This window comes from Lynx rufus, unplaced genomic scaffold (assembly GCF_022079265.1).
Source record: "Lynx rufus isolate CCGP_SWC_20201006 ecotype Redwood Valley unplaced genomic scaffold, mLynRuf1.p SCAF_58, whole genome shotgun sequence".
NCBI lineage: Eukaryota > Metazoa > Chordata > Mammalia > Carnivora > Felidae > Lynx > Lynx rufus.
The window spans coordinates 39,495-106,799 of NW_025814876.1; the positions used below are offsets into that span (position 1 = coordinate 39,495).

The window sequence follows — 67,305 nt, forward strand, 5'->3', positions numbered from 1 at the left end:
CCGAGCTGTCAGCACTGAGCCCGACGCGGGGCTCGAACTCACGGACCACGAGATCATGACCTGAGCCGAAGTCGGTCGCTCAACGGACTGAGCCACCCAGGTGCCCCTTCGGTGGCTAATTTAAAAATCTGTTCTGGCTTCATGCTTGGATGAGAGCTGTAAGCACACGTTTGTACACGGTGTTAGGTTTGTGCGCGTCCAGGTGACATCGTTAATAAAAGTGGCTTGAGTCCTTACCCGGGGGTCCGCCAAGATTCTTTTTTGCTGGAAAGGAGGCAGAACAGGTCTCCAGGGTGTCGAAATGCTTGTCTAGAAGTCCTGGGCCATCTGCTCTCCCATCAGGGGCCTGCTGTCCACAGTGATGGGGACATTTCCTGCCACAGATGTGAGCTGACTCCTCAGAGAAAGGCCTTCCTTGGGCCCTCGGGAAAGGGGAGCACAGGGGGACTATGAGCCCACCCTCACGGAGCCGGGTGGGGGGCAGAACCTCACACGCCGAGCCGTTGGTCCATCAGCCCCCAAAATAGGTCGTCTGGCCACTGGTTCTGTGTTCGGGCATGCAGTGGCCACTTAGGGGCCCCGGCCGTGTGCCAGGTGCCATTCCAGATGCTGGCTGTGGGGACTGGGCGGCCAGGCCCCCTTCCCTCGAGGCCCTTAGAAACTGGTGAAGGTGACAGGTGTCACCCCACAATGATCATGTCAATTCTGGGAAGGGAGGGAATTCCTGGGATAATGTAAAGATAGGAACAGCGGGGTACGTTTCTGGCACTGGGGGCTGAGAGGAATCCACAGTGGGACCTGGCCCTGAAGACTGAGAAGGAGTCAGCCCTGTAGGGGAGGAGCATTCCAGGCAAAGGGGGGACACGTTTGGAGGGAGAGAAAGGAAGCCAGGGGATGGGAGCAGAAAGGGGGAAGAGGGCTACATGTGGAGGTGGGGGAGCAGGTGGGGGGTCGGGGGGCCAGCCCTCGGGTCTGAAGCCCAGAACAGAGCTGCATTAGATTCTGACAATTGGAGGGTCTCTGCACAGGCCTGGCTCCCATGTCGAATGGGGACACGCGTGTCAGCAGGCTGCCTCGGCCCTCCAGGGGAACTGGCGCCACAGGCACGTGGGGCTTACTGTGAAAATGGGCTGTGAGGGTGTTCGGGGCCACCTCTGGGAGCCTGGCACAGGTGGGCTCCCTGCCCCCGCCCGGGACCACTTCTGAAGTGCGCTGCCCAGTGGCCCGCCAACTTGACCTTGTGAAGACGTTGGGGACCCACCAGCAATGTATCAGGGCTCTCCAGAGATACAGCGGTAGGAGTCACAGACTGACTCACGTGCTCAGGAAGCCCGGGATGCCCCACCGTCTGCCGTCCGCAGGCCGGGGGCCCGGGAAGGCTGGTGCTGTGGTTCAGTCCGAGCCCGAAGGCCGGAGAACCAGGGAGCCAGCCGTGAGAGTCCCAGTGTGAGGGCCGGAGGAGATGAGAGGAGACGTCCCAGCTCAAGGGGGGAGGCGGGAAAAGGGGCAACTTCCTCCTTCCTCCGCCTTCTGGTCTGCCCAGGCCTCGAGGGGAACCCGGTGAGGTCCCCCCGCACTGGGGAAGGCTGTCTGTGGTCCTGAGTCCACGGACGCCAGCTCGTGTGCCCAGAGACGCCCTCCGGACGCCCCCAGAAGTGATGTCCAGTCCGGGCCCCCTGCAGCCGGTCGCCCTGACGCACAACACTAACGTCACGGGCGGCAGTGACGTGACACGTGTTGGTGTGATCGGGGCAGGTGGGTACCCGGGGGGGGTGTGTCCCGAGAAGGGTTTCTGTTCTGGCTCCAGGATGCACGGAATAGCACCGTGAGGGGCTAGAGAATGGGGTCCGGTTTGCCAGTGCTACACCCCCCGACGGGAGAGCCGCGCCCTGAGAGGGGCTGGCTACCCTGAGGGCAGGTGAGGCTGCTGGGGTGATGAGGGTGGCCATGTGCTGGGCACGTGGGAAGAGCAGGCCTTTGCTGCCCCGTCCCCCCGGGTCTGGCTCTGAGCTTCCTCAGTTTCCCCATCTGTGGCAGTGCCCATCACCTGCTCTTGGGTGGTGGGACGTGAGGTCACGCCCACGCCCAGGGACGTGGAGCAGGGCCTGGCCCCTGGGAGGCAGGAGGCAGCTTCCTCCTTCAGGCTTGTTGGACTGGAGGCTTCTTGCCAGGCACAGCTCCAGGGGCCGGAGCCACTGCTCCCGTGGAGCACACTTCCTGTTGGGGGAGTCCATGAACCCCACTCCTGTGCCTTGATTTCCTGTAGCAATGAGCAAAGACCACCCAAACGAAGCCAGCAGGGAGTTTATACAGAGTGTGCTCCGTGAGGGAGTCAGTGACCATCCCTGCACTTGGCAGAAACAGGCCCAGAGGGGACAGCTTTATATTTAAAAGAGAGAGAGAAAGAAAGAAGGAAGGAAGGAAGGAAGGAAAGAAAGAAGAAAGAGAAAAGAAAGAAAGAAAGAGAAAAGAGAAAAAAGAAAGAAAGAAAGAAGAAAGAGAAAAGAAAGAAGAAAGAAAGAAGAAAGAGAAAAGAAAGAAAGAAGAAAGAGAAAAGAAAGAAAGAAAGAAAGAAAGAAAGAAGAAAGAAAGAAGAAAGAAAGAAAGAAAGAAAGAGAAAAGAAAGAAAGAAAGAAGAAAGAGAAAAGAAAGAAAGAGAAAAGAGAAAAAAGAAAGAAAGAAAGAAGAAAGAGAAAAGAAAGAAAGAAGAAAGAAAGAGAAAAGAAAGAAAGAAAGAAGAAAGAGAAAAGAAAGAAAGAAGAAAGAGAAAAGAAAGAAAGAAAGAAGAAAGAAAAAAGAAAGAAAAAGAAAGAAAGAAGAAAGAGAAAAGAAAGAAAGAGAAAAGAAAGAAAGAGAAAAGAAAGAGAAAAGAAAGAAAGAAGAAAGAGAAAAGAAAGAAAGAAAGAAAGAAAGAAAGAAAGAAGAAAGAAAAAAGAAAGAAGAAAAGAGTTTAACGTCTGAAAAACAAGCAGCGTGCTAACAACACGCACGAGCAATGGTCAGTGTGCAAGCGGGGTCCCGGAGGCGTCGCGGCAAACAGAACGAAATACCCAGGAATGGATTTAGTAACACTTGTGCACAAAGAGTTACAAAACATCATCAAAAGGAAATGCAAACCATCTAACCGAGTGGAAAGATACCAGCCAGTGTCCCCAGATCGGGAGACCCGATGCCGATGCCGCTGAAATGCCCTGAACTCCCCAAATTAACCTACAGCCTCCAGGCATGCGGGGTCGCTGTCGAAACCCGGCTGGCCTTTCAAGGAGCTCATCGTGAAACCCACAAGGGGACGCGGGGCTGCAAAGGAGCCAAGACGGGTCTTGAAGCAGAAGAATGAAGGACTGGACTCCCACTTCCCCCCTGGAAACGCGCTGCCGAGCCGCCGTGGGAAACACTTGAGAGCCAGGAACACGCCCTCGCAGTGCCCGTCGTCGGGTGGTCTCGGCAGGGGCCCCGGGACGAGGCAGGGAGAGGAAGGGTAGTCTGTCCACCAAGCCATGCTGGGACCTGTGGATCTTCACATGCAAAGGCACGGAGTTGGGCCCCGCCTCGCGCTTCACGCGAACACCAGCTCACGGGGATCCCAGGCGGACGGAGCCCTCGGTGTGGCGGCTGAGCAGACCCTCAGCCTTGGCTTAGACAATGGCTTCTACACAGGACGCCAAAAACACAGGCAGAGTAAGAACAACTATGTAAATTAGACCTGGATAGTGGCGAGGAAAGACAGCCCACGACATAGGGGAAAATATTTGTAAACCACAGATGCGATGAGACACGAGCGTCCAGTGCGCGCAAAGAACTCTTAACGCCCCAAATAACCCCACGTAAAAAACGGACGAAGGGTGTGCATACCCGTTTTTTCAAAGAGGCCACAGAATGGTCGATAAGCACACAGGGGGCGAAGTCACACGCCGCCGTCAGGGAATGCAGATCAGAACCAGGATGAGGCAAGGCTTCTCGCCCACCAGGGTGGAAAAGACAGACAGTGACAAGTGTTGACGAGGGCGCCCTCGCTGCACTCGCGGCCGCTGGGGGTGCGAAGCGGGGCGGCTGGCCCCGGAATGCAGACGGGCACTTCCTCCAGATGCTAAACATAGAGTTCCCGTGTGACCGGGCACCTCCCCGTCGGGGCATTTCGAGAAATGGAGAGCACACTCTTGTGTGCACACGAACGTTCACAGCGGCATCGCTCGCAACGGCTGCGGGGGGGGGGGGGGGGGGGCGCGGCTCAACCCCCGGGGCGTTGAGGAGTGTGGTCCAGTGAACTCTGGTCCATCCACAACATGAGTGTCACTCGGCCATAAAACGGAATGAAACGTCCACGGCCGAACCACGGAGCAACCTTGAGGACTTTGTGCCGGGAGAGGGAGGCCAGACGCAGAGGGCCGCACGCTAGATGATTCCATTGATGTGAAATGTCCGCGTGGGGCGGACCCGCAGGCAGAAAGATTCGCGACCATCGCGGGATGGGGGGGGGAGGGTCGGAGCGGGTTTGCGCAGGGTTTTTTTTTGCGACGCGGAAAAGTTAGATCAGTGGTGGTGGTTGCATAACCCTGAGAGTATTTTTAAAAACACTAAACTGTACATTTAGGTTTTTTTTTTTAAGATTTTTAAAAATTCTTTTAAGTAATTTATACACCCAGCGTGGGGCTCGAACTCACAACCCCGAGACCAAGAGTCACACGCTCCACGGAGGGAGCCAGGCGCCCTGAACCATACGCCTTCAGTGAGTGCATTTTACGGTGTGTGAATTGTATCTCCATAAAGCTGAAAACAGGGAAGTTTTAGGTGTGTCCCGATGGGAGGCTGTCAACCTTGGGGGGTGGGGGAGGGGGAGGGGGAGGTGGCCAGCCGGAGCGGCCCATGAAAGGCGTATTTGGCTTTCTCTGCGCTTGCAAAATAGGGAAACAGGGGCAGAAACAGAGCAAGGGTGGGTCGGGTGGACTGAGAATGGGAAGTTGGGTTGAAAGCGTGTCTTTCTCGGCTCCAAAGCTCAGAGCTGGGGCTGGGGACGCCCAGGCCACGGGGTCCCGGTTGCTGGACGCGGCAGACACAGGAGAAAGGGGGCTGAAGGTGAAAACAGGGATCAGGGTGATGCCTCTCCCGGCCCAGGAGCCCCAAGGGGGGGCAGCAGCGGGGGGAGGTGCCTGGACCAGATCCTCCCTTGCCCACACCTGGATCTGGACTGTCAGCCCCGAGACCTCGAGAACACAGACGTCTGCTGTCTGCACCCCCTGGCCCTGGCCCGCCTGCTTCCGATTCTGTGTCTCCCTCTCTCTCTGCCTCTGTCCCACTTGCGCTCTGTCTCTCAAAAGAAAATAAACGTTAGGGGCGCCTGGTGGCTCAGTCGGTTGGGCGTCCGACTTCGGCCCAGGTCATGATCTCAGGGTTCATGGGTTCGAGCCCCGCGTCGGGCTCTGTGCTGACAGCTCGGAGCCTGGAGCCTGCTTCCGATTCTGTGTCTCCCTCTCTGTCTCTCTGTCCCTCCCCAGCTTGCACTCCGTCTCTCCCTCTCTCAAAAATAAATAAGCATTAAAAAAATAATAATAATAATAAAAAGAATTGTACCAAGCAGTGGGGGTGTGCCAGGCCCCACCACACAGGATGCCAGGCCTGGGGGGCGGGGGGGGGCAGGCTGTCAGGCCCCGGGGAGGGTATGGCAGCCGAGCGAGGGGTCTGGACACGACCTAGGGACTTGGTGATGGGGAGCTGGCTGAGGTGCCCCGAAAAAGACCCTGCGGGACAGATGTCCAGGCCAGGCGTGTCGTGGGGAGGACTCCGGAGGAAGACTCGGGACAGCCGAGGAGGGGGACCAGGTGGAGGGGTGTGCCCGCGAGAACAGCTTCATGCCATGGTGCATCCTGGGAGCCCGGGTGGCCTGATGGAAATCACGGACTGACGCTCCCTCCCCGAATCATTCGCTGGTACAAACTGTCCCCGGGGTGAACCTCGGGGGACCCAGCTCCCCTTGGCCCTGGGCATTTCCCAGGGAGGGACAGCGGACCACAGCCCTGCCCCGACGCCGTCCCAGGGCCACAGCCAACATGCTACCCGAGCCCCGTTCCCCTCCCTCCCGGCGGGCCCCGCCCTTGGCCGAGGGGTCACCTGCAAGGGTCTGAGCCCCTGGTCCCCACTCCCTTCTGAGAGGGCTGCTCCCCTGTCCAGTCAGGGGGGCACCTAGAGGCCCCGCGTGGACACCCGATCCTCTGCTGTGTGACTGTTGTCCCGCTTGTTCCTCACAGTCACAGTCACCGGACTCCTTGTCCTGCCTGCCGGCGGGGGTCGGGACAAAGAACATGAAGTGACAAGACAGCAGCTGTGGTCTAAAGTAGGACCCCTGCTCGACACCCTTCCAGCCCACACAGCGTCACCCCTGCTGCGCCCCCTCCAGCCCACATAGCCTCACCCCTGCTGTGCTCCCTCCAGCCCACACGGCCTCGCCCCTGCTGCGCCCCCTCCAGCCCACACGGCCTCACACCTGCTGCACCCTTTCCAGCCCACATAGCCTCACCCCTGCTGCGCCCTTTCCAGCCCACATGGCCTCACCCCTGCTGTGCTCCCTCCAGCCCACACGGCCTCGCCCCTGCTGCACCCTTTCCAGCCCACATAGCCTCGCCCCTGCTGCGCCCTTTCCAGCCCACATGGCCTCGCCCCTGCTGCACCCTTTCCAGCCCACATAGCCTCGCTCCTGCTGCGCCCCCTCCAGCCCACATGGCCTCACCCCTGCTGCGCCCCCTCCAGCCCACACGGCCTCACCCCTGCTGCGCCCTTTCCAGCCCACATGGCCTCACCCCTGCTGTGCTCCCTCCAGCCCACACGGCCTCGCCCCTGCTGCACCCTTTCCAGCCCACATAGCCTCACCCCTGCTGCGCCCTTTCCAGCCCACATGGCCTCACCCCTGCTGTGCTCCCTCCAGCCCACACGGCCTCGCCCCTGCTGCACCCTTTCCAGCCCACATAGCCTCACCCCTGCTGTGCCCTTTCCAGCCCACATGGCCTCACCCCTGCTGTGCTCTCTCCAGCCCACACGGCCTCGCCCCTGCTGCGCCCCCTCCAGCCCACACGGCCTCACACCTGCTGCACCCTTTCCAGCCCACATAGCCTCGCCCCTGCTGCGCCCTTTCCAGCCCACATGGCCTCACCCCTGCTGTGCCCCCTCCAGCCCACACGGCCTCACCCCTGCTGTGCCCCCTCCGGCCACACGGCCTGGCATGGACAGGGTGGTCACTGGCTGGGAGGGTGGGCTGCACCCCTGCTAACACCGCTTGGTTCCAGCCTTGTTGGGGACACAGTGCTTGTGCTTGTTGATTTGGGGTGGACCCTGCATCCTGCATCGTGACCCCCCCGCCTCAAGGTTTTCCCCCCGAGCTGGAGCCTCAGCCGAGCTTTCCAAAGGCTGTCCCGGGGCTCTGTGGGCCTGGCCACTTCTGAGTGGTGTGGCCTCCACGGGGACCCATGCCCACTGCCGCACCTCCTGCCACGCCGTAAACACAGTCCCTGGGCCCAGGGCACTCATCCAACACTGCAGACCCTCATCGAGCGGGGCGGGCTGAGCGTCTGCACTCGGGGAAGACTGACCTGGCCTGAGTGTCCGTTCTGCTGAAGACGACTGCCCCTTACAGGTGGGGGTGTCTGAAGTGACCGGGTGGCCTCCAGAGGGCTCAACTGCTTTCTCAAGGGATGGTGTCACAGCGGGGCTCCCCAGTGGCCTGTGGCCAGCGGGTTGGACAATGGGCAGCAGCCATGACCGGGGTCATCCTTTGTGGGAGGGACTTCCTCGGCTATCGGCAAGGCCACTCTGCTCACGGGCCCCGTGGGGCAGCATTTGAGTGGCCAAGGTCAGAGACCATTCTCTGCGGTTGCTCAGGGACCCCCCCCTCGGTGGACACAGACCTGTGCTCCCAAGACCTTTGCCCGTCACAGCTGCTGCTAGAGGTTCCCCTGTGCGCTTCCTCCCCAGGGTCGGGGGAAGATGTGACGGCCCCCCAGACAGAGATGCCCAGGACGCCTTCTGGACGGGGGAGGAACGGAACCATTCAGGAGGTCCCTGGCCGCACGCCGCGTCCTGAGCCCGTGCCATCTGGCCTGGCGAAGACGCGTGGTCGGCCCAGCGGCTGAGTCGTCTGCTGCTCTGGTGGGATTCGTGTCGGTCAGCGTTCTCCAGAGAAACAGAGCCAGCGGGACGGATGCACGCAGAGACTTATGATAGGGACTTGGCCCCGCGCTCACGGAGGCTGGCAGGCCCCCAGGTCAGCAGGCTGAAGGTCTGAGACCGGGAGGGTCCACCGCGTACGTTCTGGGCCAGGTGTGGAGGCCAGAGGCCAGGACGAGGACGGAGACGGCGGCAAGCTTTCCTCCCCCCCACCGCCCCCATTCTCCGCAGGACCGGGAGAGGCCGGTCCACACCAGGAGGGCCAGTCCGCCCTTCCAAAAGTTCCTCTCCCCCACACGCACCCGGAATAACCCACATGACCTCGTTTCACCTGAATTACGCCTCTAAAGACTCTGCCTCCAAATGCAGTCATGCCCTGAGGTGCTGGGGGCTCAGGACTTTGACACAAGAATTTGGGGGACACAATTCAGCCAATAACAGGATGGCCGCCCTCGGCCTCCTCGGCACACATCTTTGGTATCTGTGATGGTTCAGACGGAGCAGGACCCTTGCTGCCTGCCCGCCCGTGTCCTCCCAGGAAAGCTGTGTTTTCTGCCTGGGTCCTGGCTCCTTCCTGCTCCAGTGACAGCACCCTGTCCCTGCTTGTGAGCATCTGCCGCGTTGGGTCCCAGCATCAGAGTCGAACCCTGCCCTCAGCCTGGCCACCCCACTCTCCACTCCTCGCTGCCTCGGCAAGTGGGGTGTCCTCGGGGGCCCCCACGAAACACTTTCTGGCCAAGGTCGGCTAAGTAATGGTCTTCACAGGTACCCAGGTCCTAATCCTTGGGACCTGGGAATGTCCCCTCCTACGGCAACAGGGGCTTTGCAGATGTGAGTAAGTGAAGGACTTTGAGCTGTGGAGATGTGGCCCAGTGTCATTGCAAGGGCCACAAGGGGGAGTGAGCCGCAGAAGGTGATGGGGGGATGGCCGCAGAGAGACGCATCCTGAGACACAGCCCTGCTGGCTTTGCAGATGGAGGAAGAGGCTACAGGCCGAGGAGTGAGGCTTTAGAAGCCACGAAGGGAAGGAAAGAATCCTCCCTTAGAGTCTGCGCGGGGAATGCGGCCCTGTGGCGTCCTGAGGTCCGTTTCTGGCCCCCCGGAACGGTGCGGAGCCACAAAACTCTTGTTTGAGGCCCCCGAGTGTGCGGTCTTTTGTCCCATGTCCCAGCAGAAACGGGGAACGAGGCATCGGCCTCACCAGGCAGTATGTTCTGACGTCCCGTGCTTTTATGTCAGTGTTGTGGACTGAATCGTCCCCCCAGATTCACATGGTGAACCTGGATGTGAGCATATCTGGAGATGGGGACTTTACAGAGGTGACTGAGGTAACACGGGGTCACCGGGGGGGGGTCCTGATCCCGTGTGACCGGGGTCCTTGTAAAAAGAGGAGATTGGGACATAGACACGCATGGAGGGACGACCCCCGCGAGGACACAGGGAGAGGACGGCCATCCACACACAGGAGAGAGGCCTCGGGAGGCCTGGCCCCGCCCATGCCTGGACCTCGGGCTCCGGCCTCCAGGATGGGGACGTGACAGTCTGTGGCGTGAGTTATGGTCGCCCGAGCAGACAGAGACACATAGTCGAAGTTCTTTCTCGTCCTCCTGCTTCTAAATGCCAGCCTAGGGGTGACCTGGGTGCTCTAAGACCCTTGCGAGGAAGTTAGGCCCCGTGTCACAATGGAGTACTCCAACAGGGACATCGCATCCGGCTGGATATGTTTTCTCCCCGAGGCGGCAGGCTCGGGCTCAGACTCCCACGGACACCCCCAGCTTCTGCGGCTTCCTTTGTGTCTCATCCTCGTCATATCTGAGCCTGTGGTCCCGAAGCGGGAGATCGGGTAGAACACCACACCATCACAGACAACAGAAGCCCTGTGTGAGGGCTAACTGTGTCACCTGACCTGGGCCACGGGGGGCCCAGACATTGGACAAACGTGATTCTGGGTGTGTCTCTGGGTGCTTCTGGATGAGATTCACGTTTCGACGCATAGATCGAGTAGAACGTGGCCTTCCCTAATGTGGGTGGGCCTTACCCAATCAGTTGACGGCCTGACCAGACCGAAAGGACTGAGAGGGAGGGAACTCCTCTGGCGGATTGTGTGAGCCCACACATCACTGTCTTCCTGCCTTCAGACTCCTACTGGAGTGTCGGTCTTGCCTGGCCCCTGCCCCCCACCCCCCGCTCCCATCCACCGACTTCTCAGCCTCCATAATCACGTGAGCCCATCCCTTACGACAAACCTCTTTTCTATGTACACGCACACAGTATTGCTTCCCTAAAGAACGCTGATGTAAACGCTGTGCCCTTGGAACTGTTCCAGGGGTCCGACGTCAGCACAGGAGGGGGTTCCCAAGGGCCACGTCCACGGAGGCTGGCCTCCAATCTTCTTCTCAGGCCCAGTGCCCATATCCTCCCAGTGGGACAGCCCTCTCCACGCCACCCCCATGAGTGAGCCCCGGCCTCCTTCCCTCTACCCCCGTGAGTGAGCCCAGTGGCTCCCTTTGGGCCCCGTCCTTCCAGGCCCTTCTGCACTCACGTCACTCGCCGGCCTCCTCCCTGGCGATCTGCTTTCCCGCGGCTCCTGTGCTCCCGCTGGGCCTCGAACGCCTGGTCCTCACGACGACCGCGCCCTAGCGAGCGCCCCCAGCTCCCTGTGAGTCTGCACAGCCGGCAGGCACCCGAGGGCCTGCGGCCACCCAGCTGCGGGCTCAGTGGCTTTTCCGGGTCAGGGGCTCCGGGGCGAGGGCTGACCACACCGCAGGCCTGGCCCCGAAGCCCAGGGTGCTTGTTTTTCCCTTGCATGGGGTCTCACGGGGCTTGACCAGCTCTCCTTCACCTTCAAAGTGTCTTTGGGAACACGTGTCCTCCAAGGTCACCTCGAAGGGAAGAAGACGCTGACCTCACCCTCCTTGCTTGCCCTTGGTGAAACTCAGCCACGTGGCCGCCTTGACCCCACTCCCTCGGGGAGGCTGAGAAACGCAGCGGTTCTCTTTGCCCAGGACACGGTGACCTGCTGACCCGCATGCCCCCTCCTTGCCCCCAGACACCTTCTGTGCCTCCCCGAGGCCCGTCCGGTCACAGCGTCCATCCCCGGGTCCGGAACCGCCAGGCCGTGGGCACAGGGACGTGCCTTCTCTTGGTCCAGCAGCTTGAGTCAGGGGCCAGTGACCCCAAAGCTTGAGTCAGGGGCGCCCGGCCGGCTCAGTCAGTGGGGCGTGTGACTCTTGACCTTGGGTCGTGAGTTCCAGCCCCACGTTGGGGGTTACCGACTCATTATAAGGACACGACTCAGGAACAGCCACACGGGAGGCGTGCGTGCAGGTGGCGAGGTGCCGCGGAAGGGGTCCACGCCCCTGTCTGGGGGCGCCCCCCTCCTGCCACCTGCACGTGTTCACCAGTCGAGCCCGAGGGCTCGGGGCCTGTCTGGCGGTCCCGCTGGGTGGGCCTGGGTGATCTCACAGCTGGCCACTGGTGGGTCTCCCGCCCTCTCCCCTCCCGGGGGCTCTCAGGACGCCTGGCCTCCTGGGAGGCCAGTCTCTGTCCATAAGCCACTAGTCACTGCAGGAACACACCTGGGACACTGTCAACACTGCAAAACCAGGGGTTTTAGGGAATGTGTGCCGGGAACTAGACAAAGACCCGATATTCATTTTTAATGACATCACCGGCCACTCCTTGGCCTTTGGCCGCATCCTTTACAGCAAAATGATCATAAAAGTCCAAAGCACGCGACTACACTTGGTCCGGCTGCTGTCCCGCCTCTCCCGTGGCTCCCGTGGCTCCCGTGGCTCCCGTGGCACTGCGCTGGGAGGCAGCATCATCTCCTGCTGCACGGCCGTCATTACATAGTCGTTTCAGTCCCCTCGCCTCAGCTGCTACCGTTCTGTTTGTGCCCTTTGGAAGGGACCCGAGCCCGGCCTCCTTCTGGCCAGGATGGGGAACGCCTGCCCTCCGAGCACCGCTGTCCCCACGAGGACCGGGCTGCCGGGCCACTGAGGCTGTTCCCGGCACACCCGGCCCGCTCTGCACGGCAGCCCCGCCCCTGCTCCGTCCACTCTGCCCCCGGAGCCCTCGGGGACACCTGCCTGTGGCTTCGTCTCCTTCCAAGCCTGGAAGGCGTCCTTCCGATGGGCATTGACGGGTCCTACTCCAGCTCCCACGGGGCCCAGCAGCAGGCACATCTCCGTCCCCTGTCTCTCTGGACACAGGGCCGGGCTGCTGGCCACTGCCCACGAGTCCACAGAAACCAAAGGCAGGGGCTCCTCCCACCTGTCCCATTCTTCCCTCGCAGCTGGGCAGGCCGCAGGCGGGTCAGCCCTCGGGGCGGGGCCCTGTCGCCTCCCTCCACCGGCACCCGGACTTCCGAACAGGACAGCCCAGCAGCTCCGGGGTCACGGGCACAGGGCAGCGTCCCAGGGTCATTGCTCGAGGGGTACGGTTGTGTGCTCGCTGTCTGACGGTGGCGGGTGGAGGCCACCTCCCGGCGGACCCCGCGTCCGCCCCCAGGACCCCGTCCGGGAGGAGACACCTCACCGACCTCCTGCTCTCTCCAGCTGTTGGCGACCCTCTCCCGGGCCAACTGCGGCCTCACCGTGGGTTTGGGCGCCACAGCGCACGGGGCTCCCGTGTCAAGGAGGCCTGGGGACTCCTCACCTCAGGGAGGGTGGAGCCCAGCCACCCGGCCTTCCCCTCGGTCTTTATCTTGATCAGACGCCTCAACGTGGCCCCCAGACTTCCAGGTCTGGTTTCTCCTAGTGACCTCTGTCTTCCTGTTTCTTTCACCCCACCCCGCCAAGCTGGGACAGAGAGGCCAGACTTGCTGGGGACACTGCACTGGTGGGTCACCAGCCCATTGCTTGGGCCCGCCCAGCCTTGATGGTGCTATATTAAGGCCTTGGTTTTGCCCCTGCACCCGCTTGCTTGCTTGCTTTCTTTTCTTTCTTTCTTTTTTCCTTCCTTTTTTCTTTCTTTCTTCTTTCTTTCTTTTTTCTTCTTTCTTTCTTCCTTCCTTTTTTCTTTTTCTCTTTCTCTCTTCTTTCTTTTCTTGTTTCTTTCTTTTTTTTCTTTTTTTCTTCTTTCCTTTTTTCTCTTTCTTTTTTCTTTCTTCTTTCTTCCTTCCTTTTTTCTTTTTCTCTTTCTTCTTTCTTTCTTTTCTTTCCTTTTTTCTTTCTTTCTTTCTTTCTTTTTTTCTTCCTTCCTTTATTCTTTTTCTTTCTTCTTTCTCTTTCTTTTTTCTTCTTTCTTTTTTCCTTCCTTTTTTTCTCTTTCTCTCTTCTTTCTTTTCTTCCTTCCTTCTTTCTTTCTTTCTTTTTCTTTCTTTTTTTCTTCCTTCCTTTTTTCTTTCTTTCTTTCTTTCTCTATGTTTATTTTTGAGAGACGGACAAGTGGGGGAGGGGAAGAGAGAGAGGGAGACCCAGAATCCCAAGCAGGCTCCAGGCTCTGAGCTGTCAGCACAAAGCCCAATGTGGGGCTCAAACCCCCAAACGGTGGGATCATGACCTGAGCCAAAGTCAGACGCTTAACGGACAAGCCCCCCAGGTGCCCCAGCTGTTCTCTTAATAACCGTCTGGAGATTCCCTCCCTGCTGAGTTCCGTGTTTGTAGAGCTTAACTACATCCCCTTATCTTCTTTCCCTCTTTCCGCCACTGCTGTGCAGAGGACACCTCGCTGGTTGTGATCTTTCAAACACATTCTGCAGGGCACCTGGGGGGCTCAGGTGGTTGAACGTCCGGCTCTTTGTTTCGGCTCAGATCGTGGTCTCGCGGTCTGTGAGTTCAAGCCCCGTGTCGGGCTCTGCACTGCTAGGGCGGAACCCGTTTGGGAGTCTCCCTCTCTCCCTCTCTCTGCCCGTCCCCGGCTCTCTCTCTCAAAAAGAAATAAACTTGAAAAATTATAAAATATGTTTTGTAAGCTGTAGAGTGACAGGCTGACCAGAGCAGGTCTAGAGGACAAATGCACATGGCCGGAGACCCTGGGCTGTCCCCGAATGCAGGACCCAGGAGACTGTGGGGTGTCCTCGCCTGGGGACAAGCTCTTCCACTGGAGGAGGGCCACCGGCTATACATGAGGTGGGAACACGCTTGCCTCCGGAAGCATGCGTGCGTGGGCGTGCGAGGGGAAACGCAAGAGGAGGACGGTGGGGGTGTGGCCACGTGTCCACTGTCTTGCCTGCCCGTCCTGTCACAGAGGGTTCTTCCCTTTTGGAGGACCCTCCTTTGCTGGTCTTGGTGGCGGCAGGCCCGACCTCCCCAGAAGGAGGTTAAACGGCCCCGACATTCCTCTCTCCTTGGTCAGCTCTGCCGGGGCCTCTGCCTGGGCTGGGCCAATCCGGGGTTCCACCTGGGACTTCCGATTTCGAGCAGAGAGTGAACACCCTCAGGGACGGTTGGAGAGAACGGAGAGAGGTAGCTTGGGAGCTACCAGCGGGAGCAGCCTGGAAACCGGACCGTCTACGGAGCCCTCCTGCACACACCCCACGAGTCTCGCCTTCGGCCCTGGCACCTGTGAACACCCCACCGGAAGTGTGGGGTTTCTGCCAGAGACATGAGGTTCCCAGTGGGCCTTCTGCAGCCACAGGAACCCTTGCAAGTGAGCTCCCCGGCCGGGGGCAAGGGGAAGTCAGAGGTCTCAGCACAAGAGGACGGGCCTGCCTCGCCGGCTCGGACGTGAAGGCCTCGCATGAGAAGGAACGGAGGTGGTCCGCTGACGGCTGGCAAGGAGGGGGCCCTCGGTCCTCCAGCCGCACGGACCTGTGTCCAGCCAGCAGCCGGACTGAGCCTGGAAGTAGGGTCCCCCGGAGCCGGCGGCCCGTGGGGCGCCCGGCCAGGCTCGGCCCTGGGCTCTGACCTCGTGAGACTAAGCACAGTGCCCAAACCTGCCCCGTGGCTTCTCTGCTCCGACCACTTCCCAGTCTGTTCCCGCGGAGTCAGTGAGTGACCCCGGTCCCCTTGTCTGCTGAAACAGAGCTGGCCTCCTCCTCTCCTTCCCCGTCCCTCCACGCCGCGGCAGAAAACACGTCGCACCCTCCTCGTAAGGCTCGTGTTCAGGCCCGCTCAGCCTCTGTGGGCCGACAGGTGGCAGGACAGGTGGTTGAAGCAGCGTCAGCTGTCCTGGAGGAACTGAGGGCCCCCTGAGGGTCTGCTCGCACGCAGGCGGCCATCGAGAACGTCCGCTTCCATCGGGTGCCGGAGTGCGGGCCCCCCCGGGGAGCGTCTGAAGAAGCTGGGCTCCTGGGGCCGGCAGTCACGGGCTCTAAGAAGCAGAGGGGACTGTGAGGCTGTTCTAGAATGCACCAGGCCCCGGGCAGGACGGGAAGGCCGGGGCAGAGTGGCGGGGTTGGTGAACACCAGGAGGGCCTTCTTGGCCGCTGAGCCTGGGTCCTCCCTGCTCCTGGTGCACGGGGAGCCCTGGGGCTCCCCAGGATCACAGGTCTTGGCCTGGGACTAGTGCGGGGCCCCAGAAGCATCTGTCTCTCGGTGCTGGTGGAGACAGCACTTGTGAGGTCGGGTCTCGGTGAGGAGTGGGGTGAAGAGAGGGGCGTCTCGGGGGGGCTGGCCTGGCAGCTCTCCAGCTGTCCCCTCCCTCCACATGGCCAGCCACCCCCAAAGCACCCGCCTTAGAGGACCGGGCTACTGGTCCGGGGGTCCCAGCGGCCGGGGACAGTAGAGACATCCCGGGAGTGGGGAGGGGCAGTGCTCTCTGGCCAGTGAGCACCCGGACGCCTCCACCTGCCGCCGTCTGCACTCGGGGGGGTGAGGTGGGGGCAGGCGGGCGGGCTGGGACCTACCTCCGGCTTAGGGTGTACTTGCCCCTGCGGTCCAAGCCACAGCCAGAGCGAAAGGCGAACCAGAGAAAGGAGCTGAGCAGCACGGCATACACCTGGGGGGGTGGGGGGTGGGGGGTGGCGTCGGCACAGGCACCGGCGGCTCCAGTGGGGCGTGCACTGCCTCCCTAGAAGGGTCTGGGCTCTGCGGGGCTCCCGCCCGTCTCGGGAGGTGGGCACCGTCACCCCCCAGACTGCGTCCCTGGGGTCAGCAGCGTCCTCTCTGGCTCCCCGGTGTTCCCCCAGACCGGAGATGCTGGCCTGGGGCTGCCCCGTCTGCCCTCCCGTCGGGGTGGGGGTCCTGTGGATGCAGGGGCAGGCGGTGGGGGAGGGGTGCCGAGGGAGGGGGAGCGTACCGTGGAGGCCAGGCCGATGCCAGTGAGGGTGGAGGCGATGTTTCCGTAGGTCCTCAGGAAGCTCCTGACCCCCACCAAGCAGTCCTGAGCAGAGACAGCTCGTAAGGCGCCTGCCCTGACTGCCCCTCCCCTGCCCGGGGTCGAGGGCCCCCCCCAAGGCAGAGACCCGCGGTGCCCACCGAAGGCGAATGCTGGGGTGATGGGAAGTCGGTGGGGCCTGGGGGCTCTGGGGAATGGCGTCACAAACAGGTGAAAAACGGACGGACAGAGCGGACCTCTGTGGGGACTAGAGGTCGCTGCCCCAGGGTCCAGCGCGTGCCTTTCTTAGGCGTCCCCTGAGCAGCCTGTGCTGGGTCATGCATCTGGCTGCCGTGGGCAGGCCGGCTCTCCCTCGCTCCCTGGCCCGGGGCTGGGTGCAGAGCATCAGTGAGGGGGAGGGGTGGGGGTGCTGGCCAACAAGAGGGGCAGAGAAAGCACTGGGGGAGAGGCCTGGGGTCCTGGGCATCCCCATCCAGTGCTTCCCCGGGGCACGGCTGCCGCAGAGGCTCTGCCTCCAGAAAAGGGAGGTGACCGACCCATCTCTGAAGCACTCAGATGGCGCCATTTGGGTCTGGGGAAGATGTTGGCATTTGGGGCGGCGGCAGAAAGGAAGCACATTCGGGATGTTGCTCTGAAGGCTGGGATGGGGGAGGGGAGGCTGGCTTGCCGTCCGTCTGTGCATCTATCTGCCCCCATGTTCGCTGGGCCCTGGGCCGCAGGACTGACTTCAGCTGGCTGGGAGGTTGGGACCTCTGGCTCCCAGGGCTGCTGGAAATGGTCCCAGGAGCTCGGGCCGCGACGCTGCAGCCTGGCCTGGGTGCCCTGGGCGGTGGGGGGGGGGGGGGGGATGGCCCCTGATCAGCCCCTACTCCCCCTGTGGCTGCTCCTCTTGGAAGGCAGGCTGGGGGCCAGACCACCGTCAGGGACTCCACCCCAGCCCCTCCAGCGCCCTCTCCCGGGGTGGCTCCAGCGCCCACCCCCACCCCCTGAGGCCTTTACAGTGGGGACCCCGCCATTCTGGAAGGTCGCCAAGCGGCCTGTGGCCCAGCTTTGCAGACGGGCGCCTGAAGCCTCTTCCTGGGTGGCAGAAAGCCCCCTGCCAGCCCCGCTGGGCCCTCCTTTGCCCTCGCCCCTCCCCTGCACGCCGCCCTCCCTCCCCTGCTGGGCCCGGAGCCCTAGCAACCTCCTGTCTGTTTCTTGGAGGACGGCCAGGAGCCTCTGGCCCACAGATAGGGGTGGGTTTGTTTCCCGGACATGGGGGAGGGGAGCAGGGAAGGCGGTGGGTTGGAGGAGGGCTGGTGGGGTGGTCGGAGGGAGGGCCACGTCCCTCTCTGGGGAGCAAGGGACTTCCCAGCCTCTGTCGCCGAGGCCCTTGGGCGGGCTGACTGGGGCCGGGCTGTTCCTTCCCTCCGCGAATGCACTTCCGGCTCCTTCCGGAGGAGCCCCCTCCAGATCACTGTCTGTCTTCCACCTCCCTCTATGCTTCTGGAGGCTTCCGAGGGCAGGCCTGGCCTTGGGGGGCCCCGAGCTGAAACTGCGTGAGGCAGTGGAGGTGTGAACGGAGCCTGGGGCCGAGTCCAGCCCTCACTGCTGCCTCCAGGAGCCCGGGGAGGGAGAGCCCAGGGTCCCGGCTGTCCTCCTCACCTGTCTGGTGGCCTCCTCTCCTGGACACAGACTGACCTCCGTGCCCCCCAGGAGGCCGAAAGGAGAGTTCTTCCCACAGCACAGGAACTGCAAGAACACGGCGGGGGGAGAGGTCCCCTAAGGGTCAGCTACAAGTGGTCACCACGGCCGCCCGCCCGGGACGGCTCACGTGCCCAGCTGGGCCTCTCGGGCTAGGACCCTGTGGCCACCTTGCTTGATATGCTGTGTTATCGCCACCTTGAAATTCTTCATTTTTTGACAAGAAGCCTTTTTAGTTTTGCTTCGGGCCCCCCAAATTAGGTGGCCAGCCCTGCCCGGGTCAGAGCGAGAAGACGAGAGGTCTTTGTACCCCCCGTCCCCACGACCGAGAGGGCGTCGGTGGCCCGTGTCCTGGGACCCCCTGCTCAGCATCTGGCCCGGCTGGCTGACTCTGGGAGGGCACCCTGTACCCATTTTGGGGGTTGCAATCCACCTGGGGAGGCCGAGTGTCCCGGAGCCGCCCAACGAGGAGGAGGCCACCCCCCACACGCTCACCGTGTCCTGAATGGCCACCAGCTGCTGCCGCAGGGTGACGGACGAGCTCCTCACTGCCTGGTCATACACCAGATCGTAGGTGTCTAACACGGCACCCTCCACCTGCACCGAGAGCATCGCGGGAAGGCCTCTGTGCCGGAGAAGCCCCTTCCCTATGACGGACGCAGCTCCCCAAAGGCGGGCCTGCCCCCATGTGCCTTCCAAACAGTCCCCTCCTCCTTCCAGCAGGCAGAGCTCCCTGAGGTCTCCTGGGAGGCTGGTCACAGCAGTCCCCGAGGCTTCAGCCGGGGGGATCTTTCCCCACAGGAAGGGCCACCCATGCCACAGTCCCGCTCTGGGGCCGCGGTCACCTCCGGCTCTGATCTTTTGGAGCGTAGAAGGCCTGGCCGAGGGAAGTGGCCGCCCTACTTCTGTTGATCTGGAAATGGGGGTGGGACAGGGAAGGCTGGCAGCCAGGCCTGGGCAGAGAAGGCTGGGAGGAGCCTCCTGCCAGGAGCTCAGCTCCCCCCCGATGGTCTAGGTCTCTCCCCAGAACCACGTGGTGGGTCCTGTAAAGCCAGGCAGCCGGGCTCCAAGGAAGAAGCCTGGGCACCCAGGGCCGGCTCTGAGCAGACAAGGCAGACAACGGAGAAGGAAGGTGCGGACAGGGGCCTGGCCCGGTTCCGTCTTCACCTCGCACCCAGCGTCACCCAGACCTCACTGCCTCTATCTTCCCAAGCACCTGTTCTGCAGACCTAAATGCCCACCTGTTGCCAGATGAGTCCTTTGAAGACAAACGGGAATCTCACCACCTTTAGGAAGCCTTCCCTGACCGCCCTGGGGTCGATGGTCTCCTGGCGTGGGCCAGGCTTCTTTGAGCTCCCCTGTCCTGTGATGCCTCCTGTCCCTTCCTAGAGACCCTGAGCCCTCCCCTGCCCCCTCTCCACCCTGTGCCGTTGTCACACTGACAGCTGGGACACGATGGCTGCTCAGGGCTGTCCCCAAGGCTGGGGGTAAACAGATGACCCAGCATGACCCACATGCTCCCCGGAAAGGGTGGCTGTCCTGCTGGCAGCCTGGAGGACCGGGGTAGGCGGGCCACAGAGGGTCTCTTGGCCAGCCACGTCCAAAGCCCCTGTGCCTCAACAGGAACCAGAGGGACGTTCATCAACCCCTCCACACCCACTCCTGGCACTAAGGGACCCTCCCATTGAGACACTGCACTGCAAGCCATCCCAAACTGGGTCAGCTGGTTTCCAGCCAATCGCTGGGAGGTGGGCAGTGCACTGGGCTAGAGGGCAGGCGTCAGGCTGGCCAGCACCGCAGTAGGGCCTGGCTGGTGGCCCTCTCTCTGCCTCTGTCTCTAGGTATAAAACGAGGGGAGACCATGAAGCCACTGTGTCCCCATGGGAGGGCGTCCCTGTGAATCTGGGGGCCTGGGAGAGTGGGCCTAGGGTCAGCGGGCAAGTGGCTGAGTCAAGGAGGCCAGCTCGGACCGCCCTCCTGGTTGCATCACCCCCACTAGGGCCCAGGGAGTAGCCGGGTGGCCCACGGCCGGGCCCTCGCGATTGCAATCTTGGCGTAGGAAGAAAATGTGCTGACCGGGGTCTGTCCCCAGGACCCCAGAAGCAGGAGGCACGGGCCCCGGCTTCAGGCAAAGCCACGCCCCTCACCTAAGACCCCGGGGCCTAGCAGTGGGGGCCCAGCTGGACCCTCCCCACAGGCCTGGGCATCTGTCCCCGTTACTGGGTTTGGGGGTGCTCTGGGAGCCTGAGGCCTTGTTTCTCTGTGACAAAAGGGGGGGTCACCTGGTGGTCTCGGATGCCTCTGTGCTTCCTGCCAGGGTCCCTCCTCCTTGAGCCTGACCTCCAGGACCCCAGGGGGCCCCCCTAGGATGGGTTTGGAAACACAGGGGTGGAGGGGATCTTGGGGTCTCTGGATCCGTACCCCCCAGACAGTGCTCCTCTCAGATTCCCACCTGGTCACAGGGTGGTGACCCCAAATGATGCTGGGGGGGTGGTGCACTGTCTAGGGTAAACCCCAGGCAGAGAGGGGCAAAGAGGCATTGACTCAGGGCAATGTGCCCTGGACGGTGACCCCTGGGCCTGAGTACCTCCTCTATAGAGCAAGGCCATGACCATCAAACCTGGCCCGGTGATCCGGCCTCCTCCATCCGAGGAGCACGTGAGGGAGAAACGAAGAAGCCAGGACCAGAGAGGGTCAGCACAAACCTAAAAGCACACCGTACAAGCCAGGCCCAGTCTCCTGACCCAGCTGCCCCTGGGGGCCTCTGCTTCTGGGGGCCCGGGCAACAGAGACCCTGGGGCCACTGGGACTCAGACACACAGGCAAGAAATCCCGGCTTGTCACCTGCTGCCTGCACAGTGTTTTGCCAGAAACCGAGTACATTCTAGCCAGACTGGCCTCGGTTTGCCTGGGCTGGTCCTTTGGGAGCACACGGAGGAACTGAGGCCCAGTGGAGAAGGGATCACAGAAAGTCAGGGCAGACAGGGTCTATGCAGCAGAACTCTCCCAACCCTGTCTGCAGTCCCACCTGCTGGCCCCTTGACTTCTCAGCCTGCTCCAGAGACCCCACCTGGGTCTGGGCTCTCATGGGTGAAGGTTGGGCCCAAGGGCCATCAGGATCTTGTCAACTGCTGGGGACTGCGGAGGGCCTGTCTCTTGTCCCTTTGGCCTCAGCCAGGGAGCAGCTGGGCTAGGGGCTTGGACCCCTGGGCCTCCCTCTCTGAGCCTCTTGGGTACCCGTTTCCTCTGCCCAGACGGGGGGCCTGCCTTGCCCCCCAGCCCTGCTCTGGGAGGGGGCCAGCCCCACTCCCCAGGCAGGCTCTCAGCTCCGTCTCAGGGCTCTGGATTCAGACAGAATTTCTGCAGGGCCAGGCTGTCCTGGCCCCTGTGCCCGAGGCACTGCCCCCAAGCTGTGGTCTGGCCTCTGTCCCTTGGGTCAGCACCCAGGCCTGCGGGCTTTGAGCCTGGCTCATGTACGCTCTCTGGGGACTTTGGCCCTGAGGACTGAGTTATCCCAGAGCTGGGGCCTCCCCCCAGCCCCCAAATCGGGACGGGGCCCCCTCTCACACCCTGAGTCCATCCACACTGTGCTGAGATAGCAAGCACACAGAGGACAGCAGCTGACGGGCGGAGGGGGGACAGACATGGGAACCACCTCCCGTGGGGGTCCACCCCCCATGGGCATCACCGCCCCGATCACCACCAACACGGAAGCCCTGGGGAAGAGCCCACCCCGAAGTGCCACCAGGAGGACAGCCCCGCCCTTGCGTGGCCCCCTGGCTGCCCCTGCTCCAGGGCTGAAGGGTGGCTGTCATCTGGGGATAAGGCCTGGACACCGGCAGGGCTTCTGGGCCAGTTTCCGGAACACGGACCTGTCTATTCAGTCCCTCAGGTCAGCCGGCCGCCCCTCCCCCGCACCTTACCCCCTTTCCAACTCCTGACCCCCCGGGCCTGGGGGGCTTCTGAGGCCTGTCCCAGCCTTCAGGTCCCAGTCCCCCCCAGAGTGGACTTTACCTGGCTCAGGTACCCCCTGCTGTGTGATGCTTGGGGGTGGGGGGGTGCGGGCAGGCACTCACCTGGGCAGGGTTGTGGAATCTCCAGAAGGCCACCTGCACCAGCATGCAGAACGCCAGGGCAAAGCACAGGAAGCCCTGGGGCGGAAGAGACGACGGTCACCCTGTGCGGCCCGACCGGCCACCTCGAGGCTGGGCCTGGGCCCCCTAGTGCATGGGGTGCACACGCAGGCCGAGGAAGAGACCTGGGCTGAGGGCACACTGTTCCCAGCCCTTCTGGCTTGTTTGCGAGTTCTTCCCCTATTGGCCATTCTGGCTCGCGGGGGCCCTTCCGTGGCAGCGCCACGTCCCCCCAACCCCAGGGAAGGAGGCAGTCCCCTGGGTGATGGGAGCCCCCACCCAGTGGGGCTGCTTCCAGGGGCGGGCGCTGGGCTGAGATGCGGATCTGGGAGAAGGGTCCAGCGAGTGGAGCACAGGGGTGGGGGGTGGGGGCTTCTGCAGGCGCACAGCAGGGACTGCTCATTTCTTCTTGCTTTCTGGAACGTGCCTCTGGGTCAAGCCCCAGCCTCTGCAGCTGGGCTTCTGTGGTTCTGGCCGGAAGGAGCTAGGGCAGGTGGGGCACCCCCAGGTAGGGGGAGTCTGGGCAGAGGCCCGCCTCCTGTCTTCACCCCCTGGGACCCCAGCGTTGGAGGAGATGGAGTTCTCTGGGGGGAATGGCTTTCCATCATCAGTGCCCCCACGGTGCCCTCCTCTCTCTGGCTAGGGGGTCTGGAACTGTTGAGCCCCTGCTGGCCGAGGCCAGGGAGTATTATGGGCCCCTCCCCGGAGAAGTGTGCACGACCCGAGCTTTTGTGGGCAGCTTCAGAAGGTCACCCGAGACCAGGAACCCCGGCTCACATGCCGCCCCGGGGATGTCACCCCCACTGCAGCTTGACCGGCCACCTGCGTGCCGGTGACCCTCAGACCTGGGACTCCAGCCAGGTCTCCTCCTAGACCTCCGGGCAGTTCGGCTGGCTGCTGACCACACAGCCTAGGTGTCCAGAGGCCCGCTGTGTGTGCCTCACCTCCCTGCCGTGCTGGCTTTGTGAGGGCACCGCCGCCCCGTGCCGCGGGGGACAGTCCTCCCGGGACTGTCTGCAGCCTGGGGCAGACTGCGGCCGGGTTCTCCCCACCCAGCCACTGCCTCGCTAAGGATGACACCCAGGAGGATCGATGACCAGTGGAATCGAGAGATGCCCTCAGACACAGACACACGGACACTGGCTGGGCGGGGCCGGGACAGAGAAACGGTCCATGCCAGGGGCCTCCACCAGGTGCCGGGAGAGAGCAGGCCACGCCCACCAGTCCCCAAACTTGGTAGGCGCACTGGGACCTCTGGCTCTGCCCTGGGGTGCGTGGTGGGGGGCGGGGGGGGGGGGGAGCAGGCAGCCCCCTGTCTTCCCCTGCTGCCTCCTGCCTGCCTGTCCTAGAGATGGCTCCACCTTCCTCCCCCTCCTCCTCCTTCTCTTCCCCCTCCTCCTCTTCCCTCCTGCCTCTCCTCCCTCTCTGCTTCCTCACTATCCCTCCTCCTCCCTTCTGCCTCTTCCTCCTCCTCCCTCTCCCCCTTCCCCTCCTCCTCCTTCACATCCCTCTTCCTCCCCTTCTTCCTCCTCCTCCCCCTCCTCCTCTCCCTCCTCCCTATCCTCCTCCTCCCCCTCCTCCCTATCCTCCTCCTCCCCCTCCTCCTCCTCTTCCTCCTCCTGTTCCCCCTCCTCCCTGACTGGCTGAGGGCCTCCTTCTCCATCTGGAAACCATCGCTCAACACTGCCTCCCAGGATGGGGGCCCTGAGCCAGCTCAGGAGACCAGCATTTTCCAGAAATCGCTTCGCTCCTCAGGAGAGAGCACGCCACCTCCCTCCCTCCACTCGCCCGCCTGCAGGGAGGGCCTCTGGCGGCCCCAGGCCCACCTCACCTCCCCAAGGGCCTGCGCAGCCTGGAGCCGCTGGGTGCGGCCGGCCCAGCGCCAGCATTTGCTTTCTCCTTCTAAATAAAAACCATGAATAAATCAGCCGCCCTTTGGGCTCCGCTCATTTCCTGCTGAGAGGCCCGCGAGGGGCGAGGCTGGAGGAGGTGGGAGCGGGAAGGGGCGGGCGGGGGACAGTCGGGAAGGGTCCCCCCGCTTGCCAGTCCGTCCACACGCGCTGCTCGGCGTGTGCAGACGCACGGCCGCGCCAGACACCGCGGCGCACGAAGGTGCACGCGCAGGGGCGGCTCCCTGGCGCGGGCCCTCGGGGGCATCGGGCCGGGCGCCCAGGGAGGGGGCGGGGTGCCGCAGGCGGCTGTCGGCTCAATCCCGGTGCCCCTGCCCCCTGCCCACAGGCCAGAGCGGAAGGCGCCCCGGAGCATCTGGACCGGGAAGAGCCGCCGCGGGCTGGGGATGCCCGGATCGGGTGCCCGGAGCGCGAACTGCGGGAATGGGAGCGCCTCCCGCCTCCCGAAGCTTTACCGCTTCGGCCGGCACCACGGCGCCCCCTGGCGGCCGAGGCTGCCGCCCCGGCGCGGGCCTCTCCAGGCGGGCGTGCGGCCTCGTTCTCCAGCCTCGCCCCGCTGGCAGGCCCCCAGCCCTTAGGGCTCCGCTCGGGGGCGGGGGGCAGTCCACCCGCCTGTCAGCTCCCTGAGCCGGGCCTTAGGGCTCCTGGTCACACAGACGGACGGCCCTGCCAGTGCCCCAGTGCCCCCTCACTCCTGCCCGGCCTACCAGTCAGCCGGGAGCCGGTGCCCCTCGAGCCCCCCCTGGGACTGCAGCTTTAGGAGAGGCCTGTGTCCCTACAAACCAGGAGTCATTCCCCAAACATTTGCTGACACGGGCTGGGTGGAGAACCCTGCCAGCCCTCGGCGAGCCCCGGGGTGGCTGGCTCCCTGGCTGGTGACCCCATGAACCGCTCTCAGGGTAGGGGTGGGGTCTGCAGGAGGAGAGGGCTGGAGGCAGGAGGGGGGGGTCTCCTAGGGGGTAGAGGGAGGCCTGGGGGACCCAAGGGGCTGCAGGGAGCCTGCCCTGCGGGCAGCGGAAGGGGCTCCCGGTGTCGAAAGGCTCTGTGTCTGTTTCTTTACTCTGTAACTGTGTAGCCCCCCCACCCCACCCCGCCCTTGCATCTGAATAAACAAAGAAGCCACATTCTCACTCCAAGGGGGAGGCAAGAAACTTCGTCATCCTCCAGCTTTGGTCCTAGGCCCCAAGCACGTGAGAACGTCTCAGCAGAAGCGAACATCATGTTCCGGGACGTCAGCTGCCGACAAACCTGGGAGGCACCGGCGTGGGCGCCCCCTCCCCCTCGGTGATGCTCACCTTTGACCAGACCCTACCCTGGAGTTGCGAAGAAACACGTACCCCGGACCCCTTTGCCAAATCAAACCTGAGTGACGGAGGGACTTTCTCTCTGTCCTTTCTGAGCCTCCCCGTCTCCCTCCATCTTCTCTGTCACTGACCCTGATATTCAATAAACTTTTCACTTCCTCCCGCTCGCCTGTGACTTCTGTCCTGTGAGAAGCGGACGGCCCTCCTGGCTGGTTCTGCGGGACCCCCTCAGGGTCCTTGGGCCTGGCCTGCCTTTGTCAACTGGACTCTGCGCTGGGCCTGTAGGGAGTCCCGGAAGGGGCCCAGGCTGGGGGGGCACGTGCTGGTGGCGGCGGTGGGGGGGAGCAGGTGAGAGCCCAGGGTCCCTTAGGAGAGGAGGGTTCGCACCAGAGGGGGCAGGACGGACGGGCCTGGGGAGGCAGGGATGGGGACAAGGGGCCGCCGCTCTGGAGTCGGATAGAGTCTCCCCACGGCTGCAAGGGAGCAGTGTGGGCTCCGGGCCGCCTTGGGGCACTGCGTGAGCCCCAACCGACAGTGATCTGGCCACCAGAGGGGTGGGGGGGCATATCCCTGCCCCCCCGCGTGTCCTCGTAACAGGAGATGGAAGCCGGTTCCCAGAGCCTCCAGCATGATGCAACCAGACCTCCCCAGGCCTTCGGCAATGGCTTCCAGGCCTGGGAGGGCCGCGTCTGCCCCCTGGATGACGGAGTAAAGGAGGCCTGGCCGAGGGGCCCTGGTTGGCCCCGGTGGATGGGGGTCCCAGCTGGCGCACAGCCTTCGGACCTCCGTCTCTGTTGCCACACTGTGAGGGGTGCTCCCGGCCCTCCCCGCTCTTGATCCCGCCCCAGGGGCTGGGGGGCTGGGGGAGGGGCAGCGAGAACTCACCCCAGCCATGAGGCCCCCGGCCTCCCTCACGGTGGCCACAGCACCCAGCACGGCGCCCAGGGTCAGGAGCCCAGCCAAGCTGATGCTGGTGCAGAAGGCTGGGTGGGGAGAGAGAGGAGGAGGTTAGGGGTGTCCCGGACGGGGGTCCGGAGTGCACAGGGCTCGTGTCTGAAATCCGACCCGAGGGTACACTTGGGGGGTGGACTTCTGGGAGCTCTGAACAGGTCCGCACGCCCCCTCAGGCAGGACGTCCCGCCCACCACCCACTCCCTCTCCTCCCAAAGCTCAGAAGGCCAGAGGGAAGGCGGAGTTCCGAGGCCCCGCCCCCCACTTCTGCTTCTGCAGTCGCCGGGCTATCTCGGAAGCCACCAGGCAAGAGCGGGGTGTCTTATCGGCCCAGGCTCAAGACCCAGGCTTCCTGCTCCAGGATTCCGGCTTCAGGGTAAAAACTGGGGCCTAAGGGGCAGGAGGCCTGGGGCTGGGACCACGGCCCGATCCTGTGGGCCTCAGTCTCCCCCACGGTTGCCTTCCTTGGCGTCCTGTGCTCTTGCCTGAGACCAAGCCCCCAGAGTGCATCCAGGTCCGGGCCCCTTTGTCCTGGAGCAACGCCTCCAGGACACGAGGCCATCTGGATGCTACGTGATAGTCCCGCTTGTCCCCAGGCCCCCAAGGGAGGGCGGGAGACCTAGGGAGAGGCAGAGGCTGTGTCCCGGGCCCTGGCTCTGCCCGGTGGAGAAGGACCCCGGGGTGGCCCTCTCTACCCTGACCCACTGCCTGGCCCAGCCTGGCTCCACTAGGAGGCCCTCACCCCAGCCCAGGATGCCCCCCACGGCCTTTGCACCTGCAGCCTCCCCCACCCCGACAGGACCTCACTTACCCCAGCGGCGTGTGGCCTCATAGGGGGTCCTGTCTGAGGATGCGCGGCCGACGACAGCAAAGTGTGTCCCTAGGTAGTTGACAGCTGCCATGGCGGCCATAGAAAGGCCCAGTAGCTGGGGGTGGGGCAGACCCGCAGTGTGGGGGCAGGGCTGGGCGCAGAACGGGGCCCCAGAGAGCAGGGTCTGGGTGTCCTGGGTCCACTGGCCAACCTCCCTCAGCTTCATGGTCTCACTTGGGACAGGCTCACCTTGTCCCAGACACCGCGTCGCACACACAGATGCACCAACAACACACTCACTCCCCACCCTCCCCCACCACACACATTCCTTTTCCAGCCGCCGAAAGGACCCAGAACCTTGGGTCATTCTGTCTGCACAGTGGAGGATGGGCCCACCCCACCCCAGCAGCCCCCTCCCCCTGCCCCCTGCCCCCTCTGACCTGCGCTGCCTGGCTAGGCCCCCAGGGGCGTCCTGTCCCCACAGTCACCTGCCAGGAGCCCACCACCAGGGGCTCCAAGTGCATGTCCCAGGGGCAGGATAGGGACAGCAGGGCTGGGTGTGGGGGAACCACAGTCCTAGAGGTCCGATAACGTGTCCCGCCCCCCCCCCACCCTTCCCGCCTGACCAGCCTGTTACCAAGACAAAGGAGCTGGTGACCAGCAGCTGGCACTTGGCCACCCTGACTCGACTCCAGGACTGCATGGTGGCCTCCTCCGGTCCCTGTTCCTCTTCCCTCCTTCCCTCCTCCGCCCCTCCCCGCCCACTGTGGTTTCCAGCTGGGCAGGGGCCTCTGACCACATCTGCCCGCCCAGGAGGTAGGTTGCGTCCTGCGTGTCTCTGTGTTTGTCAACACACCCAGAGAACTGAGCCTCTGGCTGCCCCAGAGGACACAAAGGCAGCAGAGGAGGGGTGGTGAGGCCAGCTCCTGCCACCCCTGCTGCCCCCCAGCCCTGACCCAAGGCACCAGGACCCCTGGAGGGATTCGGGGCCTCCCCCGAAGAGTGTGGCCTTGTTCTCGGTGTGGCCGCAGAACACATCCTGGGAGGAGGCGGGTGAGCAGAGAAGGTGCCTGGGTAGGGGGTGAGCTTCCTGTCCTGGGAGCATACAAGTGGAATCCTGCCCCAGGCTTGATTCTGGGAGGAATGTGGGAGGCAGGATCTAACGCGAACATCAGGATTGGTGTGCCATCTTACAAAACATCATTTGAAATGTTCTGTGACGACAAAATATTTGGAAAGGGAATTTGACTTTCAACGCCTTCGTGGCACAAAGGGGTGATTTGGAGCAGAGCCATCTTGGGGGCACCGGGGAGGACCGGGGCCCTGGTACCACGCACCCGGCTGGGAGGCCCAGGGAGGCTTTGTCCAAACCTGAGTCTGTAATTGGACGATTCAAACCTGAGGGTGAGGCAGGGCCACAAACTCACATGGGGCTGTGTCCCCCGGGGGGGACACGTGGTGAAGACACTGTCTGGGGTCCAATCTTGGCCGGTTTGTACCACTCGGCCGCTGTTGTGCTCCTCAGGGAGGCAGGGCTGACCGGGCGGAGCAGGGGGCTCACCTCCGTGCTGGAACGGCTCCCTTCTGGTGTCTCTCGTGTGGGGTCCCCCCTGGACACTGGGGACCTCAGCAGGGGAGGGGGTGCCCCTGAGAGCTGCAGGCGAGGTCACCCCTTGGCCTTCTGGAAACCAGCATTTCCGGCCATCTCCTCCCACCCGCTGCTAAGAACAGGGGCAGCCGGGACGCCTCCCCCATCCCGGTGCCCCCAGACCCTCCACTCTGGTCCCAGGAGTACCCCCCGGGTCTGCAGGGGCACAGGGGCATCTCTGATGACTGTGGCACCGCTCCAGATCAGCCCAGGCATGACCCAAGAGGCGGCAGGAGTGGGAGCGCAGGATCCCGGGTGCCTCAGGGTGCCGGCCGTGGGGACTGGCCAGCTTGACGCTCTCTTGGCAGAGGTGAGCTGCTCACTGCCGTCACTTCTCTCCAACTTTGGTGAGAGACACAGCGCCTGGCAGCCTCTCGGGAGGCAGTGAGGTGACCCTGCCTGCAGCCAGACCCCCAGGTGCCTCCGTGCTCAGTTTGGAGAAAGGCTTTCGGAACCGGGCCTGGGTTCCTGGCCTTCAGACACTTGCCCGTCTCCTCCGGGCACCTGGGGCGGCCACTGACCTCCGGGAGCCGTGAGGGGGCCTAAAGCAGCAGGCCGATCCCCGAGGGGTGGCCCGGTGGGACGCTGCCCGGCCTGCGCCCCTCAGACCCCGTCCTGACGGTGGCCCCATTGCGAGCCAGCCCCGGCCTGCCTCCTGCTTTCTTTTCCACGGAAGACGCTGGGCGCGTGTGGGAGCACGTGCACACATGTGTGCATATGTGCGTTATATGTTATTTGCTGGCCGGCGACCTCCTTTTTTCCTTCCTCCTTCGCGACCTCATCTAATAATTAATCCGGTCATTGGAAACTGTCATAGGAGCTGACTGAAAGTGCCCCCAGTGGCCAAGGCTGGGACAGCAGAGACCCGGCTCGGGGACGTGGCGCTGGACGATAGCCCCATAACCCACCCTGTCACAGACACCCGGGCGCCCACACTGGGCAGGTGGCCCATGGAGGAGAGGAACGGGAGACGAGACCAGGACACCCACCGGCCTGGAGAAGCCCAGGTGTGGCTGTCACAGCGACGTCCTTCCGGAGACCACAGCCCGGCCGCACCTGACGCACACCTCCGCCAGGTGAGCCGGGCCAGCATCGTGGGGACGAGGCAGGTGGGGAGCAAGGGCCCGGACGTGATGGGGTGGGAAGGGCGCGTCACCCTGTGGCCCTCCCCCCAAACCCACAACCCCGCCTGACCGTGACACACACACCAGACAGACCCCAACTGGGACGCGCCCCACGATGTGGCTGACCTGTCCCCCTCAGAACTGTCCGGGTCATCAAAAACTGTCAGAAACCTGAGGACCAAGTGTCCCGCGGTGCCCTGGGTGAGAACCGGGGATGGAAGCAGGACGGTGGGGAAAGACAAGAACTCTGCGTAGAGTGTGGACCTTTAGTTAACAATAACGGGTCAGCAGCCATTGATCCGTTGTGACAGATGTCCCAGACCCACGTCAGATGTTGGTGCCAGGGGACAGCGGGCGTAGGGGGTGCGCGAACTGTCTGCACGACCTTGGCAACGTTTCTGTAAACCTAAAGCTGTCCTACAATAGCTTTTATTTAGAAGCGTGGTCATGTCCAGAACCCCAGTCTCAGCACCGGGCGGTGGGGGGGGGGGGGACGCAGTGGTGCTGGTTCTGCCTGTTCACTCACTGAGCCCTGAGCTCCTCTTCCCCCGCTTACCCACCCCCAGTCCATTAACTGCTCATCCACCAAGACTGTCACCTGTTCGGTGACGGCACCTGCCCACCTGCCTGAACACTCGTGCACTCACCTGCCCACCTGCCCACCTGTCCACGTGGGACCCGCACAGCCCCAGGAGCCCCTCTTCCCCCAGGAGGGCCCACCCCAGGCTGGCAGGGCACACGTTGGCCTGGCCTGGCAGCGGCCGAGCCACACCCAGGCTCGGGGCTCCGGGCCCTGCTCCATCCCCCCCCCCAAGATTCTGGGACAGAGTTTGTCCTGCCCATGAAGGGGTGGGGTAGGGCCCATGGAGGGCTGCACCCCTGCACGCACGCAGAGGGGGTCGAGGGGTGCATCCACCTCACGGGTGCCAGCGCCGCCTCCGGAGGGGCGCGTGGGGCCCCAGGCCCCCTGGAGCCCCTGCCCTGGGCCCAGGCGTCAGCAAGGAGTGTGGACTGGGCGCTCCCACCCGGCGGGGCCCAGCCCCCCCAGCCCCCCGGGGGCCCTCACGGCAAACATTTCCAGCCCACTCCTGGAATTTATTTAACCCGCGGTGAAACAGTGCCCGATGGCGAAACGGTGCAAAGCACTCACTGTCAGCGCCGCGTGGCTCCGGGGCATATCCACACCCCCGCCGGGGGCCCGGGGCCACTCAGGCTGCAGACCCCACACCCCAGGGGGTCCCTCGGACAGGCCCTCCATCTCTCGAGGCAGGCCAGGGTCGGGGTGGAGCCAACAGCCGAGTGAGAAAGGGGACAGGACAGGCCTTCGCACTTAGGCGGTGAGCTCCGTGGCCGCATCCTGCCGACCGAACGCTCTGCCCCCGCGGGTTCGCAGCCGAAGCCCGGGCCTCAGGGTGATGGTGAGGGTGAGTGAGGGCGTGAGGGTGGGGTCCGCGATGGGATGGGTGCCCCCACCCCCCGCCCCGGCGACGACCCGCAGGGAAGTGCACACGGGAAGGGGGGCTCCCCAGGAACCGCGTGCGGGGGCCCCGGCCTCGCAGCTTCCAGAACCTTGAGGATAAACGTCTGAGGTTGCAGGCCACACCTGTGGTGTCGTGGTGCGAAGGCCGTGGCAGGCCATCACACGTGCACCTCGTGTTTACGGAGCACCTCCGAGCCAGCTCTGGGGAATCCAGTGAGGGAAGCAGATGTGGCCACCGGCCTCGGGGGGCCCATCCGGAGCGGGGAGGTGGGGAGGCCTGGGGAAGGCTCAGGTCGGGCAGGGGTGAGGCGGGGGTGGACCTGGGTCCTGGGGGCAGAGGCATAGGCGTGTGGGGAGGCGGTGAGAAAAAGAGAGGGAGCAGTCACCTCCCGGCAGGAACTCTGTCCGGTCGTCGCCTGCCTATAGGACACGCAGTCTGGAAACGCTGGGGCCCGTCCAGGTGGCAGGAGGGATGGGGGACGAGAGGCGGGAGGCAGAGGTGCTGGAGGCCTGGGTGGGGGCAGGCAGCCGAGACCCCGTTCTGAATGCCCCCCCCCACCCCCCGGCGTGCAGCCTGGTGCCTGCAGAGGTGACCCAGGACCAGCTCTGGCCAATCACAGTGGCCTTCCCTGCCCCCAGTGGTGGGCCTTGAGGTTGGATATGTGACCCTTAAGGGCCACTCTCTGGGTCAGGAGCTGCAAAGTGGGGCCCCCAGTGGTGCCTTCCCTGCCTCACGGAGCCACGTAAGGCTGAACGCCAGGATGAGGGGAGCCAGGGGCCCCAGGCCTGTGCCACGCCAAGGACCCAGCTGACCCTGGGCAGCACATGCTACATCGGCTGAGGGCTGCCGTTCGCACAGGCCGGCATGAAGCGAGGTCTGAACGGGGTGTGGTAGAGCCAGACCACAGCAGACGGAGGGGGGTGGGCACCGGGTCAGGAAGCATGGAGGAGGGCTGTTGGGGGGGGAGGGACGGCCGCACTGCTGACGATGCAGGTAGGGGTGGCCCGGCTGGAAGGCCCTGGAGCCCTTGCGGGCCTGTGATGGGGACCCATGATCTCAGCTGCTGGACCGTGTGTCCCAGAATCAACCTGGAAGGACAGGAGCACGTGACAAGCTCTGGGTCAAGGGAGGAAACGTCCCACCTGAATCCCGACAAGAGAGACCCCCCGCCCCCCCCCCGCCGCCCCGGGTCAGCTCCGAGACCAGAGCCAGTTCACGGCCCCAGGCCCCGTGCTTGGAGGGAGGACCCCGGGCACGGCTGCACACGTCCGCTGGCCACCTTGTCCCCGCCTTCCGCAAAGGACCTGCGGCGTTTACCGGGGCGATGGTGCCCCGGGGGAGGGAAAGAAGCAGCCTCTGGGGGGGCACGGGGCCCTGGCTCTGGTCCGACCCCGATTCCCAGAGGCCCCAGACGTCCCTGTAACCAGCAGTCGGGGCTCACGGGGGCCCACAGACTTCTAGCCCAGGGCCACCTCGCACTGGGGCCAGCGGGTCCCCCCCCCAGTGCGCGGCCTCCTCTCCAGCTCCCGGAAGCGTAAAGGGAGTTGACATGCTCGGCAGCTGGCAGCTCCCCACGTGGGCTCCCCGACTGTGGAGGGAGGGCCGTCGTGGCGGGACAGGCCCAGGGGAGCCTCCGGAACCGCCTGGCCCCAGGACGAGAGTCCACACACAGCAACGCCGAGTTCCCGGGGGCCGTGTAGACGCTGAGCCTCCACTCGGGACTTGATTCCCGGCGTGCCCCCATCCCCCTTGCCGGCCCGGGCCCGTGAGGGAGGCAGGAGGGTCCTGGAGGGCGGGTGACGGACCACACCAGCCCTTCCGGGCACGGCTGACGGCTGGAGCCGATCGAACACCCCGTGACAGCCATGAATCTGGTAAAGGCTTTAAAGAAAATAATAATTATTTGTAAGATTCTATTTTTAAGTAATCTCTCCACTCAACGTGGGGCTTGAACTCACAACCCCAAGATGGAGAGTCACAGCTCCACTGACTGAGCCAGCCAGGCGTCCCCCCAAAATAGATTTTAGTTTTTAAGCAGCTTTGGGTTTACAGATATCGGACAGAGAGTTCGGAGACACGGCCCTCCTCCCCACACAGCGCGTCCCCCGTTACTAATATCTTGCATTCGTTGGGGACACGGTCGCAATCGATGAGCCAATATGGACGCGTTACTATCGTCGGAAGCGCACAGCTGACACTGGGGGTCCCTCTGGGGTGTGCGTTCCGTGGGTTTGAACTGATGCATGAGGACGCAGATCCACCACGACTGTCACGCGGGGCAGTTTCCCTGCCCCAAACCCCCACGCTCCTTCTGTTTATTCCTTGCTGCCCTTGAGCCCCCGAGGGCACGTGATCTGCGCCGCGTGTCGTTTTTGCTCTCGTCCAGATGTCACCGAGTTAGAATCGTGCAGTGAGCGGCCTGTTCGGACCGACTTCCTGCACTTAGTGAGATGCCTTTACGTTTCCTCCCCGGCTTTCCACGGCTTTCCACGGCTTCCTGGCTCGTTTCTTTTCGGTGCCGAATAACATTCCCTCGCCTGGACATCTCACAGTTTATTTATCTGTCCACCCGCTGAAGGACATCTTGATGGCGTCCGGGCTTTGTCAGTTGTGAACGTAGCTGCTGGGATTATAAATACAGCTGCCGTGAATGTCCCGTGAGCCCGCGTTGCGTGGTCGTAGGTCTTCGGCTCCCGCGGTAAATACCGGGGAGCGGGGCTTCTGTGTCGCGTGGTAATGGCGTGTGGAGTTTTCTCAGAAGCCACCAGACTGTCTCCCAAAGCGGCCGCCCCCGCTTCCCATTCCCACAGGAACAAACGAGAGTTCCCATCGCCCTGTGTCCTCGCCAGCATTGGGTGATGTCGCCGTTCTGGCTTTGGGCCGCTCCAGCGGGTGTGTGGAGGGAGCTCACGACTCTTTTGATGCGCGTTTCCCTCCCGCCACGTGACGTGGAGCATCGTTCCGCGGACCCTGCGGCCGTCTGTGCGTCTTCCCTGCCGGTCCGTCTTAAATCAGGCTCTTTTCTTCCTCTTGAGCTCTAAGGGTCCTTTGCACGTCTCGCAGGCGAGCCCTTCGTCAGGTGTGTGTTTGCCAATATTTCCCCCGGTCCCTGCGTCTCCTGGTCTTCACCGGGTTTAATTGTAACAAAGTCGAACTTCGCAGCCATCCGGCTGGCGAGGCATCTGCCCCCCTGGTCGTCCCAGTTTGCACGGCTGGAGGGGCCACATCACAGGTCTGCACCGATTCACGGCCGGCCGCTAACTGTTTGGCTGGACGGTCAGGGACCCGGAATGAATGCAGTTAGAAAACGGGCCGCAGGAGGTCTGGGGAGGAGGGTCTGGGGAGGAGGAGCGCGGCTCGACTTCCCCGAGAGGGCACGGGACCTGAAGGTGTTTGTGAGCCACGTGAGCACCTGCTGAGGGGCTGACCGCCTCCACCGAGGGCAGTCCCAGCTACCGGGGAGACAGGATGGCCGCTCCGTGGGACAGACAGCCTCCCTCCGCGGCCGCTGCCATCGGCAGGTGGGTTCGGGAGCCCAGGTGGGGGTTGTGCCCCGAGACCCCGCGGGGACGAGCCCTGACGCCCCCATGCCGTGCGGGGGCCCACCGGCTCCCCTGAGGCAGGCAGTGGCCGCCCTGGACGGCCTCCCCCAGGGACAGGGCACCACTCTGGCCTCACTAGGGCACACTCTGATTCTGAACGCAGATCCGCTTTTCCTGACCACCGCGCTCCTGCCCAAACTCCCGCTGCCGACTTCCGGAGCGCCTCATTCGCGATCACGGCGTCTCACGCACCCCTATTTCTGGCCAAGGAGCGCGTGGCCCAGCCGGCGGGGTGGGCAGCGGGCCCCTGCTCGTGCAATTCCTAGGTCTTCCCGCGTGCCTGCCTCCCCGGAGCAGCCGACCAGGGAGGACAGGGGAGTGGCCTTTTGAAGTCTGGGCCGTGGCATCTGCTGAGTGGCAGCACTTTGCGGGGCGGGGACAACGCCCTGTAGGATGCAGGGGACACTCTGAATCAGCTCAGATTCGTGGCTCCAGAGTCGTGGGGGTAGTGGCTGGGATTTCTGCCACCCGATGGAGCCCCACCGCTGAGACCCTGCCTTCCCGTCCCACCACTCCAGGCTCTCCAGGTCTGGAAGTCCGAGTGCCTGCGGGAGGGGCTCCCACTCAAGGACACACGACCGTCGGTTACGCTGGAAGCCGAGACGGCCACCGGGCCACCTTGGGGTCCTGGCACCGGAGAGACGGCAGGCAGAGGGGGGCTCACCGCGCAGGCTGGGGGGCCAATCCTCTTGAAGGGAGGCTGATGTCACACGATGGGGTTGAGGAGTATGTTTGTCAGGGAGCAGAGTCCCTGGAGCACCTCGGATTCCTCTGTCCCCTTGTTAGAGTCCACGGGACATCACAGCCATTGGCCCAGACCCATCAGGAATGACGGCTCGGGTCATCCGCGGAGCCAGGAGCCGCAACCAGCTGAGGGGCATGTCGAGACGGAGAGAATGTGGCATGGTGGGCGGGGGGAGGAAGGCGTTTCTGATCCGGGTCGTCCACGCGGCCCACTGCACGAGGCGGCCTCGACAGTTGCTTGAGCTCCTTCCTGATTTGACGGGAATGGGTGGGACATGACTACCGTCAGTCACCAGGTTTTCTTCTCTGTCCCCCTCTCTGTCACACACACATCTGCCTCCGGTTCTCTGTCCATCTTCCTGTATTAAAGGTCACGAGTGGGGCGCCAGGGTGGCTCAGTCGGTTGAGTGTCCGACTTCACCTCAGGTCACAATCTCACAGGTTGTGAGTTCGAGCCCCGAGTCGGGCTCTCTGTGGTCAGCACAGAGCCTGCGTCGGGTCCTCTGTTCCCCTCTCTCTTTGTCCCTCCCCCGCTCGTGCTCGCTCTCACCCTCTCTCTCCAAAATAAACAAACATAAGAGAAATTTAAAAAAATCACGAGTTCACAGCGATTTGTCTGATGTCAGCCCAACACGGCGGGGGGGGGGGAGCACTAGGCTCCCCCATTTCGTATCTGTCGCTCCTTTCTCTGACCTCGGGCACCTGGCTTCCCCCAACCCCAACACACACCCCTCGTTCTTCCCTCTCTCCCCGTATCCCACCTCCTCGCCTGTGACGCCCGCCCTGTCCCCCAGCCTCCTCTCCTCAGCCTGGATGTTTTGAAGGAAGGGAACCGACAGACGTGTTTTAAGTAAACAAACGAGAAAGGAGCAGAAGCCCTTGCTCTGTTCTGTGACGGCCTGGGGGACCCGGACGGGGCCTGGCCTCGGCTCTGCCCATACTCATCACCCAGTGGAGCAGCGACATTTGAGTGGGAACGTGAATCCTGGGCAGACCAGCGGAAAAGAGAAGCCACAGTCCGACGCTCACACGGCCTTCGGAGCAGAACGAGAGGTTCAGGGAATCCTGACCGACACTCCCCGAGCAGAAGGGGTGGGATGTGCAGCAGGAAGAGGTCATGGGGAGCACATCCCAGGAGCCAGGGGACAGCGGCAGTCGAGTGACACGGCGAGTGACACATGGCAGCCCGGGAGCCGCAGAAGAGTTGTCAGTGAGGAGGACGGTCACACGCAGGGATTCGGGGGCGGCCCAGGAAGCGGAGGGGCGCGGGGAGAAAGCATGAATAGGTTGATGTGCGCGGTGACACGGGGACACGAGACATGAGGGGAGGAAACGCCGGAGAAGGAGCAAGTGCCTCGGAATTAAAGAAACCCAGGCAAGCGCTCTCAGGAGCCAACGGGACGGATGGGAGGAAACCGGACGCGTCCGAGTGACACTTACAAACACCAAAGTTCTGGAACGTTCCGGAGGTAGAATAAAGATCCCGTCAGGAACAACCCTCGGAAGGTCGGGAGTGTTGGCCACGGAAACACCCGCTTTGCCAACAAGATTCTCAGATTCCCAGAAATAAATCTGGGAGGGTCCATCAAGAGCTGTGGAAGATAGCAGACCAGTACGGCTCACAAAGCCAGCAATCAAGGAGGAAACGGTCACCCGCGAGAGACCACGGGCGATGCTAACGTACCTGGAGGTGTCTAGAAATCAGCGGAACGGGAATATTTCAGGCCTCCACGTGGCAGATCCTAGACTCAGACAAGGACCCTGATGGACGTTGTTCGGAGCAACGGCTTCCTAGGGCAGAGGCGCCCGTCTTCCCCAGATCGACCCAGGCACCCAGCGCCAGCCCACGCAGATTCTCAGCTCGGAGTTTGCAACACTCAGGGCACTCACCCACCACCGACACTGAAGCGTAGAAGCCGGTGAGTAGGACAGTCAGCTTGATGCAAAGAACAGCAAAGGGGGACTTGCCTCGTCCGACAGAAAGACCCAAGATGAAGCCCCGCGGAAAAATCCCAAACTGCATGGGACAGACACAAGAGGGAAGACCAAAGCCAGAGGGTGGACGGTGTGGAGACACACACCTGTAGACATTTGCTTCACGCTCAAAAATATTTATTTGTTCATCGGGGCTCCCGGGTGGCTCAGTCGGTCGAGCGTCCGACTTCGGCTCAGGTCATGATGTTGCGGGTTCGAGCCCCGCGTCGGGCTCTGTGCTGATGGCTCGGAGCCTGGAGCCTGCTTCGGATTCTGTGTCTCCCTCTCTCTCTGTCCCTCCCTCGCTCCTACTCTGTCTGTATCTCTCTCTCTCTCAAAAATAAATAAGCATTAAAAAAAATAAAAAAGTATACTTTGTTCGTGAGAGTCTTTCTGTGAACAATAAAGCCGTTAAACAAAAAAACTATTTTTCTCATTAAATTTTAATGGCAAAAATTATGATGTGCTCCAACCCAACCCAGTACCCCCTAAACTTCCACAGGTAAAATAATATATCAATTGAGGAAGAAAAATAAATGTGTACAAAGATCACGGGGATTTAAAAAATCAGTTTGTCAATATTTAACAAAAAAAAAAAAGGGAGGGGTGCACCTGGGGGCTCAGTCAGTGGAGCAACTGACTTTGGCTCAGGTGATGGGCTCACAGTTTGTGGGTTCAAGCCCCACATCGGGTTCGCTGCTGTCAGCCTGTCAGCACAGAGCCCACTTTGGATCCTCTGTCCTGCTCTCTCTGCCTCCCCCTCAACTGCACTCTCCCAAAAAGAAAGAAATATTTAAAATTAATTAATTATTTAATTAACTTTAAAAAATCGGTTTGTCAATTTCTATAAAACGACCCAGTGGGAGTTTGATTGGGATTATGTTGAATCTAAAGATGAACTTGGAGAAAATTAATGTTATAATACTGTACCTTCTAACCAATGAATATCGTGTACCTCTCCATTTATTTAAGGTTTTTATAATTTCTCTCAATGTTTTGTGGATCTCAGTGTATAGTTTTAAACATCTTTCGCCATATTTACATCTATATACTTAATATTTTTTGTGTTACCGTAAAAGGCATTTTAAAGTTCATTGTCCAATGGTTCTTTGCGGGTATACTGAATTACAATTTGTTGTCTATACTGATCTTGTATCTTGCAATCTTGCTAAACTCATTTTAATTAGGGTGGTGTCTTTGTACATTTGATCGGACTTTCTTCAGAGGCGATCGTGTTTTCTGTAAGAACGTTTTGTTCTTTCCTTCCAATCTGGATGCCTTCTGATTCTTTTTCTTGCCTTATCACACTGGCTACAACCTACAAAACAAGGTTAAATAGAAGTTGGAGAAGAGACATCCTTGTCTGGTCCTTGGTCCTAGAGGGAGGGCATCCAGTCTCTCAGCACTAAGTTTGATGCCCTTTATCAGGGCGGGAATAGTTTCCTTGATTCCTAGCTTGCTGGGATTTTGAAATTCATGAATGGCTGGGGCACCTGGGTGGCTCAGTCGGCTAAGCGACCGACTCTTGATTTTGGCTCAGATCATGATCTCACGGTTCATGAGTTTGAGCCCCACGTCAGGCTCTGCACTGACAGTGGGGAACCTGCTTGGGATTCTCTCTCTGCCCCTACCCTGCTCACTCTCATCCTCTCTCTCTTTCTCTCAAAATAAATAAATAAACTTAAAAAATTATGAATCTCTATTGGATTTTGTCAGCTGCTTCTTCTGTGTCTACTGAGATAAGGATGTGGTTTTTCTTTTTAGATTTAATATGGTCGATTAATTGAGTGGACTGTTTTTTGAATGTTAAACCAAGTTGCACTCCCAGAATAAACCCCCCCTTGTGTATTGTTGGACTTGATTTGCTGGGGTGTTCATTAGAATTTTTGCCCCTATGTTCACGAGAGATGGCAACTTGTGGTTTTCCTTGCTTGGGTTGTATTTGTCTGACTTTGGTATCAGGGTAATGCTGGCCTCATGGAATGAGTTGGGAAGTAGTCTATACTTTTTAATTGTTCTAGATGGGTTTCTGTAGGACTGGTTTTATTTGTTCCTTAAATATTTGAAAGAATTTACGAGTTGTGCCATCTAGGCCTGGAGTTTTCTCTGTAGGAAGTGTTTTTTGTTTTTGTTTTTGTTTGTTCACAACAAATTTAATTTACTGAATAAATATGGGGCTATTCTGGGTATTTATTTATTCTTGAATGGGTTTTGGTAGTTTGTGTATCTTAAAGAATTTGTCTATCTCATCTACGTGGATGACCTTATTGGCATAAGGTTTATAATATTTTCTTAGTATTCATTTAATATGTATATAATCTATAGTGATGAATTCCCTATCTATCTATCATATCTCTCCCTCTCCCTCCCTCCCCTCCCTATTGATTGATAGATATCACCTAGTGGTTCTTTTCCCTGGAGAACCTTAATAGAGATTCGGGGACCAAGAGTCATTGTAGAGGGACAAGATGTTAAGGATGAATTTTTTTTATATATGTTTTTATTTATTTTTGAGAGAGAGGAGAGAAAGACAGAGCATGAGTGGGGGGAGGGGCAGAGAGAGAGGGAGACACAGAATCCCAAGCAGGCTCCAGGCTCCGAGCCATCAGCACAGAGCCCGACGTGGGGCTCGAACCCACGAACCGTGAGGTCATGCCCTGAGCTGAAGTCCGACGTTTAACTGACCGAGTCCCCCAGGCGCCCCAAAGATGAGTTTTCTGAATTGGTGCTGGGGTTTCTGGAATCCTCTCTCCAGTTTAAAGACGTGACTGGCTCTCCAGTAGCAAACGCAGCACAAGAGTCCACGGCGGGACCTGCCCACGGGGACGCACGAGATACCTACAGCCTGTCGTCAGCCACCGACATGAAACGAGGATCTGAATGACTCCCAACATTCTGGAAAACTGAGGTCTACAGCGACGTTGCTTGGCTGCTCCTAACGTTGTTGGACGGAGTGGTTCAGGGAAAGGATGAGTCAAGAACCTGAATTCCCGGCCTCAGAGCCACTGTGTGCGCCCCGCCCCGATGACGGACGGACAGCCTTCTCCCTACTGTGCCAGGGCTGACGCCGAAGAAGACCGGTGGGGACCCTCACCCCGGGACTGGCTGAACTACAATGTCCGCTGAGCCCCCAGCCGCGTGGGGCATCTGCCGCTACGTGAGGGCACTGACTGCGAAGGCTGGCACCCTGTGCGTGGACTCGGGGGCGGGCGGGGAGACCCCGAAGAAGCTGGGGATGCGGCGCCCCTAAATTCCGTCGCTCTTCTCTTCCGTGCGAAAGGCCTCGCCTCCCCCAGTGGGCAGGGGCCTTCCCCGCTCCCTCGAGGGGTGAACCAGCCCACCGCCCCTCCTGGCTTCCAGAGTCAAACCTGGACTCAAGCCCCGGCAGGCCCCGAAGGGGAGGCACCAAGCGTGACTCACAAGAAGGTGATCCTCACTTCTAGCCACACAGCACAAGTGTGGGGAGCGCGTGTGGGACCGGGTGCTGACGGGTCGGGGTGGCGCTGGGAGGGACGCGGCTGGACCGGGCCGGGTTTCTGGGTTTAACCGTGCAGCCTGGGCGCCGAGGAGGGGCTCTCACAGTCTGGTGGGCCGGAACGCGGACCAGAAGACGGCGTGCTCAGAGTGGCCCAGAGAGACCCGGCCTCCCTTGGTCGAAGGCGCAGGAGATTGGAAAGTCGGAGTGTGCTCGTCATTTGAGATGTGCTCACCCCCGCAATGCAAGGGGGCACATGACACGACTTTCTTCGGAACTGTGGGGGGGGAGATCCGTGGTCACTCTTCTCCGCAGGCCACGCCCCCCGGGTCGTGGGGGCGCGGGGGGCTCCAGCCTCTGACCCGGGAACCTGCACGCGGTGAGGGCAGTCGGATCCCAGGGAGCAGGGGCTGAGCGGCGGGCGGGGTTCGGCCACCCAAGGCCAGCTGGGCATGGCTCCCGGGACGGACGGTGGAGTCCGGGTGGCCCTCAACAGTGTGGCTCGCAGGGAGGCGCGGTGACGGCAGGGGGATCACGGCATTCCTAGCGGGGAACAGACGGGATGCCCACGGAATCCACACTCGATCGTATGAGCAGAAACGTCCTGGGTCAAGCGGGCAAACGTCCCACCTGAATCCCGACAAGAGAGACACCCGCCCCCCTCCCCCCTCCGCCCTTCCCTCCTCCCACCTCCCTCCCCCCGACCCCGGGTCAGCTCCGAGCCCAGGGAGCTGCCAGGTTTGAGGGGGGCCCAGAAAAGAGCCGGCTGTGTGGTAGGTGCAGGCGCGTGCAAGCTCTGCGCAGCTGGGACCCGCACAGCCGATGGGGCCTGAGGTGCCAGTGTGGACAGAGGTGCCTTCGGAGCCCTGGGCAGCCAGCCGGCAGGTGGATTGCACCTCACAGCTTCCGTCACGGAAAGGGCAGGGCTGTCCCTACCGGAAGAGACACTCTTTCGGGACACAGATTTGCCTTCTGTGTACGCTGTGTTCCACCCAAGTGACATCGTGGACTTCCAGGATGCCTCATCCGCCGTCGTGGTGTTCCGCCAGCAGAGCTTTGACCCAGAAACTCGCTCCACCGCAAACGAAGCGTGGCCTTGGGTCCACGCTCACGTGGTGGGTCTCGCCACGGCTCCCGCCAACTGTAGCAGCTGCCATGACAGAACAGTGGCTCCATTACAGCCCCGGTGAGGTGGCAATGCCCGCCAGGGCTGGGACAGGCTTCTCTCGAAGGCCGTGCGTGCTCTGAGTCAGTGTCCAGCATGCGGGGCTGTGTCTCCCGGAGCCAGGATTCACGGGCCCGGGAATCAAGGGGTGGAAACGGCAGGGGCCCCACTCACTACCAGGGACCCACTAGCAAAATGTTTGCGTCCCGTCCCCACGACCTCATGCTCACTGCCTAAGGTCTTAGCCTCAGAGGGAGGTCTTCCATCAGAAGACACAACAATGGGTCCACTGGACTGGCCGCTCAGACTGCCACCTGGCCACCCTGGGCCCCTCATGCCCCTGAATCAACAGGCAGGGAAGGGAGGTATGGTGTCGTCGGGAGTGACTGATCCTGACAGCCAGGGGACACGGGATCGCTGCTCCACAGTGGGGGTAAGGAAGGAAGAGCGTGTCTGGAACACAGCAGAGCCTATAGGGCGTCTCTTAGTGGTACCACCCCTGGGATTGAGGTCAATGGGAAACTACGACGGCCCAACCCAGGGAGGACCAGCAATGGTCCAGACCCTCCAGGAAGGAAGCGCCGAGTGGCTCCACCAGGTTAAGAACCACAACTATCTGGGGTGCTTGCTGAGGGCGCAGGGAGTGCAGGCGGAGGGGTCAGTGGAAGAAGGGAGCTACAAACACCAGCGATGACCACAGGACCTAAAAGTGAGGACTGTAATGGTCACAAGCATTTCCTCCTGATTCCCGTGAATGTGTGTGTGTGTGTGTGTGTGTGTTTGTTTTCTCTCCTCTCTTGCCCCTTATCACGAAACATAAGATATATTGACTTCCTGTCCTAAGGACTGAGGGCTGTTAATTTCACGTCCCAGTATTTAGGAATTAGCCTCCCAGTGGAATTATGAGCTCGTCAGTGTCTTTATTCGCACATTCAGTGTGGCTTAAAGAAATGGTACAGGTGCCAGGTTGGTAAGACGTTAGTGTTGTGCGTCAGGGCGACCGGCTGCAGGGGGCCCGGACTGGACGTCACTTCTGGGGGCGTCCGGAGGGCGTCTCTGGGCACACGAGCTGGCGTCCGTGGACTCAGGACCACAGACAGCCTTCCCCAGTGCGGGGGGACCTCACCGGGTTCCCCTCGAGGCCTGGGCAGACCAGAAGGCGGAGGAAGGAGGAAGTTGCCCCTTTTCCCGTCTCCCCCCTTGAGCCGGGGCGTCTCCTCTCGTCTCCTCCGGCCCTCACTCCGGGACTCTCACGGCCGGCTCCCTGGTTCTCCGGCCTTCGGGCTCGGACTGAACCACCGCGCCAGCCTTCCCGGGCCCCCGGCCTGCGGACGGCAGACGGTGGGGCATCCCGGGCTTCCTGAGCACGTGAGTCAGTCTGTGACTCCTTCCGCTGTGTCTCTGGAGAGCCCTGATGGTGCATCAGTGGACCCGAAGCTTGAGCGTCTGGATGTATTTCATTTCCTACAGCTCCCGCTTCCCCTGCAGCCGGATTCCAGAAGCCTCCTGGCTCCCGAGTGACCTGAACACACAGATGGGGCACAGGAGAGGGCTGCAGCCTGATCTGTGTGCTTGGGGAAGGTGCCAGCCTGGCCCAGCTGGGCTCCCAGCCTCCCAACCCATGACCTGACCCAGAGAACGTAACTGGGAGGCCAGAACCTCTGCAAGGGCCGAGATAAAGCGAGGCAGCAGCCTCAGCTGTGTGCGGGGCGAGTGGGGAGCCCGGACCAAACCAGGCGGTGGTCACCCCTCTGCTGTAGCCCCCCCCCCCAGTCCATTTTAAAACAGCTGCACCATCTCAGAAAGATACCCCGTTCTCTTAGGTTGTGTTCTGGCAATCGGAGCCCAGCTGGGAAGGGCAGGGGGAGGGCCACGTGGAGACCCGGCCACGCAGCAGGCGGCGGGCCAAGCCAGCAGAGGCACCACCAGAGTCCTCAGAAATGAGGAATCGTTGGGAAGGCGGCCAGAACCTGGGGAGTCTGTCGCGTGGGGACAGGTAAGTGGAGGTCTCCCGGCCCCAGAGGCTGAACACAAGTCCAGGCGAGGGCTGTCAGGAGCCGGATTGCGGGCCTCTGGGGTTTTCCCTGCTAGCTTCGACCTGCTTTCGTCTCTGGCCGGGGGCTGCTGACTGTCAGGGAAGGGAAGGGCAGAGGGGCTCTGGAGAGAGACCACGAGCCAAGCCTTCCGTCCCGGACAGGGAGGAAGGCTGGGCCACTTGGAGTCAGGGGTCTGGGCCCTGACTTCGACCTGGATTGCTGCGCTGGCCAGAGGTGTGACTGCAGACACAGCCTGGGTCCTCACTGAGTCACTTCCTCCCGAGCCGAATGGGGCCCGTCCCCACCTGGCTCCAGGCAGGTGCTAGCCTCTAGGTCCTGCCCTGGGGCCTTGGGGAGGGGGAGGGGGGCTCCCTGGGGAGGAATCCAGGGCCTCTCCCCAGCCAGACGGGAAGTGGCTCCTGGCAGAACTCCTTTCCCAGCAGACCTGTCCCAGGAGGATCTGGTCACCTTGCGCAAAAACCAGCGGGCCGCGGCCTCCCGAGGGCACAGCCACTTGGCGGGCATGCCCCTGCCGTGGGACAGAACAAACCTTTCCATTGAGGGCGCATGCTGCACACTTCCGTGGTCCTTGCCCCTAAATGTCTTCCCATCTGTCAGGGAGAAACTCTCCTGTCCCTCCTCCCTTGGGAGACCAGTCTCTGCCCCGGTGTGGGGCAGCTGTCCGGAAACCTTCCTTCCCCTGGCAGCCCAATCTCAGTCCCTGGGCTGGGGAGAGAGAGCGAGACCCCAGCCAGGGGCGGGGCAGGGGCGGGGGGCGGACGGAGCCAGAAGGGTGGCACTGAGGGAAAAGGCGTGAGGGCCACGAGAGCGGGCTGGCACCAAGGGTGAGCAGGCAGGAGCCTAAGAGGCCAGAGAGGCAGAACGTGGGGGAAGGTTGTTGGGGGGCAGAGGGGGAGAGATGCTAAAGGGAAGACGCCGCGGGGCCAGGCTGACGGCCGCCCGGGGCCTCAGGGGCCAGTGCAAACCTCCAGGCCCTGGGCTTCCAGCCTCCGCAAGCCCGGGGGCACATGGAAACCACAGGCAAAGGAAAGGGTGTGCGTGCAGGGATGGTGGAAGGCGTCCCAGGAGGCTGAACTCCCCACCCCAGCACGCCACTCCTCCAATCCCGCCCTGCCCCAAGGGCGCATCACCCTCTCCCTCTGCCCGCAGAGGAACACGTAGGTGGGCGGCCAGAGACCAAGCGTGCCTGCGGGGAGCGGGCCACCCCGGCGGCGCGGGGAGCGGCCTGGCAGCACCAAGCTTTGTTAGCGACGCTCGGGGAGCCACGCGCCGGGCGTACGCGCTTCCTCCCGGGGGCGGGGCGTGGGGCCGCGCCCTCCGCGATTGGCCGGCCTGCCGGCCGGCGATTGGCTGACACCCCGGCCCCCGCCCCCAGGGACGCGGTCGGGTGGGGTGGGGGGCGCGGGGCCCCAAGGCGCGGCGCGTGCTGCCCTCGGGGGTCTCGCGCGCCTCCCGGACGGCCGCGCCTCCATCGAGGCCACGCCCTCCTCCCCAAGGCGCGCGCTGCGCGTGCGAAAGATCAACAGCTCCGGGGATAGTGGGCTACGCGTGGGATGGGATGAGGGTCCCCGACGGTTTCACGCGGGACCTGTGGACACGGCTGAGGTGGCGGGGGTCGCACCGGGGACCTGCAGACAGCGCCCGGAGGTCGGGCGGCGGTGAGGGGCGCACACGGGACCTGCGCCCTGCGTCTCGGGGGGCGCACTGAGCACCTGTTGGGAGCTGGGGGCCCGCTGGGGACCTGCAGACTCCGCCCGGGGAGGACGGGGTGGGGGACGCGCTCACGGCGGCGTGGTGTTTGCAGGTTTGTATGCGCAAGGGGGAGGGCGAAGCGTGGCAGGAGGGCGAGGCGAGGGAAGGAGGGCGTGAGAAAGGAGGCGGCGGCGGCGGCGGCGCGGAGGAGGGTTATCTATACATTTAAAACCAAACCGCCTGCGCCGCGCTGGGGAGACCTGGGGAGCGTCCGACCGCACGCGCGGGACACGAGCGCCCCACGCTCCCAGGCGCGCACGGCCTGCCACCTCTTGGCCCCCTGCGCCCCGCTCTCCTTGGGCCCCAGACGACCCGGGACGCGTACCTTGGCGAATCGCTCCGCGGCACAACGCCCGGGGCCCTCTCGGGGTTGTATCGTCCTCCCGCCGACTCCCGTTCCTCTGTCCGCCCCACCTGCTGCGCGCGGGGACTCGGAGGAATCGCGCGGCGAGTGGATGCGGGCGCGATGGACAGCGGCGCACTGCTCCGGCCCGCGCCCCCCGTGCCTGGTGTCTCCGGCGGCGGCTGCGCCGCTCGGCGGCGACCCACGTCCCCACCACTGCTGCGCTGCAGCCGGCGGCGACGGCCCGGCGCATCGGAGACCGGGGGAGGCCCGGCGGCTGTGGCGCGGCGCAATGAGCGCGAGCGCAACCGCGTGAAGCTGGTGAACTTGGGGTTCCAGGCGCTGCGGCAGCACGTGCCGCACGGCGGCGCCAGCAAGAAGCTGAGTAAGGTGGAGACACTGCGCTCAGCCGTGGAGTACATCCGCGCGTTGCAACGCCTGCTGGCGGAGCACGATGCCGTGCGCGCCGCGCTGGCCGAGGGGCTGCTGGCACCAACAGCCGCGCGGCCCCCCGCATCCAGCGGGCCTCCCGGGACCCCCCGCCGCCGCCGCCGCCGCCTCGCCTTCCTGCGCCTCGTCGTCCCCGGGCCGCGGGGGCAGCTCGGAGCCCGGTTCGCCGCGCTCCGCCTACTCCTTGGACGACAGCGGCTGCGAGGGCGCGCTTAGCCCCGTGGAGCGCGAGCTGCTCGACTTCTCCAGCTGGTTAGGGGGCTACTGAGCGCCCTGTCCCCGAGGTAACCTCCGGCGGCGGGGAAGACGGGGGTCGCAGCAGGGGCAGCCGGGCGGGGTGGAGGGGACAGCCCCGCCGCACGCACCCCCGAGAGCAGCCGAGCCCAGCGCCAGGCCCGGGTGAGGGCTTCGATTTCGCTCACTCTTCATTTTCCCCAAACTTTGTCAAGCCTGTGCAAGACAGGCGTTTGTTTGTCCGGGATTGCAAAACTTCCTCCCGCTGCCGCGCTGAAGGGGGAGCAGGGAGGGGGGCCCTCGGGCGGGTGAGGCCCCGAGCGCACGCTGATCCCGGGGCAGAGTTGGGCGCTGGGAGGCGGGGTGACTTTGCATTGCAAATCGCGCGCCCGGGCCGAGTGGCAGAAATGAGTCGGCGGTGCGGAGCCCTGACTCACTGCGGCGGGCGCTCGGAGCGCCCGCCCCGCCCCCGCCCCGGTCCGGGCGCAGACCGAATCTGAGGCACCCACGGACTCGAGCTCCAAAACCAACCAAGCAAACGAAACTGCAGACTTCGCTTGTGGGGCTTGGGGGGGGGGGCAGGGCCGGATCCCGAACTAATGCGCGTCCCCGTTTCCCCTCCCCTCCCCTCCCAGCAGCCGAAGCCCTGGACACCGAGCGGCCAGCGCGCTCATCACCTAGGAGCAAAGTGGGCCGCCCGCGCCTCGGGCCCACCGTCCCGGCGGGCGAAGCCACCACCGAGCCTGGTCTCTGCCGACGGTCCCCCGTGCGGCCCAGCCTGACCAAGTGCCGCTGGGGAAACGGTCCCCGGCCTGAACCTGCCCCGCTGGCAGCGGCTTCCTCAGACCCAGACCACCCTTCCCCCAGAGGTTCTCCACCCGGATGGGGCCAGGGCACCAACACCGAGAGTTTTGAACGGGAGAGGATTTTATAAAGGACACAGAACAGCGATCTTTTACACATTCATTTGAACTGCCCAGGGATACCGGTAATATGAAGACTTATTTTTGTATAAAAAATTCCTTAGACTCTGAACACAATAAAGATTGTCTACCCCAGCCCCTCCCCACTACTGGAATTTTCCAACCCCGCCAAGATCTGGACGCTGGCTGCCCCCTGAGGGGCAGTGTCCCCGGTGGGCGTGCCCTTGCAGTGGCTGGATCGAGCTCCCAGCTCCGGTCGGACCTTGTTGGAAAACCTGATTCAGGGCGGGTGGACTTAACGAATAAATCAGTGCTGTGTATCTGGCGTTGGGGGTGCCCTCTCCATGCCCTCAGGCCCCCGTTTCCCAGGTGAAGGTGGGGCATGGGCGGGACCCAGCAGGTCTGGCCCCTGTGGTCACTTCTTCCTGGACTCCACCCCCTCCTCTGTAGGGTGGGGCCAGAGGCCTGCAGCCGGGTCACCTCTGTGCCAAAGCAATTCGTAGGCACCTCGTGAGGCAGGGAGCTTCCAGCAGGTGGCAGGCGCAGGCGGGCGGCCAGGCAGGGCCACTCAGCTGGGAGGCTGAGGTCTGGGGGCTGCAGATTGGCGGAGGCATGAGGGTCTGGGGTGCGTGCTGGGGGAGGGGCTCGGCCCACCCCGTCTCAGGGCTCGGGACATGTGCTTGGCATCAGGCTGCCTTGTTGTGATGGCACTGCTCCCCACCCTCTGGGTGGGCTGGGCACATCCCTCAACATGCGGGTGGGGTGACAGCATGGCTGCCCCAGGAAGTGGTGGGAGGATTGAGTGGTGTCCCTGCTGGGCTGTAGGCCCCGGCCCCCCGGGCCTGAGGCCTTGCCCGCCTCTGTTTACGGTGCTATGAGGGCCGCCCTTGGGAGGCACAAGGACGCCCCCCAGGCCCCCCAGCCCGGAGAATGTGCTGAGATTACTCAGCTCTACCTTTGACCCGGGCCTCCGCCGCTTTGAAGTCTCGCTAGGCCCAAAGCTCTCTTTTATTGCAGGAGTAGGGCGGGGCTGGTGGGGATCCCCCAGGCTGCTTTAGGGTGCCGAAGGCACCCCTTCCTTTGGCAGGGAGTGGTCGGGTCAGAGTCGTTGGAACGCTGGGGGGTGGAGCTGGCCACACTGGCAGAGAGCAGGTGGGTCCGGGGTGACCCTGGTGACCGGGTCTGTGGGTCTGGGGAGGCGCAGGCTGGGCCGGGGTCAGGAGAGCCGCTGTGGCTTGGGGCCGCAGGGCCTCATCTGAGGGACAGAGGGGGGCACCCCGCACCCTTCTCCTAGGGACCCGCTGCCTGGTCAGTGACCTCACTGAACCACACACGCCTGAACCCCAGGGAGAGGCTTGGACACAGCGTGGTGGGCAGGGTGGGACCCTACATGGGTTTGGGGGAGGGAAGGCATGGGAGAACGGGCCCCCAGGAAAACCCCCTCCCTCCCTGCCAGGGCTGAGTGATAACGTAAGTGTTACCACTTTTGTTTTGCTGTTATCATGGAAAATCCCAGATGTAGGCAAAAGTTCTAACACCTTTATTGGACCCCTTCTCTGTACCAGGAACCGTCGGGAACTTCTCTCAGGGGAGGGGGGGACGCGGGATCCCACCCACAAGCAGCACAGGTGAGTCTGTCACCAGGCTGGTCAGTGAGGGACACACGGGGCCCCAGCAGCCTCTGAGAAGCCCCCGTCAGCAGGCCGCTCCCGCCCTGGCACCCCACCTCTCCCGCCCCCACGTTGCTTTGAAGCAAATCCCAACACCGTTTCCTCCTGGAAATTGCTCGTGTGCGCCTGTCCGGGAAACCCCTGCACCGCTCTCCTCGCCGTGAACGACGGTCCCTTCGCTGGAGCCGACACCCTGTGGCGGCCTCTCGGGTCTCTTACGGCGGGTTTTGCAGAATCAGGCCCCAGCCGGGTCGCGCGCGGAGTTGGCCGCGGGCCCTTTAAGCCTCTCGTAAGCTGTGTCCGTCACTCTGCGGTGTTTCTGGAGTTCTGGGCGCTGCTGGTGGGCACCCTTCTGGGTGCCATCTCTTCGGTGTCTGCGCCTGTATTTCCGGCACGTCGGGGGAGGGGGCCGGGTTCCAGCTGGGTTTCTGGCTCACTTCAGAGGAGGTCCCGCCGCCACCAGACCGCGTCCCTCGCTGTCGGAGCAGGGACATTACTGGGACAGGAAGGGCTGCAGTCGGGGCTCAGCCAGGCCATCAGGCGTGTCACCCGGGCACACCGGCCTGCCCGCTCACCCTACTTACAAAGTGCCCCCATCTGTCCTTTGCTCACACGCCCATCGTAGGGAACTGCAAAGGGCAGAACCCGGCAACTGAGCCCCTGAAGTCACAGGACTGGAAAACGACGGGACTCGGATTCAAACCCTGGGTAGCTTCGCTTCCAAGGCCTTGTGACACTCCCCTTCTAGGAGGGCACGGCTGCAGAGGGTGTCCTGGGAGGACACCGCAGCCCCTTGGACACCCAGCTGGCTCTGCCAGGAGCCCCCAGCCCAGGCCCTGCCCCCCACGGGAGGCTGATTCCAGACAGAAGGTGATCAGAGGCCGGAGGGTGGAGTTAGGTTGAGGACCCCGATCCGTAAGATGGGGGGGGGGGGATGGTGATTTGGGACCAGGGGTGAAGCTGGAGACCTTCACTAAGGTGACTGCGCAAAGTCAGACCCAGCAGCCTCTGGACCAGGCAGGGCTGTGGAGGGCACAAGGGGTGGGACAGTCCAGTCCGGATGACCAGCCCCCCCGGCCCCGGGAGTGCTCTGGTGGCCCTTTGCTACTTGGGGTCAGTACATCGTTCCTGTCTGTTCATGATACGGGCGCCCCAAGGAGCCCTCCCTTGCTGGCCTGGGGGTGTATCTGTGGCCACACCTCACCCGATGGCTTTGCCCTCAACATGTCCCCCTAGGCTGATCACATGGGAGGCCTTGCTGACATGGGACTGTCCCGATGGCACCAGGGGTCAAGCACGGAGGTCCATGCATCCAGGCTTGCCTTATTTGGCCCACCTGTATCCCCCCCTCCCCACTTATTCCGAAACCTTTATTGGGCACCTTCTCTGTGCCAGGAGCTTAGGATGCACCGACATGTCCAAGGGAAACCTCACGGACCCTACATCCTAGGGTCTAACCCACAAGCAGCATGGGTGAGTCAGTAAGGCTGGCCGGTGGTGGACACGCTGGGCCCCCGGGGGAATGAGCGTGCCGTGGGTCCCCGGGCCTCTGTGTTCCTGGGCCTGGGGGTGGGGTGGACCCCCACAGGGCAAGCTTCGTGTGTTCCTCTGTCCCACTGACCTTCACCAGCAAACACACGTTCAGGGGTGAAAGCACGGGGACCTTCCAACCAGCCAGCCAGCGGAGAGCACCGAACCGCACGGGGCCCCCCTCCGCACCTGTGTGTCTGCAGGTCTCCAGCACCCGAAGCCAGTACTCGTCCTGCCCCCCGTCCCAGCGCTGGGGGCGGGGGGAGCCTCGTGGAGAGGCAGCCAGCACCTGACCCCTCCTCCATGAAAGGGATCCCCGAAACAGCAGCAAGGTGCCCCCCGCCACCCGGAAGGGAGGGCGGGCGGCCCGTGGGGCCGGGCGCTCCCCTTCCCTCAGCAGGGAGAGGTGGCAGCGTAGCTGAGGGCAAGGCCAGGCTCGCCCAGCGTAAGCCCCTGGCTGAACTGGACCTGAGGACCTGCCTCTAGCCCCCGCTGCGACAGCACGGGGTGGAGGGGACGTCCGGGCTCAGTGACATCAGCCCTCACCATAACGCGGGGGAGCCTCGAGACGTCGGGAGGGAGGGTGACCGCGCAGGTGCGTGGCTTCCGGTGGGGCCGTCGTGCGGCCGGGAGGCCCTCGCGAGGCTGGGATGCTGTCTCCTCCCTCTCCCGTGTTCCTGGTCTAGTTCCGTCCAGGTGCCTGGGGCGGGACCCTGGGGAGGGGGCTGGTGGCGGCCACAGACTGGGAGCATGGAGCGTCCGGAGAACCGAGGCCACGGGACCACGAGGGGACGCTTCATGGAAGGAAGAGGTCCGGTCTCTGGTGCTCCTCCAGGGGTTGAGGACTCTGCTGGGCAGGGAGGGGAGGACGGACATGACCTGGGGTTGAAGGGAGGCCTGGCTGTGGCGGGAGGCGGGGCGGGGAACCCCTATGGGGTCCTGGGGGGAGGGGCAGCAGGAGGAGGCTGGAGTCAGCATCTGGGGGGATGACAGAAGGGACCCGACCGCAGCAGTAGGGCTGGTGGGGAGCCGGTCAGGTCGGGGGCCTGAGAGACTGGGGAGGGGGCAGAGCCCGACTGCTGGTGGGGAGAAGGGAGAAGGGGGAAGGGGGCCCAGCAGGGCTCCTGCCCCTTTCCCCAGCAGTGGAGGCTGGGGGCGGCTCTGGGCAGGGGCTGCACCAGGGCGGTGGGCAAGGGACATGGCCGCACCCGCGGTCTCTGCTCCCTGGAAAACCAGGAGGGGCCAGGTAACAGTGCTCCTGAGTCCCAAGCTCTTTGTGTCCTCTGGGTAATGACATGCAGGGGGGCCGGGGGGGGGGGTGGGTAAGGCCTCCCGGAATCCAGAGTCCAAGAGGCGAGGGGTTTGGTGCTTCCAGATGTGCCCCTCCACGGGGTCTCGCCCCGACCTCTAGGCCCGGCCCAAGGCCCACAGGTACCCAGAGGCAATCCGGTTCAGAGTCCACAGAGCTGAGCTGAAGCCCCCATCGCGCCTCCCTTGGCCCCGGACACCTGCCTGGAGGAGGCACCGTTATTGCTGTTTTTTTGCTGAGAACACCGAAAAGGAGGGTCCTGTTAGCAGTCAAGGCTGGACGGGACCCGGGATGCCAGCTCGGGCCTCGGGACACCCCGGCTCTCCAAATGGGTGGGACCTGGGGAGGGGCAGAGGCCTGGGTGTGCTTTGGAAGGAATCCTGGGGGCCCGGGGAGCTGGAAGAGGCACCAAGCACTGTGTCCCTTCCCCAGGCTCTCCTCAGCTGGGTGGGTCTGGAGGAAAAGGGAGATGACAGAGAAAGTCTGTCCTGACCTCGGCCCCCCCTCCCGGGGCCCCCATGGCTCTGGCCCAGTGCCTGCTCTGGTCCCACCCCACCCCCAGCTGCTGGCTGTGATTAATGGGGCAAATCAATCAGTGTGTGTGGCGGGGGCGGGGGGCGCAGAATGCCCAGAGAACTCCCTTCGCCAGCAAACCGTGCCCCCCGCAGGGCCCCCCACTGAGGCTGGGACCCTAGCGCTCCCTACTTATTGAAATAGGCCTTTGTCACCAGAGCTCTGAGCCTCCAGCCTCCCAGAGGCAGGGAGGGGCCTGCTGACGGGGGTCATCCTGTCGGCACCCCCAGAACAGCCCCTGCCCAAGGCCACACACCAAACGGAGGAAAGGGGTGTGTGTGAGCCTGCTCGTACAAGGTCAGGGCACCGCTAGGGCTCCAGGCCAGGTCCTGTGTGCCCCCACCTGCCACCAGCAAAGCCCTTTCTCCTCGGCAAGCCAAAGATCGGGAAAACCGGGCCCCAGAGGTAATGCATCCACCGGTGGGCCGGCAAAGCCTGGGCAGGAACCCAGCAGCCCCAGCAGTGCGTCAGTCAGCGGGATGCTGTGACAAAACCCCCATCAGGGGTGGGGAGGCTCACACGACACCCGCTGCCCCCCGTCCTGGAGGCTGGAGCCCGAGGTCCAGGCGTGGGCAGGGCCGGGGCCTCCCGAAGCCTCTCTCCTCGTGTGTGGACGGCCGTCCTCCTGCTGCGTCCTCACGAGGCCGCCCCTCTGTGCGTGTCTGTGTCCACAATTCCCCCTTATGTAAGGACCCCAGTCATACAGGATCAGAGTCCCCCTAATGACCTGATGACCTTTGTAAAGACCCTACTTCCACATAAGGTCTCCACCACATGAATTTGGGGGGAGGACACGTTTCAGCCTACAACAGGCAGAAACAAAGGGGTTTCCCAGTCACGCCAGCCCCCGGGGCCCGCTGCCCACCCTGCGCCGCAGGGCCCCAGCTACACCTTCTTTTCTGCGCCGGTCTGGTCCCTCGGGCTAAGCGTTACCGCCTCCAGGCCCCTTTTGCAGGGTGTAGCTGGCTCAGCCAGAGGCCACAGGCCACACCGAGGTGAGCCCTGCTAAGGACCCACAGGCCCGGGGCCCCAGGTGGCCATGGATGAGGTGTTTCTCGGGGACCCCAGCGAGCACGCGGAATGGGAGGACAGGCTCCAGGCCTCCCCAGGGAGGGTGCCTGTGCCTCTGTTGCCTGGGACGTCAGGTGACAGGACCCCCAGGGCCGTCCTAACCCCCCGGGGGTGATGGCAGCCAGTGTCTTGGGGAGGGTGGCGTCATCATCAGGAGCGGTTGGCATGACCCACTTTCCTCTCCCTGCTTGTCCCCCCCTCCCCCGCCACGTCCCAGCTCTGTGTGGGGTCCAGGCCAGGACCCAGGCTCCCTGTCGCGCAGCACGGCCCCAGCCCCGTGGTGGTGGCCTCCCCCCAGCTCCTGCTATCCTGATGCTAGTGGGGAGATGCCGACGCTCAGGGCTCCTGAGTCCTTCCCCCCAACCCTCCACCTGGCATTGGCCTGTAGGAGCGGGGGGCTCCCCAGGCCCGGCCCCCAGTGGCTGGCCACTGCTGGCATTGATAGCATGCAAATCTCTAAATAGAATCCAATTAGTACCCAAATGAGGGCCTGGGAGCTGCCTACAGAGGCCGGGCCGGGCTCAAATATTTGGCTCTCATTTGAATGCCTTTTGTGGGCAGGCGGGCGGGGGCTGACAGGGGCCTGGCTTCCAGGAGACAAAGCCAGGCTCTTACACACCGGCACGCTAGGTCTGGGGTCTGAACCGTACTGTGCGCCCCCTCCTGCCCCATCCCGGGTCCGCCCACCTCACCTGGCAGTTTTCGGGGCCCCAGGGCCCCTCGCTGACCATCCCTTCCCAACCCCCAGCCCTGAAAGGCTTCTCACCCTGCTGGTCCCTGTGCTGCACAGAGCCTCCTGCAGGGTCCTGGGGTCCTTCTGCCCCCACCCAGAGCCCGGGTTCCGTGGGAGGGGGTGGCGGCTGGCAGGCGGAGTGGGGGGGGGCACTTCCCAGTTGGCACTGGGTTGGGATGCACCAGGGGCCCGGCTGTCATGGGGGTGGGCGTGTGGCCGGACGTGTGTGTATTCGGGTAGTTAGCATAGGCTCTGCCTTTCCAGTGCCGGCGAACTCACCAGGCCCGCGGTGTCACCATGTTAACTGCCCCTCTGGCTGTGCCTCAGTCCGTCCTGGTGTGCTGTGCCCATTTTACAGGCGTGGAAACTGGGACCTGGACACCGGATGAGCTTCCAAGGCTGGTCGGGGCAGAGTGGGATTCCCGAGGTAGGTGGGGAGAGACGATGGCTGGGGAGGAGGCCAGGCAGGTCGGGAGGCAGAAAGCTCCGCCCGCCCCCACTCGTCCCTGGGCCCTGCGTGTTCAATGCTGCTTCGCTCCCGGGGTGTGGGGAGCACTGGGGCCCTGCAGGATCGTCGGGAGGGCAGGGCTGGTCTTGGTGGCCCGTGCGGGATCTCGCAGCAGAACGGGCATCTGGTGCCTTAGGGCTTGGAGGTCTGACCTCTGTGTTCGCTCTTTCGAGAAAACCAGGCAGCAGGATTCTGCTCCCAGATGCCCTGCCCCTGGGAGGGGGGTGGGGGGCGGGGGTTGGGCCAGCTGACCCAGGAAACGGGGAGTGACAGGGCTGGCGGGGAGTCGAGGGCCAGCGGCCGTGGGCAGGTGGGTCCTGTGGGGAGGGCGGGTGGACGGGACGGATGAGCCCACGCCCCACAGGAATGTACAGGTGACCTGTCCTCCGCCTCTCCCATCGGGGCTGACCCAGCCCTGCCTGCCTCCCCGAGGTCTGGCTGGGTACGACTCTTCTCGAACGCGTAAACCTGGAGTGTGTGTCCTCGAATTTTCCACATGTGTGCACTCAGCTCACCTCACCCAGCCCGCCCTAAGGGGTGAGCCCTCACCCTCTGCCCCCGTTCTGACCCGTGTCTCCGGACGTCGGGTTTGTCCTTGAGTTGAGCGTCACGGCGTGGACTCTGTGTGTCCAGCTGCGTCCCGTTCCTTTCCACTCAGTGTGGCCTGGGGCCGGGGGGCAGGAGGGGCCGGGCCCGACCCTCCTTCACCCCGCATCTGCAGAGAGCGTGGCCGCTGGTGGGGGAACCTCTCCGGGGCCGGGGTCAGCGCTGCGTGAGCTGGGGGTCGCCGTGCACCCTCGGGCGCCAGGCGTGGGCTTCGGCTGCCCTGTGGCTTCTCGCCTCACGTCCTCCAAGCAGGCCTCCTGTTCAGGGGGCTCCCGTTTCTGCTCCTGTGCCCCACGTTCCTTTCGGAATGAGGCAGAATGTCATTAAAATCAACAGATGCACCCAGTCAGACAGCTAGGAGGTGGCCTGAGAGGGTCCCGCGGGTCAGTCTGATGCCCCTGCCGGTGCTGGGCCCGAGGGGAGCTGAGGACCCTCCCTCTTCCGTCGGCCCACCCACTGGTGGGAACTTTGAAGGGAGGTGGGAAATGAGGGTCTCAAGGACCCCTCCTCTCTCAGATACTCGGACGCCCAGCCTCTTCGGAGCCCTTGTGGGTGCTGGGAACTGACGTGGGGGTCAAAGTTCAGCCGGGGGGGGCGGGGTGGGCAGGGAGGGCTTCCTGGAGGCGGGGACTGGGGGCCCTGCAGGATGGAGAGCTTTCAGGCAGAGAGCAGGCAGGGACGGATGGATGTGGGACCCCCGGGGGCAGGGGACAGAGCAGAACCGCCGCACCCGGGCCCCCACCCCCACCGCCCGTGGCCTCCCCTCCCTGCCCAGCACCCCCACCCCCAGGGCAGGGCTTTGCTCCTTCAGGTCCAACCTGTTCTGGGCAGCTGCCCCCGGGGGTGGATTCCAGCTTTCCCTTTCTGCACCGCTGCTTCTGAAGGCTTCTGAAGGCATCCCTGCCCTCCTCTGAGGGCCTGCGCTCTCGGAAAAGCCGGGCCGCCGGAGCCTCCTTCCCTCCTTGCGCGCACACACACACACACACACACACACACACGTCAGACGCATATGCACGCAAGGGCTGGGTGAAGACGTCTGTGCCCTTGTGCCTTCCCTGTGCCACCCCCCCCCCGGCTTCTGGCCTTGCTGCCCCCTCCACCCACGGGCTCCTGGGCAAAGGGCTGTGACAGCCAGGGGCACAGAGACTCCACCTGGCTCGCAGCCGGGCGGCAGCAGCGTGAGGGGCCACCTGTCCCCTCGCCAGGCCAGTGCTGGGCTGGCGGGGGCGGGAGGGCTTTTCCTTCGTTTGTGTGTACTGTTTTGTCTCAATGTGAGACGTCTCGCTGTGGCTTTAATTTGCGTTTGCCTCCTGGCTGGTGGTGGTGAGCATCTTTCCATGTGGGTTTCTGCCATCCGCGTGCCTTCAAGGTTGGCTTTCTGTTTGGCTCATTTGTCGTCTCACTGCCGAGTTTGGGGAGTTCTGTTCCGGATCCAAGTTCTGGTATGAGACAGCGTGTCTTAACTTCGCCTCTTATGGAGGGAGAGTCTCACATTTAACTAAGTCCAATGTATTGGGGTTTTTTTTTTTCTTTCGTCGGCCATGCTTTGGGGTCGTAGCTCAGAAATCTTTGCCCAACCCAGCGGTTTTCAGCGAGGGGCCATCTTGCCCCCAAGAAATATGCGGCAATGTCTGGAAGTTTTGGTTGTTACATTTGGAGGGTACCAGTGGCTCGTGCCGGATATTCTGCAGTGTGCCCGATAGCCCCTGTAGGAAAGAGTGACCCGACCCCGAATGTCCCCAGTGCTGAGGTGGGAGACCCTGGCTGTCTTCGGGGCATGAGGATTTTCTCCCGGGGTTTCTCCTCTAGATGTTTTTTAGCTGGACATTTTACACTGAGCTTTATGATTTATCTTGAGTGTTTGTATAAGCTGTGAGATGTGTGTTCCGGGGTTCATTTTTTTGCACGTGGATCGGGTGGCACAAAACCTCCAGCTTCGTTTTCTTCTTCTTTTCTTCAGATTCTTTTTTTTTGTAATTTTTTTAAAATTTATTTTTGAGAGAGAAAGCACAAGCGAGGGAGGGACAGAGAGAGAGGGAGACAGAGGCTCCCAAGCAGGCTCGGCACTGACAGCACGGAGCCCCGGCACGGGACTCGAACTCACGAGCCGCGGGATCATGGCCGGAGCCGAAGTCAGACGCCCAGCCGACCGAGCCACCCCAGAGTTCTTCCCCTGGCTTCTTTGGTTTCTGACAAAGAGCGTGCTGTTGTTTTTATCTTCTTCCTCTTATGGGACGTGCTTCCTTCTCTGGCCACGTTCAGGATGTTCTCTCTTGCCTTGGGTTTTCAGCAGTTTGAATATGTAAATAGAGCTCGGGTTGTCTCTTGTGGTATTTATCGTTCTGGGTGTTCTCTGAGCATCTTGGGCGCGTGTTTTGTAGGATCTCCGGCATATTTATCCCTGTTGTTGGAAACGTCCCGTCCGACGGTCCCAACGTCTGTATCACGTCCGAGTCTGGTCGCTCCGATTCCTGGGCCCAGAGGCGTGTCGTCTCTCTGCCCTTTTGATAGCCTCGTGGTTGTTGCCGAGATGCACACGGAGGAGACCGGGGCAAATAATCTTATGCCTGGAAATGAGGACGCCTGCAGACGGGGTTTGCAGTCAGCCTAGTGGGTTTCTCGTTGCCATGGTTTCCCTCAGACCCCCCCACGGACATCACATTCCTCTGACGTCGCCTCGTGTGTGGTGTGGAGATTGTTTTTCCCAGTGTCAGACCTGCCTTCGGCTTGAAGTCTTGCCTCTGGGCTGTGCATCCGACAGGGTGTCTTTCTATATTCTTGGAGCTTTCCCAGTGAGGACGTGTCCCAGGCTGTTCCAGATCCTCTTAGACGTGGCTCGACCCCAACGTAACAGAGTGGCTGGGGCTGGTCCTTAGCCCCTGCGGCCCCGGATCATGTCCCAGAGGGGGAGGTCAGGGTGGTGTGGGGTCTGAACCTCCTCTGTGTCTCTGATGCCCCCTGGCCTGGCCCTCTCCTGGGATCACCTCTTAGGCCTGTACCTGGGAATCTCTGATGCCTCCCAAGGACCCCCGGGCCCATCCCCGGATATGGAGGCAGACTGGCGGGTTGAGTTTGACATTTAGGGCCTTTCTGACATCCTGGGCTTAGGCAAGTGTGGAGGCTGAGGGTGGGTCAGGTTTCTGACTCTCCTGGGAGAATATATACCTCGGGGGTTTCAGGGCCCGTCTGCAGGGGAATCCGCATGACTTGGGAACCGGGGTCAGGTGCCGACCTGACAGCCTGGCCTTGCCCATAGCCTCCTTTCTCAAGCGGGCCTCTCTTGGTTTCTAGGAGCATCATTATGGGCCAGGGCTTGGGGAGTCAGGGTCGTGAGGGGCAGGGAGTGAGGAGAAAGGGGACAGCACCACAGTAAGCCACGGGTTGTTGACCTTCAGTGGAGTCCTGGATTGGATTCATCTCGCCCACCCCCCCCCCGCCACTCTGCGGACACTCAGGTGGGGATGCCTGTTGAAGGACACGTAGCCAGCGTCCTGCCCTGTCCCGACCCCAGCCCTCCTTCTCAAAGACTATCAGGAACTTCCCAAGCCAAGACTGCTGGCCCCCCCAGACCAGGTCTGGGTGCTGCTGAGGGCGTGTCCTAACCTCCTTTCCAGACTGTTGGGAGGGTGGTGTCAGGGTCCAAGACGAACCCCACCAGGCACGGGATGCCATCACCAGGCACCGGGCTCTGTCACCAGGCACTGGGTGCTGTCACCAGGGACCAGGCACTGTCACCAGGCACCGGGCTCTGTCCAGCAGAGCTGACCGGCTGGTCCGCATGAAGCGGAAACTGCTGCAGTCTCACTGCAGGTGTCCCGGACACGTGGCCCAGGACAGATAAGCAGGGACGTGGGAGCACGACCCCCGGGGAGCTTACTGGTATACCCGGCAGGGGCGGCCCCACAGGACCGGAAGCAAGAGGCCAACCCTTCCCTCCCCCCACGCCAGACATCTGCCGTGAAGTCCCCCCGTGGCCCTCGCCTCCGGTTTGAGGAGCTCCCCGTCAGCCGAGAGCAATCTTCAGGGGAGCTCCTAGCAGCGGACCCTCTCGAGGGGGGACAAGCACACAGACCCAGTAGAAGGGGCGCCAACGGCCCTTGCTTTATTACGTGCTGTCCGTCCGGGATCACGTCTCAGGACCCGGTCCGCCCCAGCTGGGGAGATCGACACCGACGGGGCCAGTAGGACGAACCACAATTCCGGTTCTGCTCCTGGAGCCGTGACGGACACTCATCGCTTCCCTCCTCCATCGCCCACGCCAGGTGGCCTGCCTCCTCGGACAGCCCGTAGCTACCGTGGCCTCTGCGCGTCCGGCCGCGGGGCTCGTCCGCTGGCGGTGAAGTCTGGTCACGCGGGGGCCGAGAGACGCCCGGCGCGGGTGGCTGAGCACCAAACGTGTTGTTCCCCGCCCCGCTTGAGAACGACGCCTGACCTCCCCCTCATGCTCGGGGCCGGTGCCCCTGCCCATACGGTCCCTCCTTTCTTCCGCCAGAGGTCTGCCTGCACAAGGACCCCAAGCGGCCAGGTGGTAATGGACCCTTTATGTTTAGCAGTGTCCCCTGGGGGAAGCGTCTCGAGACCAACGGGAGGTCAGCGGCTACAGCGCTCAGAGGTCTGTCTGCTGCTGGGGGGGGGGTTCCCCTGTAATTGTCGCTGCTGGGGGGGGTCCCCTGTAATTGTCACTTCGTCCATGACCACCAACCCCACCTGAGAGGGCTGAACAGTCCAAGGGCAGTCCACTCGGGCACCCAGCTGAGCCACCGATGAGCCACGCCCAGCTTCTCTCCACCACCTGATCTTCGGGGACCAGAGGGATGAGCTCAGGGACAGGGGTCAGTGCAGCACCGGCAGATGACATGGGGCTTCCAGCTCTTTGTGTGGCTTTCCCGTGCCCTCTGCTCGTTCCTCTGCTGTGGGTTTTTGTCGTGAGTGGCTCGCAGGGCGCCGGTCCTGCTCTCTGGCTCTGGGGGCCATCGGCCTCTGTTGCCCGAGATCCAACATCTTGAAAACCCGGGTTTCATGCATTTTGTTCAACTTTTCAGGTCGGAAGAGAAATCCAGCTCCATTTCTCCACTTTTTCCAGAAGCGATGAGGCCCTCGGGAAGCGTCAGTGTCTTTGAGGTGCCCTCTAGGCTCCGGTCGGGGATGAGGGGCAGTTTCGGGGATGGCCCCTGCACCCTCCTGCTGGATGGGTCCTACCGCGCAGGTCAGGGAACCCACGGGAAAGCCTGGCGCTGGGACCGTGCTGCAGGAAGTGGGGGAGGTCACCACCACCCCGGCCCCTGGGACACAGGCACCCATGCGAGATGCAGCCGGGCTGGGACGTCCTTGTCACCAAATCCGCACGTGCTGCTTCTCTGACGGGGGCCCGGGATGGCACGTCGGGACCCGGTATTAGTGTCCGTGTGGACCCTGCATGCAAGGGTGTGGGTTTCCCCAGCTGTGGCTATCAGATTCTGGGGTCGTAGTGCCCCAGGGGGAAGGACGGATGGATTGCATGGTGGGACGCTTCTTCCTGGGGACCCAGCTTCTCTTTCCGTGGATGGGTCCGCGTCTGAGAACCGGCTCAGGTGGGGGAACCGGCCAGGGGGCCGTGACTCTGCACGGCAGAGGATGACCTCTACCTTGGGCCCCGTGGTCTTCGTGTCTTGTCCGCGTGGCTCCAAGTGGTCACCCGGCTGCTGGCCACTCACCTCGTCTTGGATGCACCGTGCTTCCCTGACCTTGTAGATCCCGTGGGTCAGGCCCTGGTGCCGGCTTTGCTGCCCATATGAAGCGGCTAGCACCATTGTGACAAAGCTCCACTGACGGGGCTTAAACACAGGCGGTCGCCATCCCTGGTCCTGGAGGCCGGAGCCCGAGGTCCAGGCCTGGGCGGGGCTGGGTCCCCCCGAGGCCCCTCTCCTGTGTGTGGCCGGCCGTCCTCCCCCTGTGTCCTCACGGGGTCGTCCCTCCGTGCGTGTCTGTGTCCCGATCCCCTCTTCTTACAAGGACCCCGGTCACACGGGACCAGGGCCCACCCCGGTGACCCCGTGTAATCACCTCTGCGAAGACCCCATCGCCAGTTACGGTCACATTCTGGGGTCCTGGGGGTCAGGACCCCAACAGGAATTTGGGGGACACAATTCAGCCTACAGCGCTGCCCGTAATGTGATTATACCCACCGTGCCCCTGACAGGTGTCCGCTGCCCCCCACCCCCTGCCCCTGCCGCCCCGGGCTATCCCAGGATTCTCTCTTCCCACTGCTGCCTGGGAGCCCAGATGTGTAGCCTCGGGAGGACTGTCCCTGCTGCGCCCCTGTACTGCCTCCGTAAACGGGGGCCTCCGAACAGCACGGCTGCTGGGTTTTCTGGGCTCACACACAGACCTGCGTGGGACCCTGCAGCCACCGGGCCTGTAACTCTTGCCGCCTTTGTCCAGGCCGGCCCTCCCCGGCTGCTGGTGCTGAGGCTCGGCCCTGCCTGTGGGTCTGGGGGCCCCGGCCTCATTGAGGCCCCCATGTGATCTTTGAGCAGGGTGTGCCTTCCGTCTTCCACAGAGGGGTTTCCCGCTGGCCCGGGGCACGTGGGGAGTCCGCATTCAACGCTCTCAGGGTGAGGGTCCCAGGGCTTCCTCTTCCATCATCCCGGGACCCCGACAACGCGCTCCTGGGTCTGGCTGGCCCTGCCCCCTCTGCCTCCCCTTCCCCCGGGGACCCTGGGACTCGCGGTCCTGACTTTACTTTGTGGATCCATAGAGCTCAGTGGGGACCCCCCGTTGCCTTTGGTTCGGTGCTCCCTGTGGCTCACTAGGGCTGTGGACGTGGCTCCGGCCCGGCTCTGGCCCAGCTCCGTGCAGGGCGAGCTCAGCAAACACCCTGCTCCGGGCGGCCCGGTGCCCGGCCCCCTCCTTGCATGGGGCTCCTGGAGGGGTGCTCACGGCAGGGGCCCTGCTTGCAGTCCGGCCCCCAGAAAGAAAGCCTGTCATTCTTGCTAGGGATCTGTGGGAGGGGGTGTCCCCAGGAGAAGGGGAGGGACGGCCCCCGCGGGAGCACAGAGGCACAGACCGTGTCACAGGGTGGTCGCCTGGAGGTGGAGACCAGCCTTTTCTACCCTGCGGGGCCCTCCCGGCGGGGGGCTGCCCCAGCGGGTGGGCCTGGCCCCGGGTGCGTGAGAGCGGCTGGCAGCCAGCGCGGGGGGCGGGGGGGGGGGGGCGCGTGCAGGGCCCACGTGCCCCCACACGACATCTTCCGGGCCCCAGGGGCGAGGTCCGTAAGGTGACCCTGCAAGGAGGCCCGGCGTGTCCGGAGGCTGGCCCGTGCGCGAGGTGGGGCGGGGCGGGGCGGGCGGCAGGGGTGTGTCTGCGCACCGCGGGTCTCCCTGTCGAGGCAGGCGGGCCTCCGGGCTTCGGAGTGCGTGGTGTCTGTCTGAACCTGCCGGCAGGGTGGACGTGGCTGAGGACGGGTGCCCCGTGTCTGTAGCTGTCGCAGCGGCGGCAGCCGGGGCGGGAGGGCCGTCCCCGCGGGCGTGGGTGTGGGCGCAGCGCCCCTGCCGTGGCTGGGGGTGCGTCTCCGCGTGCGCCTGCGTGTGGCTGGCGCCCCCCCTGGAGAACGGGCGCCGGGAGCGCCTCCCAGTAGGTCACTGTGGGTGTGAGGCTGGGTGTAACTACACACGCTCAGGCCCGTGTCTGTGCTTGTTAGGGGTGGGGGCAGTTGGCAGAGGAGCAGGAGGGGGGAGGGGTGGGGAGGGGAGGGACCGCTCACCCCCTCCCGCGGCACTGGCGTCTGAGCACTTTTCCCGGAGCTCTGCGGGGACTGCCGGCCACGGAGGCCTGGGTGGCAGGGAGGGATGGGGCAGAGCAGAGCCAGCCGGCCCTCACCTCACCCCTGCACCCCGCCCCGCCCCTCCCAGGGCCGGTGTCCTCCTCTGTGCGTCCACCCGAAGCGTTTCACGCGTGGAAGCTCCTCGCCCAGCCTTCGTCCAGCGCGGCCACAGAGCCACGGAATCCAGCCGCATTCAGCTATGGGGCACCTACTGCATACGCTGAATGCAGTGGCAGATCAGAGACCAGAGCCCGTGGCCCCAGGTGGGAGGGGGGCTTCAGGGCAGCAAGTGGAGCTGGGCCGGAGGGGCCCAGGCTGGGCTCAGGCCGCTTGGTTCCCGCACGTGCGCCCTCCCGAGGCCAGCACGTCCTGTCTCGAGGCTCTGGGACCGCGGGGCCTTCCATGCCGCACCTTGGGCCATTCCTACTTTTCTATGGGATAAATATGGCTCTGTGAACAGGCCACATAGTTACTGACTCCTCTGGTCTCTGCTTTCTCCCTGCGAGGATGGAGGTCCCGCTGCTGCCGGGACTTGATCTGCTTTGTCCTTTGCGGAGCCCCAGGGCCTGGAGAGCTGCCTGGGACATATGTAGAGGGGACAGATATGAAACTATGAACGAGGGCCGGGTGCACAGGACCCGGTTGGGACCTCTGAGGAAGGCTTCCCTGGGGAGTACGGCTCCAGTGGGGTTAACCCAGGCAGGGGTGTAGCACGTGCAAAGGACCTGTGGCTGATGGGTGCATGGCGCTGCTGAGGACAGGTGGGGCTGGGGTTGGCATAATGTGGCCCTGGGGAGGCAGGTGGGCTGGCCGGCCAGGCACAAAGGCCCAGGCATGAGCTGTCTTTGTAGAAGGCCCGAGGGAAGGAGGGAAGCCTGAGGGGCTTTTGAGCACAGGGAAGGCACATGGACACTCTCATGTGCACAGGTCACTCCGACCTCCTGGAGGAGGCTGAGAGTGCAGACGGGAGGGTGGGGAAGACCTCAGCAGTCGGGCGAATCACGCAGGGGCAGCCAGTGCACAAGCGTGGGGTGGGGAAGGGGCGGTGGCCTGCGGGGCAGTCAGTAACCCGGCCGTTGCCAGCACGGAGACCTGGAACCTCACAGGAGAGCTGGGTAGTGGGGGCCCTGGGGCCTGGGCCGGGGAAGGCTGAGCGAGACTGGCTCTCGATCGGTCGTCTGAGAGCAGCAGTCGGAAGCCAGCTGGCTCCTGGGACCGGAGCCAGGGGGAAGAGTGGCCTGGACCACATGCGGACAGGGCCCAGGACGGGGCTGTGAGGGGATGTGGCACCAGGAACCCATCGAGGCTGGTGGGAGCGTCTCAGGATGGAGAGGCAGCCGGGAGGGACACCGGGAGGGGGCTGGGGGGGAAGGGTCTCGGGGCTGGAGGCTGGGACACGCCTCCGGGCTCCTCGAGGGCCAATCTGCTGGCGCAGGGACCCGGCGTCCTCCTGACCTGCGGTCTGAGCAAGGACAGGAAGAAATGGGGTTGGTGAATCTCTGGTGGAGGGTTGGTGGGGGATGCAGGGGGAGGGAGGGAACTGAGTGCGTCTAGAAGCCCAGGGAAGGAACGGCCTACAGAGCCTTGCAGAGTCACGGAGGGGCCGTAAAGACAGATCAAGTGAGAGACGGAAGCCAGTCGGAGGAGGGCGCGCACTGTGATTCCGACTCTGTGACGTTCCGGAAAAGGCAGAGCTGGGGAGGCAGTACAGGGATCGGTGGTTGTCGGGGTTTGGACGGAAGGGAGGCATAAGCAGGCTGAGCCCAGAGGATTTGGGGGCAGGGAAACGACTCCTCGTGACACCGCAGTGGTGGACACGCGTCGTCACGCGTTTGTCCGAACCCACAGAACGCGCACCCCCGAGAGGGACCCCCAGTGTCAGCTGTGGACTTAATGTTTGTCAGTAGGGTACACAAAACGTGGTCCGTCCGCTCCCTGGACTGTCGCTCGGCCCTGACGAGGACGGATGCTCTGCCACCTGCCACCACGTGGATGGACCCGGGGGACGTGATGCTCACGTGTGATCCCCTCACACGAGGCCCCTGGAGTCTCCAGATTCCCGGAGACGGAGAGCGGACGGTGGGCGCCGGGGCTGGGGGAGGGGCCGGGGGTCCGTGTTTCACGGGGACAGAGCTTCCGTTTGGGGAGATGGAAAGTTCTGGAGACGGAGGGTGGGGACGGCCGCACAATGGCGTGAACGTGCTCAGTGCCCCTGAGCTGCGTGCTTAGAGTCGATGAAGACGGCACATTTTAGGTGTGTTTTTCTGTGATAAAAAAATATCAAGGTAGCCTATGGCAGCTGGCTTCTCAGTTGTAAGACACCTGCCGCCCTGGCCCCTGACGTTAGGGATCTGCAACAATAAAGGCTGTCGGGTTAAAAAGAGAGACACTGCCACGACTTGGGTCTGGGGGAGGGGGGGGTTTGAAGAGGGAGGGGCGTCCTGTCCAGGGTGGGGTCCCAGCTAGGGGGCCCCCGGGGGCAGGGGAGGCCGAAGGTGGTGCTCCAGGAGCAGGGCAGGGCCCTGCGGGTCTGGAGCCAGGCGTCCCCAGGGGACAGCAGCACCGAGTGACGGGGACGTCACGGGTGGCTTGCGGTAGAGCAGGGTCAGCGAGCCAGCTCTGGGGACGCTGTGCGGCGTCGTGGGCAGCTGGGGTGTCCTGGCTCGGATAGCACTTTTGTTCCCAGAGACAGCGAGGTGGGCAGGAGGCAGGGATTCAGGGGTGCCGGGACAGCAGCAGATGTCCACCCTCCCCATCTCAGAGGGAAACACCGAGGGTCAGAGAGGGTCACCCGGGCACTCGGCCCAGGGCTGCAGGTTGAGGGACTGGGGACTCAGGGCCGGGAGGGGTGAGTGGGCAGGGCCCGGCTTCTGGGGTTGTGGCAGCCCTGTCCTCAGAGGGTGGTGCCCGAGGATGGGCCACACGCCCCCGTCCTGCCTTCCCTCCTGCCTGGACTGCCGGCGTCCTCCGGAAGCGTGTGTCAGATCCGCCCACGTCCCGGGAGGCCAGACAGCAGCTGGCGGGTGGTCGGTCTGCACGGAATCGTGGGAAGGGGACCGGAAGAGCACAAAGGAGGCCGGGCAGTGTGAGTGGGGCCACCGCTGGCCCGGAGGGCTCTCCGTCACCTTCGCAGGGCAGCCCAGAAGCGCTGCTCCCCAAGCCACCTCCCCAAGGTCACGGCCCATCTGTGAGCCGAGAGCCCCTGGCTCGGGCCCCGTGCCTCCCGTCACCGGGCCCCCTGGGTCCCCACGCACCAGGCTCCCGTCTGCGCATCTGTCTCTGGGGGTCGTGTTTGTTATTTTCAGGGGCAATTCCCATCGCATAAAACGAACTATTTTAAAGCGCACGATTCTGTGGCGCTCCGCA

General features: G+C 63.1%; 3 protein-coding genes across 18 annotated transcripts; 2 read left to right on the plus strand and 1 right to left on the minus strand.

Moving 5' to 3' along the window:
* Positions 1-14,044: 14,044 nt before the first annotated feature.
* Positions 14,045-27,892, minus strand: TSPAN32 (tetraspanin 32). Of its 10 annotated transcripts, none has more exons than XM_047101132.1 (11): positions 27,804-27,892; positions 27,167-27,281; positions 26,290-26,387; positions 22,134-22,208; positions 18,553-18,654; positions 18,019-18,105; positions 16,911-17,196; positions 16,515-16,561; positions 16,336-16,419; positions 15,944-16,035; positions 14,045-15,408 (listed from the first exon to the last, which is right to left on the minus strand). In XM_047101132.1, exons 1-11 carry the CDS (start codon positions 27,867-27,869, stop codon positions 15,258-15,260), a joined length of 1,203 nt encoding a protein of 400 aa, XP_046957088.1. In that variant the 5' UTR covers positions 27,870-27,892; the 3' UTR covers positions 14,045-15,257. The 10 variants fall into 10 exon arrangements, 8 of the variants coding, with proteins under 8 accessions (XP_046957088.1, XP_046957089.1, XP_046957093.1 ...); XM_047101133.1 differs by lacking the exon at positions 27,804-27,892 and adding an exon at positions 27,655-27,711; XM_047101135.1 differs by lacking the exon at positions 16,515-16,561 and having other exon boundaries at positions 15,315-15,408.
* On the plus strand, positions 27,748-33,374 carry LOC124527870 (collagen alpha-1(I) chain-like). Of its 7 annotated transcripts, none has more exons than XM_047101141.1 (6): positions 27,748-27,982; positions 29,733-29,890; positions 30,026-30,139; positions 31,209-31,237; positions 31,277-31,362; positions 32,111-33,374. In XM_047101141.1, the coding sequence occupies exons 1-6, from the start codon at positions 27,868-27,870 to the stop codon at positions 32,257-32,259; spliced, it is 651 nt and encodes a 216-aa protein (XP_046957097.1). In that variant the 5' UTR covers positions 27,748-27,867; the 3' UTR covers positions 32,260-33,374. The 7 variants fall into 7 exon arrangements, 5 of the variants coding, with proteins under 5 accessions (XP_046957097.1, XP_046957098.1, XP_046957100.1 ...); XM_047101144.1 differs by lacking the exon at positions 27,748-27,982 and adding an exon at positions 28,026-28,219; XM_047101143.1 differs by lacking the exon at positions 27,748-27,982 and adding an exon at positions 28,026-28,219 and having other exon boundaries at positions 29,632-29,890; positions 32,111-32,388.
* A 12,836-nt stretch (positions 33,375-46,210) lies between these two features.
* On the plus strand, positions 46,211-48,463 carry ASCL2 (achaete-scute family bHLH transcription factor 2). The gene is given in 2 exon segments (XM_047101173.1): positions 46,211-47,068; positions 47,070-48,463. Coding segments are annotated over 2 exon segments (594 nt in total). The 5' UTR covers positions 46,211-46,654; the 3' UTR covers positions 47,250-48,463.
* The last annotated feature ends 18,842 nt before the right edge of the window (positions 48,464-67,305 follow it).

Coding starts and splice junctions, on each gene's coding strand:
- LOC124527870 (XM_047101140.1), top strand. CDS start 30,780: ATGAAGGGGTGGGGTAGGGCCCATGGAGGGCTGCACCCCTGCACGCAC. Junction 31,238..31,276: donor GGGGTGGAGCCAACAGCCGA/GTGAGAAAGGGG, acceptor GCACTTAGGCGG/TGAGCTCCGTGGCCGCATCC. Junction 31,363..32,110: donor GCCTCAGGGTGATGGTGAGG/GTGAGTGAGGGC, acceptor TCTCTGGGTCAG/GAGCTGCAAAGTGGGGCCCC.
- TSPAN32 (XM_047101132.1), bottom strand. CDS start 27,869: ATGCAGTCCTGGAGTCGAGTCAGGGTGGCCAAGTGCCAGCTGCTGGTC. Junction 18,655..22,133: donor GATTCCACAACCCTGCCCAG/GTGAGTGCCTGC, acceptor CTCTCGGTGCAG/GTGGAGGGTGCCGTGTTAGA. Junction 15,409..15,943: donor AAGTACACCCTAAGCCGGAG/GTAGGTCCCAGC, acceptor TCTGCTTCTTAG/AGCCCGTGACTGCCGGCCCC.